The sequence below is a fragment of the Notothenia rossii genome (assembly GCF_949606895.1).
Source record: "Notothenia rossii genome assembly, chromosome: 6".
In the NCBI taxonomy this organism is placed as follows: domain Eukaryota; kingdom Metazoa; phylum Chordata; class Actinopteri; order Perciformes; family Nototheniidae; genus Notothenia; species Notothenia rossii.
The window spans coordinates 52,893,253-52,965,341 of NC_136909.1; the positions used below are offsets into that span (position 1 = coordinate 52,893,253).

Sequence of the window (72,089 nt, forward strand, 5' to 3'; positions counted from 1 at the left end):
CTTCCACTTTTATGTGTAATCAAAAGGGTGGTTTTTTGGCTATCTGTGGTTAGGCATAATACAAATGACCTTTGACATCTGCTTTGCAGTTCCCAGAATATCAGGAGAGTGTTAGGGTCTCTATGTTAATCATCCACGTTTTTTGCAATTAACAGGGGGATTCCCAGATACATTTTCAGATCTAAGGCAGTTAAAGTCTTGTAGTTAATGATGCACATCCTGCAGGCCTTGAGACTTGGGTCACCCAGCAGTAAACGAGATAAAGGTCCTTTTGAGCTTATCAATAAAATGTATTCATTCCTATTAAGTTGACTTCAACGTGAAAGGAAGTTCACAGAAGCTATTAAGCGACAAGAACAATTAACTTCTGTTAAAGATACATGATAGGATGTTTGTGTGTGTTGAAGATGTTTAGGGGGAATGAGTATGTGTCCTGTCAAAGAGTCCTCTGTCATGACTCCAAATCCTTGATTGGGGGATCTGCCTAAGGGCAGAGGGACAAACACACAGACACACGCGCACAGAAGCAACAGATGGAATCAACAACTGCCGACCCACTACCTGGGGTCCCGCCCAGAAGTGAAACCGACCAATGGAACACTGCCAATTCACTGGCTAGCTTACTCAGAAGTGAACTCGCCAATAACAAATAGCTAGGGCAAAGCAAGCGATAAAACTCCTCCCCACCTGTGTATAAATGTTGTGATCATTTTGAAGATCGGCGCTCTTGTTTTTGACTTGCCGTTCCTGAGACGCGTCTCACACGGTGGTAGAACCTGAGCCCGGAGTACTCTGCAGAATGCTTCGTGATTAGGTGATTAGGTGATTGGGTGATGTATTGTATGTTTTCCATTAAAGCAGATTATTGTTTAACCCTTATCCTGGTGCTTTGACTTTTCCTTCTTTTAAAACAAACTCATAGAGGATCGCGCGAAGCAGAGATTCTGCCTCAACCGAGTGCATCCCACCACACAGTTAATGCCTCATCTTTGATTGGGCTACTCTTGTGAACATGCTACGACCAGGTGCTGCTAAGACGTTTTTTTATTATGCGCATAAAGCGTTCTCACCATACATCCTGTCTCAGCTGGAGCATGTCAGCAGAATTGATGTCGTGTGGGATGAATATTTCCCCGAAAGTCTGAAGGCTGAAACACGCAGCAAGAGAGGGAAGGGAGTTCATAGACGCGTTGAGCCATCCAGTGTCATTCCTGGAAACTGGCCAGAGTTTCTGCGCATTGAAGACAAGAAGGCTGAACTGTTCTTCTTCCTGGCAACCAGTGTGAAAGCCCTCAACACTGGCAAACAAATAATCAGTACTTGCAACATGCACACATGAGGAGGCTGATACCCGCATCCTACTGCACCTAGGATATGCTGTGAAGGAAGGGTATAGCAAGGTGTCAATGCGCACAGTTGACGCTGATGTGGTAGTAGCCTACTGGCAATCACAGCAGCCCAATCGACCCAGGCCTGTCGTGAACTCCTCCTGAATGTGTCAAGGTAGCAATTCAGTACACTGCCCTTTGCCACTGTGGTGGACTTTGTTTTCAGAACTAAGTCTGCATTTAGTTGAAAACCTGTAATATTTCATATATATTATGTAACATGTATGACTTCACCATAATAAATATGTTAATGGTTTACTGTGTATTTTTTCCCCTGAATACCAGATACATATAGTTAGCTACATTCTAGCATGTTGTAAATAGTACCAATGCATTCCCCATCCTTGAAAATGTAGGGTTAGCCACCAGAATCAAGATCCTAGGTGGTCTAGATCCTGGCGCCATTGGACAAATTTGCGATGGCCCTATAGCCAAAAATCTTCCTTAGGGCATGCTCTAACAGTGTGCCAAATTTCATGCTTTTATCATCAAAAGCACAATTCTTTCACATATCTGCTGGACTATCTGTGCCACAGTGACTCCGGACAACACAGTTACTGTTAACGAACGCACCGTAGGTAATGTAGCTGCTGGAGTTAGACCCTCATCGCGGAGCAGCAGAGTTCAGCCGACAGGCAGGAAGATTCGAGCATACAGCTCACGCTTCATATATTAAAAAATAACACCATGCCCGTCATGATGAACAGCTCACGACCGCAGATTATTTCGGCGATTGGATTAAATGTAAATTATATTTCACACAACTTTAGTTACATTTCCATGACTTTTCCAAAACTTTGGGAAAAATATTGTTTTCCATAACTTTTCCAGGGCCTGGAATTTGCATTTTTAATTTCTATGACTTTTCCACGTTTTCAATGACCAAAATGTAATACCTTGGAAAATGCCGTTTAATACTTTTTAATACTTTTTAATAGCCTTCATTTTTGCTAAATTGATTTATCAACTTTCAATACTTTTTAAGACCCCGCCGACACCCTGTATAATCATTATTTCACAACTTTCATTCATCTGTCATTTATCACTACATTTTCAAGTTTGTTTAAACTTTCAGACAAAGGCTGTAATGAAATCTGCAGAGCTTACTTTGGCTAAACGACTATCCTCTTCTGTCTTTGTAGAAGCAGGACTACGCTGCAGTATGATGGTGTCATCAGAGTCCACATCGCTGTAGCTTGTAATGGAGGCGCTTGCAAGGGAGCTTAACAAATCTGGAAATCATGTTAACAGAAATCTGGTGTGTTTGACAATAACCACAACACAATTTAAGTGGAAATGTCTATTATTACTCAAAGAGTTGTTGTTAATTATACATGTAATGCAAAAATATTCACATAATTATCTTACGTGAATACCCCACTACTGATTTAAGTTAAGGAAAAAAAAATATGATTGTAATAATGAGAAACAACAAATCAGCATATACATTTGAGTGTTAGGGATAAATATGGGGCTCCAAGATGGAAAGAAACTCACCATTTGGATCTTGAGGCAAACAAATCTCCAGGGCCCAGGAGTTCAAAACTTTTAATCTCAATCAGATTCGATCAGATTTTGAAATCCCATTTTTTGTGATCCAGGATCAGACAAGTCGGACAGATTTTGTCCCTGTAGTTCAAAGCAATTCAGGATAGGATCACCCTGATCCAGATTACGACTTTTCAAGATTACTAGATCCTGAATATCAGTGCTTTAATCCTACCGATCTCCATCTAGTAGACATGAAAAAAGAATACAAGGAAGACAAGAGACCACGTTGCAGAAAAATCTATTGTCGCAAATACTTTTAAAAGGTGATGACAGATGATGGACTTTTTTTTTTTGAAGAGATTTTTTCTTTAAAGGGGACCTATCATGCAAAATGCACTTTTGTACGTCTTTTATACATGGATATGTGTCCCCGGTGTTCCAGGGAACTCACCAAGTGTCAGAAAACACAACCCCTCTCTATTTTCCTCCATACCCAAATCTCTAAAAAAGGGGCTGCAACGGATCTGATACAGACTGATCCAGATTTGAACACTTTTATGTCGTCACAGAAGTTGCGCTACGGCTATTGGGCCAACTCTCCACCTATCAGGGGAATGGGGGGTTGGGCCACGGCCACGGCCATTGCCTGACCTCTCATTCGCATATAGGCTGTCGGCAGCCTAAAGCTCTCCCAGTCACATCTATGTTTTTGCGTACTCTAACAACGATGTCGTCCAAGGTAGTTAGACGTTGTGCTGTTGTTGGCTGCAATAATCTGGACAAGGGCAAGGGACTGCATGCACTGCCATCTCTGGAAGAAGAAAGGAATCTGTGGCTAGAGTTTATTTTCCAGGGACATGTGCTAGAAGACTACAACAGATTTCTGCTTGTGTGTTCAGTACTTGAACTTCACTCAAGTCAAAGAAGGATTTGGCTCCAGACTAAGGCTAAAACCGGGATCAATACCCACCATCCGGGACCAGGCCAGTGAGGCCACATCCAATTTGGAAGCTGTACATTTTTATTTAGCGGTGTTTTTCCTGATAAAGCTATTTTAGCTTGTAGCATGTAGCATGTAGCTGCACCGTATCAATTTTGCCTCAAACCCAAACAGTAATCCGGTGTTTATATGTTTTTGTAACATTTTATTTTATTTTGTACGCTCCGCTGTCTTTGCTTTTATTTTAATTATCAGGCATTTGATAACATGCTCAGACATACTGCCGCGATGGCGATCTGTGTGAAGGCTGTAAAGCCACGCCATAGCAGATAACACAAGTATTTCTTCTCGTCTTTATTAGTATTTTGTATCCTATAAAATCATATAAAGTAAGTTATACTAACAAGCGTAATCTTCTGTAGTGTTAGAAATTAAAATCAATGTTTTGATGGCATAATTTAGTTAGAAAATACCGTCAGTTTAAATGCTATTTTATTCTGGAAAAAAACTGAAGTTCTCAATACCAAGCTTTTATTCTGAAAATCCTTCATGACGACATCCGGGATTACCGTCCATTAGTATCATTAAAGTGGCTATTGACGCCGTTAACATGTATTACATATAAAGTTATGAAAGTGATAAGGAGGAGAAAGGGCATGTGGAAGTAAGCAATGAATGTAAAATGTTGAAATCCTCCGTTTAACGCAATATCGGACACAGAAGAACGAGGGGGAAGTCTCCTACGTCACCACAGCCCCTAGAGAGCAAACAGCCAGCAAGCGGGAAGAACGAATGCTTGTGGGGTCTCTTCTGCATGGCCACCACTGCGAGAGGAAGCTGCAGCCTTTCTCTCCTCACCTGAACAATATTCTGCTTGTAACACTACCGCGCCTTTTTTTATTAAAGTACCCATTTGAACCTTCTCAGAGACTCAATTAGTCTCTTTTTTTAAAGCTTCTCTCCTGGACGCGAGAATAACGAACACAGTTAACAGCAGTTAAGTGCCGTTTTTTGCAGCGTTATACGTAAAAGCTTTTGTGATTGTAGTCTGTAAGAATGATCAGATATCATCGATCTGTAAGCTACGCTATGCTAATGAGACACGCTGTTTTTTGCAACGTTATATGTAAAAGCTTTTATGTGATTACTTGTTAGCGCACATTAATTTAAATGGGTGTGTGTGTACACGACTGTTAAGATCTACGGGGGAGGGGGGAGACACACCACGAGTAAAACCGAGCAAAAGCACCGTTGGTTTGTTGTTGTTGTTGTTGTTATTGACAGGGCCTTACCTCCAGCAACAGGCTAATTAGTGGCTAGCACTCATTACAGTCAGTCTACTGAGCTCAGCCCCTCTCCAAAACATCATCTTTATCCAGTCAGAAACACAGCTTGCATGTTACGGTTCCAAACTAGCTCTGATTGGAAAAGGCTAAGCAAAGAGCTTAGCTAAATACAATTTTAGCCCCAATCTTTTGGGATTTCAGACTATAATTATCCAAATAGTATTTTCTCATCCTGAACACTAAGTTGAGATGATTTTGTTCTAACTATGTTTTCTTCTTTATCAGCACCTCACATGCTATCAGCAGATTACCTCTGATGATAGATTCTGCAGAGTCTGCATACTGACAAACCAAAGCACCGTACTGTTCGTAAACAGCTATCCTCGAGGACTCTTCAAGGTTCACGTCGAAGTACAGGTTAGAAGCACGTTTTAAAATGTTCTTTGGATACATCTTGACATTCTGATGTTGTAGCCTTGAATTTTTGTGCTTCTAATTGTTGTAAAGTGTATTTGTTTTATCTTTTGTTTGTTTTTTAAAGTAAAATACAATTATGTTACAGCTGTCCGGGCTAAATTTCAATAATATTCACATTTTTTAAATGAAGTATATATTCCACAACAAATTATAAAATAAAAAAAAATAGAAACAACTTTCAGTGTTTTACATGCATATACAAATCTAAATCAAATATTTTTTTAGCTTTTTTTAACATTGCACTCTGCAGGGAGAACACATTTAGGCACACAGGCTCCAAACCAGGATGGTCCATCATACAAGGCACAGAGTGCTCAAGTTCCTGCATCCGTCTTGACACCTAGTGTGATAAACATATTGAATGACATGTGAAAAATGTATTCTCTAAACAAAGAACTTAGTGAAGCTATCAAAAATGTTACCTGTGTTATCTCCATGCAGCACACATTCTCTGGTTCAGACGGCATTGCAGCGCAATTTGCACATGTACACCTGTAGAAAGAAGTCAATAACTGAGCTTTTAAAAACACATATGAAAATACACACATTGCTGACAACTGAGGTGTTTAAGCATCTGGAGTTATACTTTTTATGACCCTAAGTTATTGTACTTTCCAACGGTAACAGTTGTTACACGATGTTGGAAGAAAAGGACTGTATATTATTAATAAACGCAATGAGGCCATTGTATACATATATGCTGAAAATATGAATGTCTCCCTATGCAAAAATATATATGTACCGCTGTTTTTGTGTTACAAACTCTATGTTACAAACTGTACACATTGCACTCTTGCTAATTAGCCAAAATATGAACGGAAACGGAATAAGTAGCAAGCATCGTAACAAACAGAGTTCACGTAAAATAAATAGGGACAACAGCTTGTCAACTAACCATTCAGAAACGTCCTGCTGCAACCGAGATGTTTGCACCTCCACCAAAACCTCCTTCAGGGTCAGATTCTGGATCAAATTCGTAATATGCTTGAACACATGCATTGCTCTGAGATAACATGTTTATTCTCCACTCGTAATCACAGCAAGCATGGTAGCATGACACTCGTGCCGGGGCCGTGTCACGCCCCTCTCTCCTGCAGGGGGGCGTGGTCAGCTGCAGCTCACAGAATCAGCCCGTAGACAGCAAACAGCACATAGAGCGAAATGAGGCATGGCTAAAATGCATGATCTGTTTGGTATTTTGAAAACAGAATCGTATAAATATACCTGATATAGGTATGGCCCTACAATATATCATTTAAATATAGCATGATAGGTCCACTTTAATCTAAATTACATTTGTGATTGAAAATCTTTGTCGTGATACTTTTATGAGCACAAACATTTATGTCATCAACATTTGGTTGAAAACAAATGGGCCACCACAAACGTGAGCAAAAATGGAAAAATAAAATGTATTTGCCATGAAGGCTAAAAATGGTGTATTATTTCAGTTAACAAACGTTGCCCTCTTATTTAAATTGAAACATATTTTTAAATAAATTGTACAGTACATTTTGCTCTGTTAATCCACTGGAAATCCACCCCTCTGGTGGGATCAGGATAATCCAGTTTTTTGGGATCAAATTGATCCCATTCCTGTGTTGTCGGTTTGAACTACCCATATTGAAGATTTGATCCAGATTAAAGCTTGGATTGGATTTCCTGATCTGATCGGATATCAAAGTGATCCTAATCCTGTTTTTTGGTTTTGAATTTCCCAAAATCCAAATCTGATCTGATCAGAAAGGGATTAAAATAGGATGCAAGCAATGCTAGTTTCTTAACCTGAATTTATAATTTAAACAGAACAGATCTTAATGTTTGCATTCTTATACCATTTTGTACAATAATTATAATGAATAAGTTCAAACAAACTAAAACTTACAGGTGATTAATAACGATATCTAACAGGAGGAAGATATGGATAGTGAAACGCATATGGAAAAAGCATTATTACATTAAAATGTATTTCGCTGACGCTTTTATCCAAAGCGACTTACAATAAGTGCGTTCGAACAACAAAGTACAAACTTGAAGAAAACAGAATCATATAAGTACATCAGGTTTCATAGAGCTAAAACATTTCAAGTGCTACTCAACTGGCTTTAGATAAGCCAGTCCTTTATTAGCATACAAGTGCTTTGTTAATAGTTCTATCGCTCGAAGTGGAGTCGAAAGAGATGAGTTTTAAGTCTGTGCCGGAAGATGTGTAAGCTTTCTGCTGTCCTGATGTCAATGGGGAGCTCATTCCACCATTTTGGAGCCAGGATAGCAAACCCACGTGTTTTTGCTGATGGGAACTTGGGTACCCCCTTGCAGTGTGGGTGCTGCGTCGCTTTCTGGGTCAGCTGGGGACGTATCCTCCTGATGTTGTAAAGCGTGTATCTGCAGCAGCGGGTTGTAGCAGCGATGTTTGCAGTGAAGGACAGTTTGTTATCTAGGGTCACACCCAGATTCCTTGCAGTCTGAGTCGGGGAAACAACAGAGGGGCCAATGTTGATTGTTAGGTCAAGAGTGGGACAATCTTTTCCCGGAAGGAAAAGCAGCTCAGTCTTGTCAAGGTTGAGCTTGAGGTGGTGAGCAGACATCCACTGAGAGATGTCAGCTAGACAAGCAGAGATGCGTGCGGCGACCTGGGTCTCTGAGCGGGGAAAGGACAGAATTAATTGGGTGTTGTCAGCGTAGCAGTGGCATGAAAAACCATGCGGGCTAATGACTGATCCGAGCGAGTTTGTGTACAAGGAGAAGAGGAGGGGACCAAGAACAGAGCCCTGAGGGACCCCTGTAGTTAATTGACAAGAGTCGGACTCGGACCCTCTCCAAGTTACCCTGTAGGTGCGGTCTTTGAGGTATGAGGTGAGGAGGGAAAGCTCAGAGCCTGAAACTCCAAGTTCTTGGAGAGTGCGAAGGAGGATCTGATGATTCACCGTATCGAATGCAGCAGACAGGTCCAAAAGGATGATGACAGAGGAGAGGGATGCTGCTTTAGCAGTGTGCAGTTCTTCAGTGACAGCAAGGAGGGCAGTTTCTGTTGAGTGACCTGCCTTGAAACCAGACTGGTGCGGATCCAGAAGGTTGTTCTGATGGAGATAACAGGAGTTGTTTAAAGACAGCGCATTCAAGTGTTTTAGACAGGAACGGGAGGAGAGAGACAGGCCTGTAGTTTATAACATCAGATGGGTTGAGAGTGGGTTTCTTTAGGAGAGGGTTTACTCTGGCCTCCTTGAGACTGTTTGGAAAGTGACCAGAAGTTAGAGAAGTGTTGATGAAATGGGTGAGAAACGGTAGAATATTAGGAGCGATAGTTTGAAGGAGGTTTGAAGGGATAGGGTCCAGAGGACAGGTGGTAGGACGGGCAGAGGTAATGAGGGTAAGAACCTCACTTGGAGAGAGAGGGGAGAAGGAGGTCAGTGTGTGGGTGAAAGGAGGGTCTGGTGACCAAGCGGTGAGTAAAGGTGAGTCAGAAAAAGAAGAGGGAATATCATCAACCTTTTTTTCAAAGTGGTTAACAAAGTCGCTTGACAGAAGAGAGGAGGGGGAAGGGGCTTTGGGGGGGTCCAAGAGGGTGGAGAAGATGGAAAATAGTTTTTTGGGATTGGAATAGGAAGATTGGATCTTATCTTTGAAGAAAGTGCTTTTTGCCTGAGAGATCGAAGCAGAGAAAGAGGAGAGGAGAGCCTGATAGGTTAGGAGGTCGCCATGGTGTTTGGATTTCCACCATTTCCGCTCTGCTGCCCGAAGGATGGTTCTTTTAGCACGCAGTTTAGCCAGGGAGCAGGAGGGAACTGACGAGCCTGCCGAGATGTGAGAGGACAGAGAGAGTCCAGAGAGGATGAGAGAGTAGAGAGGAGAGTTTCTGCAGCAGAGTTTGGAGGCAGGAGTTTGGAGGCAGGAGTTTGTACGAGTCAGAGGAAGGGAGGGCTGAGAGCACCGATGAGGCAAAGGTAGAGGGGGAGAGGGAACGGAGGTTGCGGCGGACAGGTGCAGAATTAGAAGAGATTAGTTTGTTATGTTTGGAAAGGGGAAGAGAGAATGAAATGTGATCGGATGTGTGAAGCGGGTTTACAGAGAGGTTAGAAGTAGTGCAGTTTCTTGAGAATATGAGATCAAAGACATTGCCAGCGTTATGAGTTGGTGGGGATGGAGACAGTGAGAAAGCAAAGGCGGTTAAAAGAGATGTTAGTTCAGCTACCTTCCCTGTCTGGAGGTTGAAGTCTCCGAGAAGTACAGCGGGAGGGCCAGTTTCAGGGATGTGTGAGAGGAGATTATCTAATTTCTCCAAGAAGTCCCCCAAGGCGCCTGGTGGAAAGTAGAGAACAACAATGATTAATTGTATAGGATGGGTTAGTGTGACGGCATGGAATTCAAAGGTGGAAGAAGTGAAGTTAGGTAGCTTGAAGAGGGAAAAGCTCCATTTGGGAGAGAGCAGGAGACCAGTGCCACCTCCTCTGCCAGAGGGTCTGGGTGTGTGGGAGAAGGAATATGCTGTGGAGAGAGCTGCTGGGGTGGATGTGTTGGATGGAGTAATCCAAGTCTCAGTGAGAGCAAGGAAATCCAGAGACTGCAGGGAAGCGTAGCCAGAGATGAAGTCAGCCTTAGGAACAGCTGACTGGCAGTTCCACAGGCCCCCTGAAACTAGATGTTGGATCTCAGTGGAGCATGTGGAATAAACGAGAGCAGGCCGGTTATATCGATTAGGAGATAAACGGGGCCAGTGATAATTGCGGGAAGACACATAAACAGGAATGGAGAAAATACACATGATTATGTCATGAGGGGCTAAAAAAACAAATAAAATACTAGAGATACTTATCTCAATCAAAGTATTTGCCTCCTCTTTGCCTCCCTCGTGACTCCAACAGAACTCTAATGTCTTTGTCAGTCCTACTCCCGCAGGACTCCAATGTCTTTGTCAGTCTTATTACTCCAACAGGACTCTAATGTCTTCGTCTGTCTGACGCTGAAGCTGACGCTCCAGGAAAGTGCTGCCTAAAATTGACACCTGATTGCTGAGTTCTCACAGCGGTGGGGCCACGCCCCTTTAATTAGTTAACTCTCTGCAGCTGGTGGCCCTCAAAAGGAAATCTAGACTGGCTCCCTCCTGAATTGTTATTGTATTTTCAGTGGCACAATGGTTTTCCAATTACATTAAACCCTAAGTTATAAAGTTATGAGTTTAACCCTTAATGCAGTTACACCTACTCAATAAAGCTCTTAGTATTCTACAAATGTTTAAATCAAAGTTTAACCCTAGCAGTCAGTTGGTTCAGTTTTAAGGTTTCAGCCAAATTACTTGTCCCAAGTTTCTGCCTGACAGATACTGTAGCGGTTTTGAGATTTAAAATCACAATTTCAGTCAGATCAACTACAGAGCATTTATACAGAGTACACACACTGAAACAGAGAAGTCTAAAAACAGAATGTTACTCACACAATTCTAGAAGTCACCAGTTGTTATTCTGTCAAAATCGAGTTGCAAACAGGAGAGGAGAAGGAGAGGAGAAGAGAACATGGGGTGAGCAGGTGGAGGTTGCTGAGATGGAGGAGGAGGAGGCGGCAACATAAATGTTAATTTAAAAAAAGACTGCTACTCAGCAGCGGAAATAAAAAAAAAACTATCAACCATTGCAAAAAACAGTAAAGTAGTTGTTACGGCCTAGAGATATTGGACCCCAAAGCAAAAGACTTAGAGAGAGATGGTCAACAACATTTTTTTTAATTTTAAGCAGAGGCACAGAAAAACGGCAGTGGAGGCAGGAAGCTGGCTGGCACGGAGACGTCAGGAACAGGAGGCAAAAATCCAGGCAAAGAGATCACAGGGACGAGGAGAGCAGCACTGGAGGGTCGAAAACAAAGGAATTATCTGGCAGGGAAGTGGCATGAGGACCGGACTTTTATATCAACAGGTTAAGAGGTGAGTGCAAGTGTGCCTCGTCTGCTACTGGGAGGATCCAGCCAACTCCCTGTCACACACCAACCCCGCAGAGGAAAACAGAGAAGGCAGGGGGGAGACAGGAAAAAACACAAAAAGAGCACACAACAAAACCAAAACTAAACAGAATCATAACAGTAGTGAGTGAGGGACAGGAAGGAAGAGAGCAAGGGCAGACGGATGAGAGTGGGGATGAGTGTGTGTCTGACAGCAGCGATGTGCCAGGTTTTAATTTAAGTAATAGTCAACAAGAAAAAGATGGAACAGCTGAAATTATTTAAAAAAAATCAGTTCAGGGTGTACTGGTCAGGTCCTGTATTTTCAACATAAATTAGATGGATGCTCCCTCTAGCTCAGAGGTTCCCAACCTTTTTTGAACCGAGAGCTACTTTTAAAGTTGCCAGTGTGCCGAGATCTACCAGTCCAAATAGAGAGGCGTAGCCATTACTGACAGCCTACTACCAGGTAAATACACACTTCTACTTGTATAAAACTGACCTTTGTACGATGAATACTTCATAAAATACTGCAGATCCTTTATCTTACCTCTTTCTAATCTACACACATACAAGTATTTAACTGAAGTTACACAACAGTGTTGTTGATAAAGAGTTGGAGTTTATTCATACGTCACATACAGTGGGTGATGTTTTCAAGAAACATTGAACAGTGCTGCCACATATGACATAGGGAAAAAAGAAAAGACTCTGAACCCTTTCTTTGCCATTATATAAAAATAGTGTTGCTACAAAAGTATAAATTAGGCTGACTAATAAGACAACTCAGATCTGAAGCTACACAGGAATCTGCTGCCAAAGTGCAATAAATAAGACAAAATTAATAGAATCAAACCCTTTTTTTGTTGCATTTTAGTAGAAAATAAATGCCTTTACAATAGGATGCAAGCAACACTAGTTTCTTAACCTGAATTGATAATAGACTATAATCAATTTAAGTTTGCATTCTTATACCATTTTGTACAATAATTATAATGAATAAGTTCAAACAAACTAAAACGTACAGCTGATTAATAACGGTATCTAACTTGAGTTTTTATTATATCAAAAACCTGTTGAAATGCTACTGTTATTTTTACCGTCCCCAAAAAGCGCGTCGGCAGCCTACAGGAATGCTTCTTTCACAACTTCGCCATCTTTGAAAGACTTGTGTTTCGCAGCGGAATATCAAAACAAGGCCCGGGGTGCAAAACGCATAAATGAAAGCGACCCTCTACCACACAAAACAACACCTGTAAATAACCCTATTTGTGTTCTTTGAAATTGAAAAGGATATTGCATTGTGTTTGTTACTTTCGTTGCAGTTTTATGTCTTAAGTGTAATTTGGCATGCTTTTATTTTGAAGGCGAGTTAACGCTGTCGACAGGAGGTTGTTGTTGCTATGGAAACAAGAAAAGTTGCACAGCGGGCGGAACTTGTCATACAGTCCGCGATAATAACACCTACCATGCGCCATATAGATAGAAGAGTTACGACAACGGAAGTCCAAAAACAGTTATCGTCACGTGGTTCATGTAGACGAGGATCGTTCCCCGGAAGTTCATGGCGGGCAATGTGAATGCATTGATAACAGGAGATAGAACTACGATTTTTGGTAATTATTAGTGAAAAAAGGTTTTGATTTGCAATATTTATATAATAAATCGATATGTGTATGTATTTACATCAATATGTTTTAAAAAATAAAATAGAATTTGCTAATATTAAGTGATAATATTAGGATTAGTGTGAACAACTAGTTTACATGTTAGGCTAACAGTGCCTTGGTTAAAGAGCCTGTTGCTGTTTATTTATAGCTTTGAATTCTTTAAAACCAATATTATCTTCTTAAACTTGTATGGTAGTCAGGAGCATCACTTTCTAATGTTTATTGATATATTTAGAGGGAGGGGATCTAAAGGAATGCTTCAAAATTCAGATTAGAATCATTTATACCATTTTCTTAAATTCATGGTAGTTTCAGTAATCCCATGGTAATTGAGGACACAAGTTATCTAAATGACTAATGTCATCAATATGGCTTTCAGAAAGGACAGGAGACCGACAGGTAACTATCAAAGGACTAGCAGCAGCAGCATGATGATGATGATGATGTTAAATGTGTTGTTTTAGGAACATCCATTGCAAATACATGGAATTCAATAAAAATTGAATAGCATATCATGCAGTTTGTCTGTGCCTTTTCCTCCGTGTTGTCCTGGTTTGCTGTGAGTACAAATGTACGGCTTCCCCACTGACACAGAGCGGAGGAAAAAATGGCTGGCTCAAGTCAGCAGGAGCAATTTCACGACCAACAGCAAAAAATATGTGGGGTAATTATATACAAACACTGCATTTGCACTTTTTCACAAAACGAAAACCACACCATTGGGAAAGCTTAATGTTTTGTTTAATACAAAAAAACAGGGAAAGGCTTGAAAAACACTGAGAGTTGAGACTCAGGGTGCAGGGTGAGGGGTGAGGGTCTCAGTGCAGGTATTCAGGCTCCATTGAATCCCCCTCTGGTTCTTGTGCTGAAAGAGGGAGTAACAGACAGGAGAAAGGGTTATGCACACCTATATAGCACACCTATTGGATGGGAAATTGCCTTGGGGAGATAAGGTGTGGTCTTTGTTCCCAACTGAAGTTATCGAACTTTATTATTTGTGAGTTTAACAAAGTATGACAAATGGCATCAGTAACAGATGTGATATGAATTTCTATAAAGTTCTCTCACATTCTTGGTCATATTTTATATACAGTATGTAATGAGTATAACATGTCCAGTAAGTATAAAGTGTTTCCTAATACTGTTTATTCAAGCACTATGGAATATGTATGTGGGCAGACAAAACTGAGTTGTTCCATGTGTGAAGTAACCTCAAGTCACTCTGCAGGCACATTTTGATGCAGACCAGTTTGTCAAGACAAAAAAGGGCAAGACTAGGCTGAGAGCATAGGCTATACCCACCATCTTCGTGCATCGTCCTGTGGTCAAAAAGAGAAGGGTCCCTGCACCACGATTCACCCCGGGACCTGTATCTAAGCCCATAGCTCACAGCTATAGTGTGAAAGGTGACACAGGTATAATAAGTATGAACTCTTAGTAACAAAAGTAATATTTCTTATTTTTAAGTGGTATATTTTTAATGTTCGAAAATGTACAGTGCCATGTCTTCTACTTACATTAGTCTCAAAGATTGAGGGAAGAAGGGATGAGGAGACTGAGAGAAAGGAAATTGAGGGTGAAGAAAGAGAGGACATGGCTAGTGAGGAGAGACAGGGAGGGCGGACACCACCCACTCAGCCAGCAGCCAGTCAGCATACGAGGGAACCAGCAGCCAGTCAGCATACGAGGGAACCAGCAGCCAGTCAGCATACAAGGGAACCAGCAGCCAGTCAGCATACGAGGAAACCAGCAGCCAGTCAGCATACGAGGGAACCAGCAGCCAGTCAAACAGATCTATTAAAACAATTAAAGAGAAAATTAAAGAGCCAAGAAGGAATCATCAAAAAAGCAAAGGCTGCACTAAGAAAAATCAGGAAGGAAAATGCAGCTCTCAAGAAAACAATGACAATTAGGGACAAGAAATATAAGAAAACATCAAAAGACCAACTTAAGGCATTAGGCAGACTCACCACAAAGGGGATGAAATGGAGCAATGAGACAATTAACAAGGCTTTAAAAATTTGCTTTGCGTGCTGACCAACGGGTTACAAAACTCTGCAGGAATTGCAGATTCCCCTTCCAGGAATAAGGACACTGCAAAGAAGGATGCAATGTGTTAAGTTTGAGCCTGGTGTGTTGACAGAGGTCTTTGATTTCCTAAAATTGAAGGCAGATAGATTGACAGACCTTGAAAGGGAGTGTGTGTTGACCTTGGATGAAATGGCAATCACACCAAGTGTGGAGTTAGACATGATTACAGGCAAACTGTAAGGTGATGTGACTTTACCAGGTCACACAGGGGTGGCAACACATGCTTGTGTGTTTATGTTGGCTGGAAACACAACGCGGTGGAAGCAAGTAGTGGCATATCATTACACTGGCAATTCTACCAATGGAGCAGAGTACAGGCCAATCATTATTGATATAATACAGAGGGCAGCATCCATAGGGCTACATGTGCTTGATGTCACCACCGACATGGGTAGCCCTAACCGAGCCATGTGGAAATCCTTTGGGGTGGACCAAAATAAAACATCGGTGCCACATCCAGCAAAACCAGACAGGCAGCTTTATTTCATGCCCGATGTCCCACATCTGGTAAAAAATTAAAAAAGTGCCCTTGTCCGTGGGCAGGTCTTCATAATTCCTGAGGATGTCGTTAACAGAGAGAACCTCCCCTCTAACGAGGTTGCTGTGGTCCCCATTAAGGACTTATTGACCTTTCAGGAAGGGATGGACTTAAAAATAGCTCCCCATCTTTCAGTTGCAGCCATCGAGCCAAGTCACTTTGATAAGATGAAGGTTGGTCTTGCTCTAAATGTGTTCAGTAAGGCTACAAGTGCTGGGCTGAAATACATGGTGCAGCAAGAAAACCGCCCTCTGTCCTACCTGACGACAGCGTGGTTCCTGGAGCAGGTTGATCGTTGGTTTTATCTGATGTCATCTCGCCATCCAATTACAGCCCTGAGCAGGCTCAAGATGGAGGAGTACCAAAACGCCATCACCGTCCTCCAGAAAATCGTCCATCTGTTTCGTGGGATAAAGATAGGTCAAAAGGGAGGTTGGAAGCCTGTTCAAATAGGGGTGATAATGGCAACAACATACATTTTGGCCATACAAGAGGAGATGCTTACACAAGGACACAGGTTTGTGTTAACGTCAAGGTTCACACAAGACTGCCTTGAAAATACATTCAGCTGTGCGAGGTCTAAAAATCCTGTCCCAACTCCAGTGGAATTCCATCATGCACTGATAATCATATCTGTGGGGCAGTTCCTCACCACCATCAGCTCTGGGAGCTACCAGGAAGACCACAGTAGCTTTTTGGCAGACTTCCTGGACACAGGGGAGCCAAAAATCACTCCATCAATCAGAGTGGAACAGCTGATGGTGGTGAACAGAGCAGGTGCACCTGACCTTACAAAAACTGAGAAATGTATTCTCTTCCATCTTGCAGGCTACCTCGTCCACAAAATCATCAAGTTTGCCAGCATCTGTGAAAAATGCAAAATTGCAACAGAGCACCATGATGAGAGTCTTTCTGGTGACAACAGCTTGTTAGTGGACTTGAAAGACTTCAAGGCAGGTGCTCTTTGTCGTCCCTCCCAAGAAGCCTTTGACTTCATTCACCAAATTGAGGAACTATTTTGGAACAAGACTGGTTCCTCCCTCATGCAGCTCCCCAATGCAGTGGGTGTGTTGGAGAAAGAAGCTCAGGCCCTCTTCAGCAGGCTTCCGTCATGCTGTGGAGTACAACAAAAACTCGTAAAAAGATTAATACGGCTGAGGCTGAGAATTGAGGCCAAACAAATCAGAAATGACAGAAAAAAAATAAAATTAAAAGATGGCCATTTTGGAAGCAAGAGCCAATCCAAAAAGGTGAAAAGGAACAACAGAAGCCAAGCTACCACATCCAGCAACCCCCAAACAGATCCACAGCTGCAATCATTTCCATTAGTCGTTGCAATGGACATTTTTGGACTAAACATTGCTCTTCCACCTGCCAGCACCCAGCTAACATCAATGCCCCTCCACCCGTAACATCACTGCCCCTCCACCTGCCAACATCACTGCCCTCCACCTGCCAGCACCCAGCCAGAGGAGCGCAAACAACAAAAACAAGCAAGGTGTCCCGTTATGTACCAGGAAGTTTGGGTTGGCAAAATGGAGTAAGAGAGGGACTTGAAAAACCTTGGTCGCTCTCTCCTCATGTTGTTACAGTTGTCTTGGTTACAGCTCTCAAGTTTTTTTTGTGCCATTTCCACATCTTTAGAAAATATGAAATAAATGAAGTGAAATCAACCTCTTCTCTGGAGAACAAACTTTGATTTCTCTGTCTTGTGAGTTTGCAGTCTTGCAGTTTTGCTCCTCCACCTGTAACATCACTGCCCCTCCACCTGCCATAAAGTAGGTTACTAACAAGATTACTTATATAATACAGTGATAGAATACATGTTTAGTATGCTTACTTATATAAAACAGTAGTATTAAACTTACCTTGTGTTTTCACTCTCACTTAAGTCCCTCTCCCTTTGCCATCAATCCAAAATCAGCTGAGCTGCAACATTATACAGACAGGTAATAATCAACATAATCACAAGGACACAATATGGCTCTGCTAAAAACACTCACTCTTACACGCACCAAAGTTATATTTATCTAATATTTAACTCCCTCCACCCCCGCATACGATCCCGTTTAGATGCCCCTCTTCTCTAATTCAACAACGTTGGACGAAGTGACACTAAGAGAACGGAATGTACAATTAAAAGGCTGTTCAACGTGTGTTGCGAACTTGATCCGGTATCCTAGCTTAATCTGTTATCTGTAAACGTTCCCTAAATCTACTAATTTAGGGATAATCCACTGACATCCTTTAATACACATGTTAATTTGAATCAGATGTACTGATAATATCCGCAATATAAATCTTTAAACTTCTTCTTACCTTTAAAAGTCCGTCACGAACGGTCTATTATGCTGCAACTCTACAGCTCTGCTAGCCTTGGCGCTAACTTCCGGGGAACGATTTAGAGGCTCCACGATCCGCCATTGCTGTAAAAAAGTGGTCCATTGGAGTGAACGGAGATGACGTAACTCAGTCTATATGGCGCTGCACCGACCCATTTAGAGGGAAGATATGATTGGTCAATTGTACTTTCATTTGACATTACTCTCTCATTTTAGTTACTATAGCGGGCCCTCTGTGAATTCATAGCTGGACGTCCAACAGCTCCTGTCTTCACAGACTCGCAGAGAGGGGCTTCTTTCATTTAACCCTTCACATTCCAACAGAAACTGAATAGGCAGATTTGAAGGATTTATTTCTTTGGAAATGTTATTTTAAATACAATTAAATCAAGTTATTTTGGTAAAACTAATGAAAAATATTACTAAAATGTTTTTAAATATTATTTTGGAGAATATCTTAGGCCCTCATAGAGTTTTTTTAAGTTTAATGTTTCACATTGCTTATGAAAAATATACTATCACTATACGATCACTGATATTTTGTTGTTGACTGGACAATTCTTTTTTTAAAAGAGATAGCATGTGAGGATCTCTTAAGCCAGGGATCGGCAACCCCTGGCACGCGTGCCAGCATTGGCATGCGGCACCGTAACCAGTGGCACACTATAGGAATAAGTGGAATAAGGGTGCAAAATATTTAAATTGTATTTTCGGATCCTGAACGAGACCGCCGCCAGAGCGCGTCTCCCCGTTACCTGCAGAAGGAAGCCATGCACGCAACGCAGCCCCACTCTCTTTATCTCCAGGTGACTTTCTGCCGCTTTCCTCCGTGGTGCAGTGCTGATCGTTTCACCACGGAGGAAAGCACTTCACTAATTGCAGTACCCATAAGGAGCTGTACAAATGCCGCAGTTTTTGCGTGGCTGTGTATTTAGTTGAAGGCCCAGTGGCGATCTGCTCATCTCTCATTGAAATAATATGCTACAAAGGGGCGGACTGGCCGTCTGTGTGTTGAACTTTCCTGCCGGCTCCCAGACCATAGTCGAGGAGGGCAGAAGCAACAAGCTTCAGGTTCAATAACCCACTTTAGCTTAAATGACTGGAGAGAGGCGAGCTCTTCTTGGGAGGCCGTTGCATTTATTTAGCTGTTCTTCTGTTTCACAAAATACATCACAGACCTCTGTTTTTCTGCTTCCTCGTTTCACTTCCAGAAACATACACACGTTCCCTCACTGTCGCTCTACCATCCATCCCTCTCTCTCTCTTAAAGGGACAGCGATCTCATCTCACTCTGCATGACCCTAATATCATAACATGTGTGCTCAGGAGAATCACAGAACGGACGATCGTCCTTATTATTATGCCGTTCAAACCAATTATTTAAATGTGTTTGTTAAATTCGGCTTCATGTAAGCTGCGCTGACAGGTCCACACACTGCTTCCCCGCAGCGAGGCTCCCCCGCCCTCCTGCTGATAGTTGACGAGCGTCAAGCTCCTCAACCGCCCCCCCCCCCCCCGTTGATAATTCTCGATCGTTGGCACGCTGATAACATTTTTTTTTTAAATGGCACTTCATATCAAAAAGGCGAAGACGACAGCCTCCGCGTGGCCTCCTCTGCAAGTAACAAGAAATGGTACAAGACCAACTTGTGAAACTAATGTTGCCAACCAAACGTCGAGCTGGCAGGCTTAGGACCGGCGGACGGGCAGTCATCCCGACCGTCGAAAACCGAGGCCTGTCAGTGCTTCAACTCAATGTCGAGGGCCTAACAACCGCCAAACTCAAAGTCCTGCGTCACCTGGCTGATTCCAACGGGGCAGCGGTTCTGCTCCTGCAGGAGAAACACTGCACATCAGACAACATCCTCAAGATCCCTGGGTTCCATCTCGCTGGGTCCATCTACAGCAAGCAACACGGTGTGGCAACGTTCGTCCGGACTGAAATAAGCTGGTCAGCCAGTAGCCGATCCCCACCAGGCTCTAACATCGAGTGGCTGGTTACAAAAATCCAGGAAACATCAGTCGTCAACGTATATAAGCCCCCACCATCAGAACTTTCCACGACGTCACTCCCATCAATAACTGCACCCGCCATCTATGCAGGTGACTTCAACTGTCAGCACACAGACTGGGGTTACAACTACACAACACCTAATGGAGTGGCGCTGAGTGAATGGGCCTCCAATACTGATGCGCTGCTGCTGTATGACCCCAAGGAGCCTCCAACCTTCTTCTCTGCACGCTGGAACACCTCCACCAACCCGGACCTGGCCTTCGCCATATGCCACAGTAACGACCCGAAACCGGAGAGACGCGTCCTGGACAGGTTTCCCCACTGACATCACCGACCATCCATCATTAAATTCCCATCACTGGTGGAACCGGTACCAGGGAAACCCGTCAAGCGATGGAACTTCCTAAAGGCCAACTGGGAGTCGTATGCTGAGGAGACTGAAAGAAGGTCAGCTGGCCTGCCAGACCCAGACACAGCCGACCTGGATGCGGCCTATGCAGCCTACTGCCAGGTCCTCCTGGGTGCAAAGAAGACCATCCCACGTGGCTATAACAGGAATTACATCCCAAGTTATGGCGAGGAATGCAGCCACCTTCTGTGTGACCACCAGAGGGCTAGCTCCAGAGAAGAGGTGGATGTGACTGTAGCAGCACTGCTCAAGAAGCTGGATATCACCCGCAGGGCCAGATGGACAGAGGTCGTTGAATCAATCGGCTTCACCCATTCTAGTCGCAAGGCGTGGCAGACCATCAACCAGCTCACAGACAGAAATACAACACCCCACAGCTGCCCTGTCACAGCAAACGCCATCGCATCCCAGCTCCTGAAGAACGGCCGCTTCCCGGATGCTGACAAAGCCTTTGCCCGACTGACATCGCGTGAGGTGTCTTGCATCTCGGGAGCGGGCCTAGTGTTGATTCCAACCTCTCGGGAGAATTCACAGCAGAGGAACTCAGTGAGGCCATGAGCAAGCTCAAGCCAGGCAAATCCCCTGGCCATGACAACATCCACCGGGAGTTCGTCATCCACCAGAGCACAACAACATCTGGCTGGCTCTGTGCTTTCGATACATCATGCTACCAGAGATTAAAGCTCCCAAAGACTTGGCGCTGTGCCTCTGTCATAGCTCTGCAGAAGACCCCAAGTCATACAGACCAATCTTGTTGCTCTGTGTCCCATTTAAGATCTTGGAGAGGATGATCCATAGCCGCATCGAGCCAGTGGTGGACTCACAGCTCCCACGGGAACAAGCTGGTTTCCGTCGTGGAAGATCAACAGCAGACCAGGTAACACTACTCTGTCAGGACATCGAGGACAGCTTCCAGGACATTGAGAAAGCTGGGGTAGTGTACCTGGATCTGACTGCTGCATATGACACCGTGTGGCACCGGGGACTCCACCTGAAGCTGCTGAGAACAATACCGGACTGCCACATGGTGAAGTTCATCATGGAGACACTTTCCAACCGTAGCTTCATCCTCCAGACCAGCAGTGGCCAGTGCAATAGGCTCAGAAGACTGAAGAACGGGGTGCCGCAGGGGTCTGTTCTCTCGCCGATGCTGTTCAATGTTTACATCCACGACCTACCTGATACAGCATCCAGAAAGTATGGCTACGCAGACGATCTTGCCATCATGCTGAGCCGACCAACGTGGAAGGCGATGGAAGAGGGTCTTAACGAAGACATGTTGCCGAGGGGACAATACACCAGAGTTACATAAGCAGAGGTAAAGTACTATTTGGGGGGGAACTCCCCCAGGAAGATTTTTTTTAAATATTGAAGTTAAAAGCATCAATCTGGTGCACTTCGAGAGCAACATTAAGAGATCTATGGATACATCTCTCAACACCCATATGTAAAAAAAAAATTAAAGAATCAGAATCAGAAACAGGTTTATTATTTAAAAACTCTTGATTTTCAAGTCAACTTATTAGAAGTTGTTACTAATTAGATTAAACAGAAAAAAGGGATGGAAGGAGGAAATAATAATCCCTCATCACTTGCTTCCTTCCTCACTTGCTGCTTCCGTCATCACTTGCTTCCTTCATCACTTTCTGCTTCCCAAATGACTAAGTCTCACCTGGCCCATTGTACTTCTCAGCCAAGTGTGTAGTCTTCGCAGGGCACTGAAGGACCTTTCACAACTGCAGCAGGTGACTGGGATTGTCAAAGCAGCTTGGAAGATGGCCTTAAGAGAGGGAAACATATCCTCATCCAAAAGGGAAAATACACTTTGGATACTTGGCATGTCTTTCTCTATCCTGGCAAGGTATTGTCTTGCAACAACAACCTCTTCAGTTTGTAAGTGGATGCTGTAATGTTGTGCAAGATTTTTGAGTGCCTCTTCATTCAGGAAATTCTCAGAAGCAGGGTGACATGCCTGTATGCCGATTAAAAAATGTTCCCCAACTCCAGAAAACCTGTTTTGAAGCTCCTCCAGCATTCTGTCGAGAACTGGAAAGAAGATTCTCCCTCTCATGTCATCTCCTGTAGTCAGGTCTGACCTTGCTCCACATGATGCCTCAACTACAAAGTCTTCCATGTTTCTACGCTTCTTCCTCTGTGTCACAGTTTCGGGAATATCAAGATCATTGCACAGGGCCTTGGTCTTGTCATAGACCTCATGTGCTTTCTCGTCACTTCGGTAACTTTTCAGTGTGTTCTCAACTGCTGTTTTGTAATTTACTGCCTGCACCAAGTCAATTGTTTCTTTCTGCAGGTATTTGTGCAGGCCCTGAGTGGTTGAGAGCAGTGTCTGGAACAGGACAAGCATGTAGATGGTACTGAACTTGCAAAGCTTGATTTCCCGTCCCTTTGCCAGAGGGGCTGAAAGGCTCCCTAAAGTCTGGATCAAAGCAGGGAGGTTTTTTAGGGTTGCATTCACAGATTCAATTTGACATGCCCAGCGAGTGTGTGACAGCTGAACAAGTTGTTTGTCCCCTACCTCTAGCTGTTTCTGAAATGTTTCCAATCTCTGATGGTGGACAAGAGATGTGGAGAAGAAAGAGTAGAGACACTCCAGGAGATCAAAGAAGTCACGTGCCTCTGGGATGGCTTTGCAAGTGGCGCAAAGGACAAGATTGAGTTCATGGGCATAGCAGTGAACATAAAGTGCTTCTGGATGCTTCTCTCTAAACCGAGCTTGTACAACTCTCACTTTTCCACTCAGCAGCACCATCATAACTCTGGGCAACACATTTAAGAAGTCCTATTCCATGTTTGTCAAGTAGCTGCTCTATTGTGTCAGTGATGGTTTTAGAATCAACAGCTGCAAAGTGAGAAAGTCCAAGGAACCTTTCTTTTTCACTGAGCCTTGTGGACTTACATATCGCACACACAATGCAAGCTGCTCTGTGTGATTATCCCTTGCTTCATCCACCATTACAGAGTACATTTTTGCCTCTTTGATCTCAGATATTATCATTGCCATTATAACGTTGGCGGTGCTTTCAATCATCTCATTCTGTGATGAGGGTGAGAGGTAGGTCTCACATGAAGGTGGCTTATATGTTTGCAGAAAAGGATCAAAGTTTTCAAGAAGCTTCATGCATTCCATAAAATTACCCTTGTTATCACTCTCTGCTGCTTCGTTGTGCCCTCTGAAAGCAATCCCTTGCCTCCCAAGAAAGGCTGTCACTGCTGCTATGCGTTTCAGATACTCCCTACGTTCCTGAATCTCACTGACATTTGCAGCATGTAGCTGCTGTGTGATGTCCCCGTGGACCTGGGTGGCTTTAAAGCTCTTCCAGAGAATAATTGAGGCCTTGTGTATGTTTGACTTTTCATGTTCTCGAAAAGAATCCAATGAACGCTTCCAGTTTGTGTATCCTGAGGTGGTGAGGGTGTCCCTTTGATCCCTTGATTGCTTTGGTTTGCCATATAATCTACAATTAAAGCAGAATGCTGCGTTGGCAGTTGTAGAATATTCGAGCCATTTAAAAGTATCAAACCAACTTGGTTGAAATGATCTCTTTTGCTGGCCAAACATGCCGGATGGAAAGCAGTGATGTCTCACCTGCCTTGGCCCTGTATCTGCAGTCCCTAAATCAGTTCCCCAGTTACCCATTGACTCTTGTCTGTTCTGATGTTCCTGTTCATTGTTGTTCTTATCTGTTGTATCTCCTTCTTGTGTGTCCCTTTCTCCTGTTCTCCTTTCTTCATCCTCTACTCTGTTTGGCTCATCTGTGATGACTGTGTAGGTAAAGACAAAAAAAGTATTTTAAGTCAATCAGTTTTCAGCTCTGTCAAATAAATGAATTTCAAGATACACAAATTTGTCTTCATTAAAATGAGTGTCACCACACTGTCACAAAATGTAATACTAACCAATTGAAATAGTTAAATTTACGTTGGAAACCTCTTGTAGATATCACTGTTAAGAGTAGTTATCTGCCAATAGGACATAATCATTCCTATACAAATGCAGTTTGAGTAATTCACTTAATATATTTACTTAAAACTTTAATATAGTCATTTTCACTTAATACTCTAATATAGTTATCTTTCTGCATTCAAAACTAAGGAAAGCTGTACAATTTGACATGATAATGAGGATAAAAGGCCTCCGACAATGCAGATAATTTTTTGATCATATCAGTTTTAAGATGGGGGTCAAGGCTTAATATGTGGGAGCATATGTCCCTTGCCCCCTTTCAGGAGCCCCACTGGATTAGCTTTGATCCGAGATATTTGTATAAAAAGCTTGTTAGCTGGCTGTCCATCTCATAATGTTCACATAGAAACTAGCTGTCAATAGGAAATATCAATCAGAAGAATTATATTTTCATGCATAATCTGTCACAAAAAGAGGTTGCACATTTAAATTCAGGTGTTGTTATGGCAACGTCAGTGGCCAAACAGCCACATTTACTGCTGCAAATACGTTCAAACATGCTGTCGACACATAAACCAGTGGCAACTATGCCACCATTTCAGCTGACTTTTCTCAGAAATACTGTCGCATAACATCCATATATTTCAGTGCGAGGTTGATGCTTAGCTAAGCTAACTATGAAACACTTTAACTGACAGGACTCAGGAATCAGGATCAACTGTGTACTACTGTAAGGTAGCTTCTAGCTTCATGTCGAACACTGACAGTAAGTCAACATTTCCCAGAGAGCTTTCTTTGAAATCACCAAGTAACGCTAAAAAACACAACATTTATATTGTATGACAAAGTGTTTATTCAATATATCTGGCTAGCTATAGCTGCTTGCTAACGGTTTAGCTTATCCGCGCGATTCAAAGTAACATCAACGTAGCTGTAATTTATGCTTTACTTACATGTTTGCATAACTTGTAAGTTTACTGACAGGTACATACCTTGTTCACCTGGCTCAGGTGGTGGCTCTGGGGTTGTTGTGTGAGCCACCACTTGAGAATTGCCATCTTTTTATTAAAAAAATAATGTCCATCTTCAGAATCTCCGTGTCCGGGGCTGACAGTTTAAAGTTCAAACATTGTCACAGAGGAGAGGTACGTACCTGTCAGCCAATAAAACACGTTTATTTCCATGCAACTCTCTGATTGGTCTGGTGGCGTCGTCGTCTTGCCTCTGTGTTGCATTCACTGAACATGTGAAATTAGAATTCTGCCCTCCGTCCTATAGGTAAGGTATGTAATATATCATTGAGGGAGAATTTGTAAAGAAAAAACGAAGAACCAAACCAAAATAAAATTATCTCACAGACAGTAGGTCCTGGCCAGTTCTGTCTCATTTATCACAATTTTTTTGACATAAAATCTTTATATCGTCCCAGTTTTGTATTGACCTAAAAACCTTTGAAATACATAACCACTTCACAGCACGGTGCGCTGAGTTCTTGGAGTCGAAAAAAGCCCAAGAAGAACAACTTGGTATGGTGTGGAGGGGATGTAGGAAGCAGGGGCAGGTGGGGAGAGATGGGGCTTCAAGTTTATTTTATTTTTGTTTTAAATGTGTCTTGAGACAAGGACCAGCTGCACACAATACAATACAGTACAACACAAAACCAAAACGACACACAGTGACACATGTACAACACCTCACATTCAACAAGCATCACCTAAAATGGCCAAATCCAATTAACCACTTAAACCCTCTGTTCTTAGAGAATCGGATTTGAGTTGCAACTGTACTTTGAAGAAAAAAAGAACATGTGCACACACAGTTGGAGGGAGCTAATGCCCTTTTGAAAAGGACTTTTTTGTGAGCTTCTGTCTCATGTTGCCACTCTGTAAGCTCAGAGTAGTTATTTTTGCAATGTGGTGCAGCCTTAGCTTGAAAAACAGGGACACAACTAATGTCAACATCGTATGGTGGTGACTGTCAATGCCATACTATGGAATCTGTAAGGTTTAGGATCCTTAAAATTACTTTTAGGACACTAAACCTGCTTGAATCAATTCACCACCGAACATGCAGACCATGCAATACATACCATTTTGACACCTGCATGGGAAAAAACTGAACACAAGAGAATTGGAACAGAGACAAATTCAGCTAGCTTAAAAGCTAGCCGAGTACAGTTAGCTCAACTTGCTTTTTCACTAAGCGGTCAAACTTAGGCTACGGTTACATAAATTAACTGACTAAATTGTTTGTATTACTTTATTTGTCTCTTGAGTTACCATGTCCATTGGGGGAGGTTACTTCCTGGTTCACCAAAGGGCGTGGCCGAGCGCTGAAGACTCATATATACTGCAAGGAGCCAATTGGGACAGATTAGGACAAACCACCTGCTTCCATGTTAAAGGGGAGATTTGGGTTTTGTTAGAAATTTAAAATCAATGTTTTGATGGTATAATGTAGTTTAAAGATACTGTCAAGTTAAATGCTCTTTTATACTGAAAAACCAGAAATTCTTGTGCACAAGCAGTTAAGCTTTTATTCTGAAAATCCTTCATCTACGGTTAGCATTTAGCATGTGGCTAATATTCGATTTCCTAAAGGGGTGAATTGAGTAGCGAAATGACGTGGTGTGGTGAAAACCTAAACCTACTGATTTAACACTACAACTATAGATGTCGAGATACTACCATGCTGAATATTAAATGAAAGTAAAGTTTATTTGAATACACTATTGTTTACAGACGAGAGTAGCATGTGACAACATCCGGAATGACCTGAAACCAAACCAGCCGTGAAGCATTTTCTGTATGTTTTAGAGTATTGATTACGGCGTTTAGAATGTGTTACATGAAAAGTGATGAAAGAGAATATGAGGAGAAAGGGCGTGTTGAAGGTGAAAAGTACCAATCCTCTGTTTAAATGCAACAACGGACATTAGAGGCGAGGCGAGCTGGCTGGCGGGGAGGAGCCAGCAGAGGATATATAACGGCACCGAACGGGGGATTCGCGCTTCTCTTCTTGCTCAGGAGAGCCAGATCACAGCTGTTTTTTGCCGGAACAATATTCTGTCTGTAACACTACCGCGCCTTTTTTAATAAAAGTATCCCATTTGAATCTTTTCAGAGACTCCATTTAGTCTCATTTTAAAGCTTCTCTCCTGGACGCGAGAATAAAGAACATATTTAACAATTGGGGACCCGGACGTGATCTCGTTTCACCGGGAGAGCAGTTGCAGTTTTCAAAGGAGCTTGAACAATGCTGGCAGCGGGCCCATACAGAAAGGTAAAGAAGTACCTGTTTATTCAAAATCTTCAATAGATTACATAGTGAACAATAGGAGTGTGTGTCTGTCTGGTAAGTTGGACTCCTGAGAAAGACTGCCTAAATTTAAGTTAAAACAAGCCTAAATTGATAAACATTGGTATCCTACCACACGTGGCGTTGCTTTGTCACAGGCAGGGTGAGTTCAATTTCTTTTGTTCTATTTAACCCTGCATGCTATTCGTTTGTCTGTTATTAGCCTACATGTCGACTAGAGGCCAATCACTTCTATAGGTGTCTTTTGTTGCGTTTTAAGTTAACGTGAATGGTTTTAGGCCATTAAGCAGTCGGGACTGCTTGAGGCAAAGACACAGCCAAAGTTTGAGACTAAGGTTATTAGAGTGAGTGTTTTGTGTTAACAACAGTGTGAGGCTGTTTTAAAAAAGTCATTTTTCAAGGAAAAGGCCTGAGGAGTTTGAAGCTTTCAGTGGTTACTTTATTTCTGTTTTCAAAAAGACATTGCGTTGTGGATTACGGCAGGAAGTGCGACATTCGTGCGTTAGATAGACGATATTCTTCTGATTGTGTTTGGATAGCGTCCCATTTTGTCCCATAAATAGCGTGTTTAAACAGAAGAGATGACCATACTGGCTCTTAAAGTCAAAACATTTACGTACATGGGTAGAGGGCTATGACGTAAGGGTATAAGGCCCATTTATCATTGTAAACTAAATACAAATGTTATTTTAAACTACAGTGTTGTGTGTTGAATTTACTAGACAAAATATCACCCCACCATTATTTCAACTCCAGGTGTTTTCTCAAATCCCTTTGTTCTTCAGGTCAAAGGTTGAAAAACCAGTTGCCATCTTGTCTTGACCTCATGTGCACAGTGAACCACACGGCAGTCGCCATTTCATGAAATGCTAATTGAAGTACTCTGTTTGCTTTAACACACTGAGGCTAGGCATTCCATCTTCTAAAGAACATCATACTTCTTGTTAGAGTTAGAACTATTGGAAGTACTTCTGCTGGTAAATGTGTATTGGCGGTTTTGTGAATATTCTTGTTTGCAAATGTGTTTTGGCGGTTATGTGCTGTGTTGTTTAACCATAGTGTAATGTTCTTCCTATTTTAAAGATATTTTTAAGGAAAATAAGTTTCTCCTTGTTAAAAACAAGTCAGTTTTGCAACAGCTATTCCCTAGTGGATTAAGCTGGAAATTAAAATAGCGCACTCTGGTGGTAGTACAGAATTATTACACAAATACAAGAAACACCATAACATTGTGAAGTATCATTTTAAGTGTTATAAATAAACACATGCTTGATCGCCAAGATAGAATTGCAAGTGGTTTCTAATTATAAGAGAAGAAACTTTACATAATACTTTTTCAAACACCAATTTATTGAAGCTAACACAAGGAGTGACATTAGCATAATTTCATACATTTCGGTATGCACTGTACACAGGAGATTTGGATTTGAACCATATTCATATTTCAAAGTCAAAACCATACACGGTACAACTTTATTTTAACATTTCATATTTTAAATTTGCATACTTTTTATTTAATAATTAACTTTATTAATATTTTAACTATAAACAAAATTTTTTTTTTTAATTCTATAACTTAAAAAACAATTTTTTTATAAAACCTTGAGCAACTTAAAAAAAAAAAAAAGATTTAAAGTTCGGACGAACAGCAACGAAGGTGCTAGTCAGAAGATTAGTGCTTCATCTTTGATAAGTTAATAAATAATTAGAGAACATGTCACCAAAACAAACTAAGTTGAGACTAGACGCAGGGCCAGGCTCAACAGCAGATATCAAGGAAAGGATAAAAATCAGATCAGATGCTATAACAGTTCCAAATCTTAGACAAAAGACATGGAACCACATGGAGAAACTGTTGGAACAATGGCAAACGAGAGGACTGTATCCAGCTGATGATCAACCAGCACCAACAAAAGCCCATAGAAAAGCAGTAATTGACCATGAAAATTGAGAATACCTGCGAGAACAACAAGCATGGATCAAAGCCGGACAAGCCCCTTGGTATGGACCTGCTAAAAGCGCTATAAACAGAGCTGAAAAAAGAAAATCTAGAGTCACAAGTCTGGTACTCCATTTAAAATGTGTCAGCCAAGAATCAACGAACATCATGTATGTGGCTCAAGGAGCAGAGCTCACAGCAAAGGAAGATAAGAAAGAAAAGACAGAAGAAGCTCCAGTAATCCAACCTTCAAAGCTCCTTCCAAGCCTGATAGATGCGCCTCCTCCCTACATGACAGAAGAATACAGTTTCTTTCAACCCCCAATACAAGCTCCAACTCTAGGTGTTTTAGGAGGAGTATTGGAGTTGGACGGTCTCCCCACAGCTACACGTGTCAAAGACTTGGAGTATGAGGTAAAACTCCAATCTGGTGAGCTCAACAGAAGATTGGAAGAAGTAGGCATAAGAATGGAAGAGGAGCTCAACAGAAAGATGGAAGACCTCAGCAAAAGTATGGAAGCACAACTCAAGAGAAGAGAAGGCGTAGGTTCTCCAGACACCACAACCGTAACTGAAGCTGGAAGACTCAAGAACTGCTCAACACTCATGCTACCGGTGATAACGGCTGGAGAAGGAGGATTGAAATACCAATCATGGACTCACAGAGACATGGAAGCATTAGCGGCAAAACTACCTCCACTTACACAAGGAGGTCAGAAGTGGGTGAATGATCTGGAGAAATACACAGTCCAAGACCACCTGTGCTTGGGAGACATGAGGGCACTGCTTGGACGGATAGAAGGAAGACTAGAGGCAAGAGCAGTGGATTCCAAGGCCAAATGCACCAACTCTCCAGATTACATTTTCTTCAACAAAGTCAGGTCGAGGTATTGGGCTGCCATTCGTCAAATCTACCCAACAACACGGAGTTTACATGCCCTCAACAGCCTGAGAAAAGAACCGGGGGAAGACATGTATGCCTTCCTGAAGAGATGTGAAGGAGTGTGGGAGGACTGCACAGGAGAACGACATGACGTTTCACCGTCTGTCGTAATGCTGTGGAAGAACGCGGTCATTAACGCCCTTCCCCAATCAGTGCAGGCCAGCCTGGGAGATGTGGTGGCATTAGACGCTATACCCATTGAAGAATGGAGACAACATCTCATTTACCACGATATGAAATACCAAGCAACCCAGAGGGAAAAAGACGAAGAAATTAAAACATTACAACTAAGACTCTTGAAGATACAAATGGCTGAGAAAGATACCGAAGCAAATAAAAACAAGAAAGCGGCAAGGCAAATGGCAGCTACATCAGAGAACGCAGGGCAGATTCCTCCAACAATTCAAGCTCAGGAAGAACCAGAGAATGCAGGGCAGACATCTCAAACAGTTGAATCTCAGATAGTGCCAGAGAATCAGATGGAGAACCAACAACCAGGAGGTTTCCGAGGAGGCAGAGGCAGAGGAAAAGTTCTCCGGTTCGAGGGATGCTATGCAATCAGCTGGGCCATTGGGCACAACAACAAATGAAATACCCACCACATGCACCAAACAACGGCCCACCATGCAGTTTCCATGATGACGACGGAGGCAGGGGGTCCCAGAGATGTCAAAGACGTACAGGATTTCCAAACATGAACCAAATGCCACAGACAGCCTGGTATCAACCACAACAATGAGGAAGCTTAGAGGACCACACCATCAGGTGATGCATCTTCAGCACTAGAGTATTTTGAAATCCAGCTACATAGAGCCACATATGTCACCACAGGAGGGAGGTTGAATGTTATTTAAAAGATAGTGAGTAGAATATTGCATTTACACATAGAGCATCCACAGATTAGAAGTAGCAGAGTAGAACATTTAGCAGACTATTTTTGTAATTATGAGAAGGAAAATACATTACGAGTGATGTTGTTCCCCCACACAGAAAACTATTGTGTCCACACAACTAGTGAGTTCAAGAAGACGGGCTTCCACCCAAAAATATGCAAGGGGCGATACACCTGACGTGAAGCTGTCCAGACCTGAAAACAGAAACTCGATTCTGCTGTGGTGAAGTCTGGCTACAAAGGGAGGTGTTCCAATAGGGTCGCTTGTCTCAAACCAGTGAAGAAGTCAACAAGAACCCAGCTGAACTAGAGAGTGACTGTTAGCGGGAGAACTGTGACGGAGCGACAGAGACTGGCCCAACATTTTCCAGCCAGTACATAGATAGACCCCGTCAGAAGACCGGGGCTGTGTTTAAAGGGGAACTTCATTTATTCTTAGCCAGAAGTGCAGTTTTTAATCAAACAATCATGTGATTTATGGAGTCAGATTACATTTTTCTCATAAACACAAGTTTATAATCGGTCTGAAGTATCTGTTTTAAGGCATGAGCCGCAGATTAAATAACATAACACTGATTGAGAGCTTGGATGAAGAAGTTGTAGGGTTTTTACAACAGTTTCAAGAATCAGTCTTTATTTATTTATTCTTGAGTAACTTTACTGATTTATAGTGTAGTGCCTAAGGCAATATCTCATTTGAGTGAGGGGCACCAGCCCTTCATGCAGGTCACTCTCTGTGAGAATAGTTCATATTTTCCCTCCAGTTTGGAGAAAGATTATTTTATCATATGTTAGTTCAACAGTGTCAACCAATCCTCTAATCCTAGAATTATTGAGACCCATTAGCGACACCAGGGGTATTGTTTTTCGCAGCAACGAAGATGCATAATACCATGACAAAAGCCATTATTGAAACAAGTAAACTATTAGAAGTGCTAATGGAAAATCTTTTGTGAATATGCATTTATGCCATCAGAAAGTCATACATCATATGACATTTTTGTACGCCTTGTGGGTACACGGAGAATTGATATTTATTTAATGCAACGTTATGGGTTTTACATGTCCTGTTCATAATACGGTAATCATTGCAATATGAATTGAGCATTTTATGCTCAAAGGAGGGAGTGTCATGATTATACAGATATGTTGATTTCAGTGACGTTGTAGTTAATAAATAATAAAATGTAGTCAACAATAGGTCTCATAACAACAAGAGGTATGCCGAAGCTTGGGCCTTCTCCAAGGAGGGAGTGGTCCAGTTTTAGATATTAGACGAATAGAAGTGGATGAATATGTCAGAACTCTGAGTAATATTATGCAAGTTTTGTCTACACAGCAGGCTAGGAAAACTACAGAGATACCAGACGAGACACCAGAAGAGACTCCTGTTCGGCCAGGTGATTGGTTGAGGGTGAAAGTTCACAAAAGACAGTGGGCTCATCCCCGGTGGACGGAAGCGTGAAAAGTTGTAACAAACTTCACACGCGCTCCGGTTTAAAGGTAAAGAAAAAGGAGCAAATTGACACCACCTCACACATTGTCACCCTTCACTGGCAACTTCCAGAACATTATTGGGAGTTAGGACTGATTTGGCAGAGCTGGAACAAAACAATAAATAGAAATAAGATAAAGATAGAAACAGCTCAAAAGACAAATTGTCTATAGATTTTTATAGATTGTACATTAATGTGAAAACCTATTTTTTGTTTTACATCTGAAAAAGAGTCAAATTTTTTGTATGTTATTTTTGTACTCATTATTTAAATTCTGTAACGGACACAACCATGGATAAAATAGAGATGATGACAAGAACAAAGCCAAACCAATTGTGGGGTCCCCTAGGGATAAGAGGCAGAATAGCATTGTTGATTGTGCTCATTACACTTGGCACCTTGTTGGTTGGATGGGGAGTACAATAACAAGTAAAACATGGAACCATTAGTTCACTCATAGAGAATGCCCACATCACTAAAAAGACTCCAGCTGTGTTTCAGAGACTTTCACTTATCCCCAGAGCCAAAAGATCAGCTGAGCAACAAGAGGAGGAGTTAGAAATACTCGGTCCCAAACAAGAGGCGGTTATAATCAAGATGATTCACCCCCCCTATATGCAGTTCTTGTATCAAATGATGAGACGGGTTTAAGTGATCGGGATATGTAAGTGATGGGGATTTACAGATTAGGGGAATCTCCAAATATACTGGATCCATGTTTTAGTCTGTACCAGAAACACCCCCTGTTAAGCTATGAACAACCGACCGGTGACCTGAGCACAATTATTGAAAATGATTGTTAGACACAGGCTACTAACCCACAAGTACAGCTTTGTATGTTCAAACTCTATGAACAAGATTCCCCAGCAGATAGTGGCGACATTGCAGATATGTCCAGTCACAAAAGTTACTACGGTTCTAAATAACAGTGGGATTAAAGTGATGGAGAAAATATGGAGACGTTCTTTTATAGTGTGTGAAATATGTGCTGCTTGAAACATGTAGGTATTTAAATTTATAGAAGAAAATGGTTTCCTGAAAGAGTTAATTGGAGTAAACATGTTACAGTGGGTGAAAGCAATGTTTATGGATATGGTAAAATTATTAGTAGACATGAATTGTGTTTAGAAGACATTTAACAAATAAGATGGATAGTAAGATTAGGAAAATAGAGTGGAAAAGGTTGGATTTATTTTACCTCAGTGTGTTAGAATTAACTATTGATAATGCATCCCGAGATCTCTCTCTCTCTATCTCTCCGCCTGTCAGAACGTTACGCCCCAACTCCCAAGCAGACAAAAGACCTCACCACGGAAGACTCCTCCTCCATCGAACAGACAGAGAAGCAGAGCTGAACCATCTCCACCTGAGCAATCCAGAACTACAGGTGACATAAAAAGGCACACTCTCATCGGTCCCCCACAGGACATGAAGTTCCAAGCTGAGCCACAAGATTTGGGCACAAGAGCAGAGTGTGGGACATGAGAGCGGAATACGCCCTCCATGCAACCAGTAGAGACTGTAAAGGAGGAGATGAAAAGCAAAGCAGATGGGACACTGAAAAGAGTTACAGCGGAAGGATCCAAGAGCAGATGGACTGAGGAGAAGGTGGACTGAGGAGAAGAAAGGACGGAGGAGTTGGCATGGTACGGCAGAACGTGAGGGGGTCGTGGCTTGACAACCATAGGGGGAGAGAAGGAAAACGGGAGTGAGTGAGTTTACACATAAACACACTTATTCACCAACGAGAAATACGTAAAGAAAAATATTTATTAGCCATGAATTAATCAATTGGTGAATTTATAAAGAGGAAACTATTAAATAACCCTAAAAACACACTGAGGGTAGAACATATTATTCAATCTTTTCATCATATGAATAAATTATTCTTTAAGAGATTTTTATTCATGTGTGAATTCGGGGAAGATTTCATTTGTTACAGTATAGACCTACAGTTTAAAGGGATGGTTTTAGTAACCACTCTATAAAAGCAGACAAATCTTTATTTGTATGGAAAATGTTAAAGGTAGAGCTAGTACCAAGCCAAAGATAGTATTCAAATCTAAAGTATTGATTTCTCCATTGTAGCATGGTTATTACCTCAGGATAACTGTTAAGGAGGAAATAACATTTGTTTGTCTTCCAAGATGTAGAGTTTTAAAAAGACACTGGGCAAAGAGCGATAGCAAAGTTGATTTTTTTTTAAACTAATGTAGTTGGGAGCAATACATGCAGGGCCTTGGATCACTCATTGTGATGGTGCATATTTGTTACAACAAATATCGTTCAGGGAGAAGGGGTCGCTCAACCCACCCTGCAGATGTTTTAAATCTTACTTGCAGCTTCACAGGGAGCGCACGGCACCAGAGTATGAGTTTTAAAAGACACCATTTAATCAGGGATGACCTGACATTTAGAGATGTTATTTAAAGGAGAAACATATCTGCCATAAGTGTAAATTCCTGAATTAAACTACAAACCATTCATGAAATGACTTCTGTTTTTAAAATCCTTGTTAAGGAAGGAAGTAATTATCACATGCTCGGGCACCCAAGGTTCCACACACTGTTAAAGGGGTTAGCATAGTTATTTAAGTAGACCAGAATTGAAAATAAATTAGTATAATGAGTTATTGATATTCCACGAGTTTTCACACCATTTCAGGGACTTTATCACTGCATTAGAACAGACCACCCAAAGTTACTGAGTAGGAACTTTTAAGTGATGAAATTCTACAACTGTTGTAACTGACCAAAATCTTCTCCCAGAAATGACTGTCTAGAATGCCGTACCCCAGAGTAGAACGTACAACGGCCCCTTCTAGAGAACATATTACTTTCATACCTTAAATGGTATGAAAGGAGGGAGGGTACATTTCTCATGAGGAAACAGTTACAAATGCTAGCAGAACAAGACGACCAACCCCCGTATACAGATGTTCATGACAATGATGAGTTAGTTTAAATGATATGGATGTTCGGAGATGAGATTGATCAATGAATGTCCAGCCGATGTGATTCTTTAAATGATGAAATCATGTGAAGAAGTGAGCAAATTTAAAATGCTAAAATGGAGTGAATCCATTTCAATTGACTTCATACTATTCCAAGATAGTATATTTGTATTATTCCAATTAATTTTACACTATTCTAAGATAGTCCATTTTATTTGATTTAATTATGTTATACTATTCTAATATGGTATATTTCATGTTGTATAAATCATTGCTATTCTAAAATGGTTTGTTTCTTTTCACTTTGTAAAAACAAGTGCCTTAACACTGAGCGTGGTATGAGAACGGTTTCTGTGAAAGGAGGGAGGAAGAAATGTTCTGATACCAAGCCATCAGTGGCGGCTGGTGGAAAATATTTTTGGTGGGGCTACGGCAATGGTGACAAAACCATACTAGGGCATTTAAAATCAGGAGGCTAAATACAAACATTGTGTGTGTGTGTGTGTGTGTGTGTGTGTGTGTGTGTGTGTGTGTGTGTGTGTGTGTGTGTGTGTGTGTGTGTGTGTCATACTTGCCAACCCTCCAGATCTCCCGATTTCTGACAAAATCAGATTTACTCACGTCTGTTTCCACTCGGACTTTAATACAGCTACACCATTGTTTGGTTTCCATTGTAGCGCGTCTCTTTAGCAGCGCGCGCAACTCAAAATCTGAGAGGGTGAGGAAGATGAAAACTGAACAAGAATCGACAACTCAACCCTCTGATCACTCCTTTCCTGTAAAATACAGGTCCAGCCCACACATATGCTCCATGGTGCCACAGGCATTGCCCTTACAACTACAATAAGCATGTAAATGTTAATCTACAGCTCCGGCGATCCACTAGCGATCCACTAGCGATCCACTAGCACCGGAGCCATCCTCGACAACTACTGTAGCGTCACCTTGGATACGAGTCCAAACAACTCACAGACACACAGGCCAGGGCGCTGAAAGGGCGCCCTTTGAGCATCAGATCTGACGACGCTGATTGGCTGAAATTATGTTTCGGCGGCATAGTATACAGAGAGCAACAGTCGGCTTGTTGGCTGCTGCTGCTCTGGCTGAGGGCTCCTTTCTACCGCCCGGACGAGAGAGGGTAATGATACACACTGCGGCCAGGCAGGAAACATGTGACTTATCAGTAACTTTAGACATCGTAAAACAATTTTAAACAAGATTTTATTGTAGATTATACATTTTACTGATACCAACTATATAATATTTACCTTGTTCTTTAAAAATAAAAATAAATAATAAAAAATATATATGTTTGGAAATATATTTTTTAATTTATTTTTTATTTTGAATGACAATCAAACATGTGGGAAGAGGGGGGGGGGGGGGGGCGCCCCTAGCGCCCCTATGGGCCGGCCGCCACTGCAAGCCATTGCTGCTATTTTGAAGAATGATATTGAATGCAAACACTAGAAGTTATACACAAGGGAAAACTTTTAGGTTTGAGCACAGGCAAATAATTTATTTTGTATTTCTGTAAAGGTAAGCCTGTTGAACCATTCCATTTAGATTGCATGATTGTAATATGAGATATGTACTATGCGAAGTTCAGATGAAGAACTCATTGATTTCAGTATTATACACACTTTTTAGGTGTGTAAGGAGGGACTGTTAGAAATTTAAAATCAATGTTTTGATGGTATAATGTGGTTTAAAGATACTGTCAAGTTAAATGCTCTTTTATACTGAAAAACCAGAAATTCTTGTGCACAAGCAGTTCAGCTTTTATTCTGAAAATCCTTCATCTACGGTTAGCATTTAGCATGTGGCTAATATACGATTTCCTAAAGAGGTGAATTGAGTAGCGAAATGACGTGGTGTGGTGAAAACCGAAACCTACTGATTTAACACTACAACTATAGATGTCGAGATACTACCATGCTGAATATTAAATGAAAGTACAGTTTATTTGAATACACTATTGTTTACAGACGAGAGTAGCATGTGACAACATCCGGAATGTCCGGAAACCAAACCAGCCGTGAAGCATTTTCTGTATGTTTTAGAGTATTGATTACAGCGTTTAGAATGTGTTACATGAAAAGTGATGAAAGATAATATGAGGAGAAAAGGCGTGTTAAGCATATGTTGAAGGTGAAAAGTACCAATCCTCTGTTTAAATGCAACAACGGACATTAGAGGCGAGGCGAGCCGGCTGGCGGGGAGGAGCCAGCAGAGGATATATAACGGCACCGAACGGGGGATTCGTGCTTCTCTTCTTGCTCAGGAGAGCCAGATCACAGCTGTTTTCTGCCGGAACAATATTCTGTCTGTAACACTACCGCGCCTTTTTTAATTAAAGTATCCCATTTGAATCTTTTCAGAGACTCCATTTAGTCTCATTTTAAAGCTTCTCTCCTGGACGCGAGAATAAAGAACATATTTAACAGTTTTATCAGTGTCCTTTGTGTATTCTGTTACTATTAATTATCCCTTGGTTTTAACTTGGTTTGGCCAAGCCACTATATAGGTTCTTTGGTTTTTCATTGTAGCAGGTCGCTCTGGACGAAGACGGAGGTTGGAGTAAACGTTGACGTGAGTGCGAGTGCGAGTGCTAGTGCGAGATTGAGAGCAGCTGGTGGAATGGCGTCTTTGAGTCCTGGAGAGGAGGATATGGAAAGTGCATCTGAAGGAGAAGGAGGGTGGAATGAAGTAAGGAAAAAGTCTTCAAGAAAGAAGATAGACATGTCAAGTGACAGTCTTAGTGAATCTGATTCGCAGAATGAATTGAAGAAAGTAAAGAAAAGGATTGAGAATGAAGAGTGGAAAGTGATCGTGGAGTTTGGTGAGCAATCTGCAGCTAAGCTACATCCAGTGGCCTTGACTAAAGCGATTCACAAAGAAATTGGATCGATAAAGAAAGCAAGATTTCTGACTAAAGGACGGATGTTGGTTGAATTGATGAATGCAAGACAACAGGAAAAGTTACTGAAAATGAAGACCCTGAATGAAGTTCGAATTAAATGCCATGTTCCTGGAGCAAATCGGAAAATACTTGGAGTTATCAGTGGAGTTCCCATAGAAATCGGCATAGAAGAACTCAAGAAATAAATTAAAGGGGGAAAAGTGTCTGTAGTTAAGCGTCTTCCTACTAGGTATCAGGGTAAGATAGTGGATAGTTTGTCTGTTCTTCTTCAGTTTGAAGAAACAATACAACAGAAGATAATGATCGGTTGCATGAGCTTTCCAGTTAGAGAATTCATCCCTAAACCTCTGCGGTGCTTTAAGTGCCAAAGGTTTGGGCATGTGGCAGACAAGTGCAAAGCAACTAAGCCCAGGTGTCCAACATTTGCGGGGGAACATGAATATGGTAGTTGTACTGCAGGTGCTAAGGTGAAATGTTGTAACTGTGGTGGGGAACATAGTGCTGCATATCAGGGCTGCGAAGTGCAGAAAAAGGCCAAGGACGTGCAGAGATACAAAGTACAAAATAAAGTCTCATATGCTGAAGCAACAGAAAAGGTTTCACTAAACATAGCTAGGAAATCCCAAGTAGCAGCAAGTATGTTCTCTTCAAAAGATTTTCCCAAACTCCCACAGGCAAAGGAAAGCTCCACAAAGTGTTCACATAAGTGTGTGATAGGAGAGGATACATTGATTGTTAATAAGTACAAATGTGTGGCCTTTATTGGAAAATTGGTGAATGTTGCGTTACAACAGACAAAAAAGAGGTCAAGACTGAAAACAATAGTAGCAGGTGAATTTTTGGGGATAAAGGATATAACCGTTGAAATGATACATGAAATGCTAGCCACCAATAATGATGATTCACAGATTAATGAATAGATTAATGGTTTTTCTCATTCTGCAATGGAATGCTAGAAGCCTTATTGCAAATGGACAATAATTCAAAACCTATATATATCAGTTAAAAGAAAAACCAGACGTTATTTGTATTCAAGAAACATGGCTGAAGACTCATTTGGACTTCATAATTGGGGGATATACTGCTATAAAACAAGATAGAAATGATGGCCAGGGAGGGGGAGGTGCAATCTTTATCAGAGAAGTCATGTCTTAGAGTAGGCTAACATTTAAGAACAGTCATGATTTAGAAATAGTGGGTGTCGAAGTTTGGATTAATAAAAAGAAAATGAGTGTCCTGAATTTTTATAATCCATGTAATAAACTCAAAATAGAGGAATTAGACAGTCTTTGTCAAGGAAATGATATAATATGGTGTGGTGATTTTAATGCAATACAATGTGGGGAGGGAGATCAACAGATTACAATGGACAGGTGGTGGAGGATTTAATGGAGGCAAAGGAATTAGTTTGTTTAAATAATGGGCAAGGTACAAGACTCAATTTTAGAGATTGAACAGAGTCTGCGATCGACCTAACTCTTGTAACAAGTGAATTAGCTTCTGGTAGCAGTTGGGAAGTATTGGCAAATAACAGTATTGGGAGTGATCATCTTCCGATTATAATCAAGTTTGATATAAATCATGTGGTTGAGCTAGACGGTATCATGAGATGGACTTTTTCTAGAGCAAATTGGGAGATGTTTGCTAAATTGTGCGATAATTATTTTGATCAGATTGATATGGCAGGAAGTATTGATGAAATAAATGAGCAATTTACTTCAAATATAATTAAAAGCGCTAATCAAACTATTGGGAATAAAACTGGTAAACTTAGTAAATGTGTTAAGATGGTACCGTGGTGGAACAAAGACTGTAATGATGCAATCCGAAACAAAATCAGGCTGTTTGGAAAGCTAAGAAAGACACATTCATTACATAATTTGTTAGAATATAAAAAGGCACAGGCTCAGGTGAGGAACATTGTTAAAAGAGCAAAAAGAGAGTGTTGGAGAGAATTCTATTCAAGTATTGGGAGAACCACGCCATTAGATACAGTATGTTGAATGATTAAGAAGATGAGGGGAATAAGACAGCAGAGTAACCTGCCAGTGTTAGAGAATGGAGAGGAAGTTGCCACTGGTACTTTGGAGAAGGCAGACATTTCTTTTTTTTTGTCAAAGTTCATTCTTCAGAAAATTTGACAGAAGAAGGTAAGATCAGGAGGCAGGAAGTGTTAGATGAACATCCTAATATATATGAAGAAAGACATTTGTCGCAGAGTGTTGAACATATACCTTTTTCTATTCAAGAGTTGAGAAGAGCATTAAGTAAGTGTACAATGACTGCTCCAGGGAAAGATAATGTATGTTATATAATGTTGACCAAATTAAGTGATTTTGCATTAGGAAAGCTGCTGGAGATGTACAATAAGATCTGGGAGAAAGGGAAGCTGCCAATAATATGGAAAGAGTCAGTCATTATTCCTATTAGGAAACCTGGGAAAGATCCAACCAGTCCAGGCAGTTATAGACCTATAGCTCTGACATCGCACTTGTGTAAAGTTATGGAAAGAATGATAACAGAAAGGCTGACATACTACATTGAGAAAAAGGAACTAATGACCAGGGTCGGATTTTCACGACGGCCATGGCCGTTATGCCCCAAAAATAATTGTACGTCCTACGTCCACCATGGCCTGTGTGCCCTTCACACTGTTAAAATCTCGAAGTTGCTTTAAAAGCGTCACAACATTGTTTTCTGAACTGCATTATGCTGCGTTCACAACGGACGCGATGCGAATATTCTCATCGTTCTAACCGCTGGAGTTTCACCGCGGCTGTCAGTTGTGTTTACTCCTGTCATTCAAACAGGACGCGCTGGAGAGGGGGCGGGGCTTATTTCAATGTAAATACTGTTGTGGAAACCAACTACACAAAATTAACCTATTTTACAGTGATTTAATTGTAATACACGTTTCAAAATAATGCTGATGTAACTACATACTGATACCGGTTAGTAAAAAACATGAATTAATGCTTTGCCGAGTCTGCAGACAAGACGGCAAGCGAAAAACCTTTTAAAATGCGTGTTTTCTGAATGGATCAATCAGGCTGAACTAACCTGTAGCTGCTCCGTCCACACTCACAACAACGTCCTAAAGACATAATTAAAGCAGCGATTGTATTCGCCATGACAGTTTTGAACTTTTGTCCAGTTTCTGACCAGAGCTGTGAGGAGTTGATTAAAGACACACACACACACACACACACACACACACACACACACACACACACACACACACACACACACACACACACACACACACACACACACACACACACACACACACACACACACACACACACACACACACACACACACACACACACACACACACACACACACACACACACACACACACACACACGAATGATGTATGTGCAGAGTTTGACCCTTTCTTCTGCTCTGAAATTGAATATATTTGTTAGGCTACATATTCATATAATTTTAGATTTTTTGATTTGATTTTGGATTTGTGAATGGGAGAAGTAGTAGATGGAAAACATACCAAACACAAATTATTCAAAGTAAAGTATTTTATATACGGTAATACTAAGGAGGCATAGGCCTATATGATGATTAAAACAGTGATTTGTTTCCCATGTCATTTGCGTGTTTTTCTTATCAGAAAGTGAAGTTATTTATTTATAAGCTCCAAATCAAATGTTTCCCTCAATGGCCTTTGTGCCAAACGTGTGACACCAAAGGGCAAATGGCCTTGCCCCTAAAATGACGAAATTCCAAGCCTGCTAATGACTCCTTATCAGAGTAGGTTTAGAAGAGGGTGGAGTACTTTAGATCCACTGCTGTGCCTGGAGTCTGAAGTCAGGAAAGCCCAAGCGAATAAGGAGTGTGTTGTAGCTGTATTCTTTGATGTGGAAAAAGCATACGATATGATGTGGAAGGAAGGATTATTAATAAAACTGGACATTATGGGTCTGGGAGATAATGTATATAATTGGATTATGGATTTTTTGTTTGGCCGTGCCATCAGAGTCCGAGTTGGCAAGTCATATTCTCGAGGGCATGAAGTTGAAAATGGAACCCCGCAGGGGAGTGTCATCAGTCCTCTTTTATTTTCTATTTGGAAAAGGGGCAGAAATGTAAAATATATTGTAGCTAAGATTCAGGAAGCCATTACGGAAATTGAAAGCTGGTCTCTGACATGGGGGTTTAGATTGTCGGTGGAAAAAACTGAAACTTTATTTTTTAAGAGGAAAAGGATAGGTGAGGAGGTTAGGTTAAAACTTTATGGACAAGATCTAAAGAAAGTGAAGACATTTACATTTCTGGGAATATGGTTGGACGAGAGAGTCACATGGAATACTCACATTGATAAAGTAGTAGATAAATGTAAAAGGGTTTTAAATGTTATGAGGTGCTTGGCAGGCACTAAGTGGGGGGCTGATAAAGCTGCTTTGAGGAACGTATACACAGCCTTAATTAGATCAGCCATAGAATATGGACTAATAGTGTATGGTTCAGCTGCATATTCTTCTCTTCAAAAATTAGATAGAGTCCAGGCACAAGCACTAAGGATATGCTGTGGGACCACACACTACACTACAGGTCGGAGAAGCTCTCTTTGAGGAGAAAGCAGTTAATTGTTAATTACTGGGCAAATCTACAGGGCCATAAAATAATTAATAATTAAAATAATCATAATTATAATGTAAATGTTTACATTACACTTCTTTATTTGTTATGCTCATACTTTTACCTTTACAATCGTTTGCTTTAATATGCAGTATATTTTTTGTATATTTTTGTGTTTGCTTCCTCCTGCTCCCTTTCGGACACATACTGTATGATTTATTATTATTATTAATATGAAGATATTATTAAGATAAGATAAGATGTTACTTTATTGATTGAACATTTTAGTTTAGAATGTGCTGTCCCACGGTAATTCAGAAGGCTCACAGGTCACATTCCGACCATTACTTAAAACAATAGGTGCTTTCACACCGTCTACAGTTTGATTTGTATAGAGGGAGCTCTGTCAGTTTTCGAATTACCCATTTGCTTTCGGGGAGCCCTATTTTTCAGAGCACATCCTGCTACTAAATATGTCACACGCACACTCTGTTGACTGGCGCAGCAGCGCGGATGCGATCAATTGCTATAAAAACACTCTTCTACTAATACAGACGGTGTCACTATGCCGGCGGATGTGGCCGTTGTTGAAGCCTCTTCAGGCTCCGCATCGGCAGGCCTCTCCCTCGGTGTGGAACTGTCAAGCTCGAACCTAACGCCGCTTACAGCCGGCCAACTAAAAGTTGTTTTCCGTTCACGTTGTCATTTTTAGACTCCTTCGCTTCTTTGCTTGTGAATCCAAAAGCTGTGACGCTTGGCTGTTTTCGTTTTGCCATATTTTTTATTACAAAGCCAGAGTTAAAAAAATATCAATATGAACATTTCAAATACCGCGCCGGCATCACCGCCATAACCATAGCAACGTAAGTAAGAATGCAGCGCCGCCACGTACAGATGGCAACACCCAGACATATTCACAAATATAAAACAAATATTCAGAAACTGTAATGAACAATAACTATTATTTATTTCAAGAACTGTTATTTACAGAAACTCAACATTTCTAATCTGTGTGACACAAATATGCACGATTGTTTTGGGCTCCCCCTATTTATCTCAAAGTCAGCCTTCAGGGGAGCTCCCTCCCTCTTCGGGGGAGCCAAGCTCCCCTAGCTCCCCCCCATTTCGAACAGTGTCTGAATGGCCAGCGATTAGGTGCGGCTCATTTATCATAGTTGATCAGAGCTAACTGCCTGCCGTCAGATTTCATTTAAAAAACAGATCTGATTTTAAGACTATTTCTGCTCTCATAAAGAATGATAAGAATAAGAATAATGCGTATTGAACTGGTTTCATTAATTAGTGAGTTTATTTAACACTAGAACCGCCAATCGGGTCAATTTGTGTGATGTGTGTTGTGTGTGTGCAATGTAACTTTTTTTCAATAAAATATTAAAGTCTCCCAGTCCGTGACTTTTCCTGAAAGTGTGTTATGTAGCACCCTATGTTGTTAAAAATTGCATTCTAATAGCGGGATTTGACGGGTTTAGGTAGGCCTATACAAAAACCTCTGGCGGTTCTAGTGTTAAGGTAATTAGGTACAGTAGAAGCCCTTTTTTATCAGTAACGAATTTAGCAGTTGAACATAAAAGTCAACTAACTGCGGGTCACTTGCAATGACAGTGTTGTGTCTAATTGTAAGCTTGTCACTCAGAGTAACCTACCGTTAATTTAGCTGCTGGAGAAGAAAGATCAAGGGGGGAGGGGGGGAGAGAGCTGTGGTTGATGGGCCATTAGTTGTGTAAATACACAGTTGAGAGCTGCCGTTTCATTCAGACTGTTTAAAAAACGGTAACAACGGACTATTTTTCTTAGCGGATGCATGTCAATTTAAATCAATACATACAACTATTTTTTAGATCAATACATACAACTATTTTTTAAATCAATAAAAACATTTTCTAAATCCATAAAAGCATTTAAATTAATATTGGGAGTCATGTCGTTACTTTGTTGAGAATGTGGCCATGTAATAAGCGGGACAATTTGCAGCGACTTGTTCCTCATGGGGAAAATAACACCCGTCATGTGTGTGTAGAGGTGTGTGTGGTTAAAACACTTTCATGAAGTGAAGGAATTTCCTTCTATAAAACAGCTGTGGGCAGCAGTGAGTGTCACGGACATGAATTCCTAGATCAAGGCAGACTGGTGCACACACTCTCCTGTCCTGCCAGGCGACACGCCCGTTCTAAGCCGTATCCCTCACTCCTCACATCCCAAGCATCCCCAAAAAGTGTATTATGTTGTTACATCTCAGATGTTATGTTTCAGTTGTGCTCTGTCTATGTTCAGTGATGCAAACTTGTCACCTTTCGGCGAAATTCGCCGTTTTGAATCCAAAATAAGTCGTTTGTGTGATTCATGTAGATCTGCAATAAAAATATTTTTGGTGTATGGGGGAGTCTGGGACCCGGAGTAATCTGCGGCCGTGAGCTGTTATGTGCCATCATGACACGCATGGTGTTCTTTTTTTATATATTATAATGAAGTACGAGCTGTGTGCTCGAGTCTTCCTGCCTGTCGGCTCTGCTCATGGATGTATAATAAGGCTCTGCTGCTCCGAGATGATGGTCTAGCTACATTACCTACGGGTGCGTTCGTTAATATTAACTGTGCGTCCGGAGCCACTGTGGCACAGACTGGACCGCTGGTGAACAGCTGTTAGAACGGGCCGTTCAGGTGTTCAGGTGTTCCCTGTCGGAGTGGCAGAGCGTGATTTGAACTGAAAAGTTTTTCTGTGGCAATATTATTTAAGGAATCGTTGAGCTAGCTGCTGTATTGTCATGCAATATACATGTTGACACGATTGAGAAAACAATGTCAAGTTTTTCAAGAGTTTTCATGTCACATTTACATTGTCACTATCTGCTAACGTTAGCTTTAGCCTTCTATTTCTAATAGTTTTTTTCATAGGCTATAAACAGAGGTGGTATAAGTATATATATATTGTACTTGAGTAAAAGTAGAAGTACTCAGATCTTGTACTTAAGTAAAAGTAGAAGTACTCAGGTCTTGTACTTGAGTAAAAGTAGAAGTACTCAGATCTTGTACTTGAGTAAAAGTAATAGTCCCAGAGTGTAGGAATACTCTGTTACAGTAAAAGTCCTGCATTCAAAATGTTCCTCAAGTAAAAGTAGAAAAGTATTATCATCAAAATATAGTGAAAGTAGCGACAGTAAAAGTAGTCATTGTGCAGATTGGTCCTTTTCAGAATAATAGATATGATATGTTTTATAATGATTGATCATGAAAGTGTTCTCAAAGCTGGTAAAGGTGCATCTAGTTTGAATGACTTTGTATACTGCAGGGTAGCTTGTGGATTTACTCCAGGTGGAACTAAAGTCGGAATTAACACTTGATTACATTTCACATCATTCATCCACATCTGTAAAGTAACTAAAGGTATTAGATACATGGAGTGGAGGAAAAGTACAGCATGTACCTCTGAACTGTAGTGGGGTAGAAGCACAAAGTAGAAAAACATTGAAATACTTAAATAAAGTACAAGTATCTCAAAATTGTACCCAAGTATAGTACTGTTGAGTTTATGAACTTAGTTACTTTACACCATGTGGCTATAAAGATAAAAAGACTTAAGCCTTGCACAGAGGCATTCAAATACATTTTCAAAATGCTCAATAGTGCTGCCAAAATTATAAACTGACTGCTACACAATTTAAAATAAATGCTTTTATATATTTCTATTAGATGTGACTCTTTGGCGTTTCTGTTATTATTAACACTACTGCTTTAGTTGTTCTGACTGCTAAAATCCTCTGTTATTCCGTGGGGTGGGGGAGCCGGGGGCTCCGATCCTTGTCACCTTTTTCATACCTGATGAGTTTGCATCCCTGTATGTTAAAAAGCCTCAGTCACCTTAATTCATGTAATAAAAACATCTCAGGTCAGTAACACTCAAAGCTAAATGTGCAATACCATGTTCAGCTATGTTACTATTTATAATGTTATTGTTGTTACATCAGAAGATGTACATATTGGAATGATTTCTTAATTTACAGTAGGCTATTTTTTACAATGTGTTTTGGAAGGATTTATTAAATTACAATGAATATTGTCATTATTGAAGGCTTTTAGAGAAGGGTGAATTACATAACATTTTATGAAGCCTGAATTACATAACATTTTATACCTAAAAACATAAAAGCCACAATAAATAAATCACAATTATTCTAGTTATTTGTACCCCCCGTATTGCTTTCAACCCACCAGCTTTTATGGTGTTGTTATGTCACTAACTGTAAACTTGTCACATACAGTCTATGGTCACTCACAGTAACCTACTGTTAATTTAGCTGCTGGAGAAGAAAGATCAGGGGGGGAGGGGGGGAGAGAGCTGTGGTTGATGGGCCATTAGTTGTGTAAATACACAGCTGAGAGCTGCCGTTTCTTTCAGACTGTTTAAAAAACGGTAACAACGGACTATTTTTCTTAGCGGATGCATGTCAATTTAAATCAATACATACAACTATTTTTTAAATCAATAAAAACATTTTCTAAATCCATAAAAGCATTTCAATTAATATTGGGAGTCATGTTGTCACTTTGTTGAGAATGTGGCGATGTAATAAGTGGGATAATTTGCAACGACTTGTTCCTTATGGGGAAAATAACACCCTTCATCCAGATGAGGATCCCTCCGCTATGCTTTGGGATCCTGATCGACCGACGAAGCTCCATTAAAATATAAATAATTTTTGGTGAATTACTGAGTTTAGCCACGTTAATAACGTTTTAATGAAGTTGAATACAGTATATTCATATGTGTCAGTGATTTCATGTCAATTCGGCGAACATAAACATAAATGATCGTGGTGAAGATGATGATTAAATTAGGATTAAAAATTGAGAGCCGGGCTGCATTTCCTCCCGTTCGTTTTTTTCGAATAACAAAATTATTTTGTTAAATAACAACATGGTGATGTTTTGTAAATGATTACTGAAGAGTTTATCGCCGGCCACTAGAGGGCAGTGTCACTACTGTCGCTGCCCGGTTATGCCGTGCTCTGACCCGGTAGGGCCGAGCGGCCATTTTAGTTCAAACATTGTTCATTCACTCCGCCTCGAGTTGAGACGTTCGTCCACTCATTCATGTAAGACTGTTTCCACTATTATATTATACTATATATTATACTATATATATATTATAATATTATACTACTATACTCTGTTTCGTGGTATATATTTGTGTTGATTAAATTGCATGGATGTAATACTTTGTCAGCTTATCTTGCTGCATTACTCTTTTTCAGGGTGTCGTCATCCTTGTCAATAAATTACCGAAACTGGCATTGAGGAGTGTGTTTCTTCATGACGACACCATGGTCGTTGTTGGATGCCCTGTTCCCGGCTGCGAGTTCAAATCCGATGACTTGTCTGAAGCACTCGTCATTGCTATATTGACGATTCATGGATATAGCCACCAGCACGCAGCGCCTGTCATGGCCGCGCCAGCCCAGGCCCCAGCCCCTCACGGCCTGAGACTCGATCGGCCCAAAGTTGATGTGGAAGTGTCAATAGAGGAATGGAACGTGTTCATCCGCCGTTGGAACGTATTCCGCGCCGGCTCAGGCATAGGGGACGCACAGGCCCCCTTCCAGCTGTTTCAGTGCGCTGGGCCTGTACTTGGAGACAGCCTGTTGAAAGCCGTCCCCGACGCCGCTTCCGGACCCTTGCCAGACCTGATCACCGTCATGCGTTCCCTAGCTGTCATCCCAGTTGCTACATGCGTCCTGCGCACCGAACTACTTCAGTTAGGCCAGGAACGCGACGAGACATTCCGTGCATTCGCTGCCAGAGTGCGGGGTAAAGCAGAGACATGCGCATATAATGCGGTATGCGAGTGTGGTAAGGACGTGGACTATACCGACCACATTATCCGCGATGTGCTGCTCAATGGCATCTATGACTCGGACATACGCCGCGAGACGCTTAGGACAACTGACGTCCTGGTCAAGCCAGTTAACTACGTGATTGCACTCGTCGAGAACAAAGAGATGGCCCGTAACGCTCTCCCGTCGTCCTCCCTATCAGCCATGTCGTCATTCCGGCGCCTGAAGACGACTCCACAGGCGAGCCCTGCCCCGAGCCCTGCGGACGGGGCTAAACGTGTTACGCCCCCGGGACGCCCAGTGCTCATGTCCTCAGCGCACGGTCCCCCCGGCGCACCCCGCAGCACTGCCGTTCCCTTGTACGCCAGAGAACAATAACCGGATGAAAGGTTGGCTACTCGGGAGATATGCCTCGTCGACATTCAATACTTGCCCCCATCGGGCATTACCATGCATGGAGGGGCCACCTATCGAGATGCACGTGGACCCTGCAGCTACGCCTAAGGCATGCCACACCGCGGCTACGGTGCCTCTAAACTGGCAGCGGAGGGTTCACGATGACCTCCTGCGGGACGAAGCCCTTGGGGTCATTGAACGCATGCCATACGGCGAGCCGGTGGCGTGGTGCCATCGTATGGTAGTCACTCGGAAGCACGACGGTTCCCCCCGCAGGACCGTGGACCTCTCCCCCCTCAACAAGTTCTGCCAACGTGAGACCTTCGCCACTGAGTCCTCGTTCCACCTTGCACGCCGCGTCCCGAAGGGCACCTGGAAGACCGTCACGGACGTCTGGAACGGCTACCACAGTGTTCCCCTGCGTGAGTCGGATCGCCACCTCACTACCTTCATCACGCCCTTCGGCCGTTGGCGCTACACCAGGGCACCACAGGGTTTCCTGTCGTCAGGGGATGGCTACAACCGTCGGTTTGACGCCGTCCTCTCGGAATATGAACGCAAGGAACGTTGTGTGGATGACACCATCCACTATGACACCGACCTGGAGCAGCACTGGTGGAGGACCATTGACTTCCTGACGCGTGTCGGCCGGTCGGGCATCGTGTTGAATCCGGACAAGCTTCAGTTCGCGGAGAGGTGCGTCGACTTCGCTGGCTTCAGGGTGTCGGAATCTACCATCGAACCGCTCCCAAAATACTTGGACGCCATCCGGGGCTTCCCCACCCCAGGCTCCACGACGGACATCAGGAGTTGGTTCGGCCTTGTCAATCAGGTGGCTTACTACGCCCAGTTGCGTGACACGATGGCTCCATTTAAGCCGTTCCTCAGCCCACGCTGTGTGTTCCTATGGTCCCCCGTTCTGGAGGAGGCCTTCCAGACGTCCAAGCAAGCCATAATGGAGGCCATCCGCGAGGGCGTGGAGATCTACGACATGCAGAAGCGTACCTGCCTCCGCCCTGACTGGTTCATGCGTGGCATTGGCTACTTCCTGCTCAAGCAACATTGTCACTGTGCCTCGGGCATACCGGACTGCTGTCCAGGAGGGTGGAGGATCACCCTCGCGGGCTCGCGTTTCCTGTCCCCTGCGGAGCAGCGCTATGCGGCCGTCGAGGGCTAGGGAATGCTCCGGTTTGTGGACAAAATTAACATGGGATCACTCCGGTCAATGTACGTACTTCGTCTCACTGGAATATTAATGGCCAGATTGAATACAACATCGACCCAATTTCTCCGGTCAATGACAGGAGAGTTTTGAAAGTGACAAAACACTGTTCCACACATTTAAAAACACTTAATCAATGTTTACCCAGGATCCATGCACCTTCCCTGGCTTGTAAAATGTAATGATGCGCCCTGGAGGTATCCTACTATTTAAAACATGTATACACTCATGTACACTCTTCATAGGGTTCCATAACACAATGCACACAGCCTGGAGCAGCGACTCGGCCGTTTTCCCCCGTTTGTCCATTTGCCTATCAGTTTGTTAACGAAATGGACAGAGGCTGCGTTTTCCCCCTAAAAGTGACTTTTAATGGTGGTGTTTGCGTTTAAATGATGGGTGTTATCATTCACAGGGTCCCTTAACACAATGCACACACAGCCTGGAGCAGTGGAGCAGCGGCTCTGCCGTTTTCCCCCGTTTGTCCATTTGCCTATCAGTTTGTTAACGAAATGGACAGAGGCTGCGTTTTCCCCCTAAAAGAGACTTTTAATGGTGGTTTTTGCGTTTAAATGATGGGTGTTATCATTCACAGGGTCCCTTAACACAATGCACACACAGCCTGGAGCAGTGGAGCAGCGGCTCGGCCGTTTTCACACTTTTGTCCATTTGCCTATCAGTTTGTTAACGAAATGGACAGAGGCTGCGTTTTCCCCCTAAAAGTGACTTTTAATGGTGGTGTTTGCGTTTAAATGATGGGTGTTATCATTCACAGGGTCCCTTAACACAATGCACACACAGCCTGGAGCAGTGGAGCAGCGGCTCGGCCGTTTTCCCACTTTTGTCCATTTGCCTATCAGTTTGTTAACGAAATGGACAGAGGCTGCGTTTTCCCCCTAAAAGAGACTTTTAATGGTGGTTTTTGCATTTAAATGATGGGTGTTATCATTCACAGGGTCCCTTAACACAATGCACATACAGCCTGGAGCAGTGGAGCAGTGGCTCGGCCGTTTTCACACTTTTGTCCATTTGCCTATCAGTTTGTTAACGAAATGGACAGAGGCTGCGTTTTCCCCCTAAAAGTGTCTTTTAATGGTGGTTTTTGCATTTAAATGATGGGTGTTATCATTCACAGGGTCCCTTAACACAATGCACACACAGCCTGGAGCAGTGGAGCAGCGGCTCGGCCGTTTTCCCACTTTTGTCCATTTGCCTATCAGTTTGTTAACGAAATGGACAGAGGCTGCGTTTTCCCCCTAAAAGTGACTTTTAATGGTGGTTTTTGCGTTTAAATGATGGGTGTTATCATTCACAGGGTCCCTTAACACAATGCACACACAGCCTGGAGCAGTGGAGCAGCGGCTCGGCCGTTTTCCCACTTTTGTCCATTTGCCTATCAGTTTGTTAACGAAATGGACAGAGCCTGCGTTTTCCCCCTAAAAGTGACTTTTAATGGTGGTTTTTGCGTTTAAATGATGGGTGTTATCATTCACAGGGTCCCTGACACAATGCACATAGTCTTGAGCTCACTGGGGTCCTGCATATGCTTTAATCAGGCGTTTTAACACTTTTCCCCACGAAAATGATTTTTAATCATTTTTTCGGGGCTATATAAATCAAATTCCGGGTAATGCGGAGCACAAATGTACCTTTTACTATTTTAATGGATTTGCATTATATATCTTTGGGCTATAAGCGACATATTTGGATGACTTTGTCAGTTTATGGAGCTTATCCCACAAATCCCGGAGGATCCGGGCCGAATTTGGGAGCTCATAGGCGGCCTGCCATAGGCCCCCACCCGTGGAAAGAAAAACAAATGAATGAAAACGGTCAATTATATGTTAAAATAATAAAAAAATGAAGTTTTGAAATTACATGGGAGAAGGGGCTCAGAAGAAGGGGCTCCGATGCTCAAGTGTTCGGCGCTTCGGGACGAAGCCCCGAACACTTCCCCCCCCCCCCCCCCCCCCCCCCCGTTGCAATGTACAACGGAGAGGGGAATCCAGACTTCCCCTTCTCCGTCCTAAAAAACCGTTCATGTTTTCCAAGCTACTGTCTGCACGAAATCAGAAACCCGGTTTTTGAGAGGACTCAGAAAAAAAACGGCTGTGTAACTTCATGGAGGAATTCATCCGCTGTATGTGCACTCTGGCTCGGATACATTTTGTTGCCCGGAGACCCCCCAGCATGGTTCTTACCAAACTTTAAGTTTTTGAACTGGGCTCCGGAGGAAGGCAAGGGGAGTTGACAGGGGACTCAATCCGCCTCATGAGGCACTATTCTCGGATACATTTCGACACTTTTAGCCATTTTTGATGGTTCTCCAAAAAATAACTCTGACTTTTTCAGAGTGTGGAGGAATGCAAGGGGAGTTGACAGGGGACTCTACCCGCCTTATGGGGCACTATTCTCGGATACATTTCAACACTTTTAGCCATTTTTGATGGTTCTCCAAAAAATAACTGACTTTTTCGGAGTGTGGAGGAATGCAAGGGGAGTTGACAGGGGACTCAATCCGCCTCGTGAGGCACTATTCTCGGATACATTTCAACACTTTTAGCCATTTTTGATGGTTCTCCAAAAAATAACTGACTTTTTCAGAGTGTGGAGGAATGCAAGGGGAGTTGACAGGGGACTCTACCCGCCTTATGGGGCACTATTCTCGGATACATTTCAACACTTTTAGCCATTTTTGATGGTTCTCCAAAAAGTAAAGTGTTACTTTGTGAGTGTGGAGGAATGCGAGGGGAGTTGATAGGGGACTCTACCCGCCTTATGGGGCACTATTCTCGGATACATTTCAACACTTTTAGCCGTTTTGTACGGTTCTCCAAAAAGTAAAGTGTTACTTTGTGAGTGTGGAGGAATGCGAGGGGAGTTGACAGGGGACTCTACCCGCCTTATGGGGCACTATTCTCGGATACATTTCAACACTTTTAGCCGTTTTGTACGGTTCTCCAAAAAGTAAAGTGTTACTTTGTGAGTGTGGAGGAATGCGAGGGGAGTTGACAGGGGACTCTACCCGCCTTATGGGGCACTATTCTCGGATACATTTCAACACTTTTAGCCGTTTTGTACGGTTCTCCAAAAAGTAAAGTGTTACTTTGTGAGTGTGGAGGAATGCGAGGGGAGTTGACAGGGGACTCTACCCGCCTTATGGGGCACTATTCTCGGATACATTTCAACACTTTTAGCCGTTTTGTACGGTTCTCCAAAAAGTAAAGTGTTACTTTGTGAGTGTGGAGGAATGCGAGGGGAGTTGACAGGGGACTCTACCCGCCTTATGGGGCACTATTCTCGGATACATTTCAACACTTTTAGCCGTTTTGTACGGTTCTCCAAAAAGTAAAGTGTTACTTTGTGAGTGTGGAGGAATGCGAGGGGAGTTGACAGGGGACTCTACCCGCCTTATGGGGCACTATTCTCGGATACATTTCAACACTTTTAGCCGTTTTGTACAGTTCTCCAAAAAGTAAAGTGTTACTTTGTGAGTGTGGAGGAATGCGAGGGGAGTTGACAGGGGACTCTACCCGCCTTATGGGGCACTATTCTCGGATACATTTCAACACTTTTACCCATTTTTTATGGAACTCCAAAAAGACAAGTTAGTCTTTTTTTTCCCTTCCTCTTCTGATTTCTCACTGATTGAATGGCGAACGCGACCCGCCATCGGAGGGCCTCCACCGGCCCGGCCTCGTGCCGGTGCTCTGGCGGTCGGTTCCTCCGAACTGCGGGTTCGACTCTGATGGCCGGGAGGGACGAGGGAAACGTCGGGGGGGTCTGCTGGAGGTTTGACTCTGCGGGTTTGACTCTGCTCCTGGGGCGGATAAATATATGCGGCGAATGCCGGAGCGCATATATGCTTGTCTGCAAAGAGGGACATGCCTGGTCCCGCCCGGGTGTTCTTCTACGGCTAGTGTCCAGCCAGCTGCGGTATCAGCAAATTTGACCCGCCATCGGAGGGCCTCCTCCCCGGGTCCAGCTTCCGGTGCTTGGCGGTCGGTTCATCCAAACTGCGGGTGCTCCTGGAGCGGACAAAGATATGTGTATTTGCCTGAAGGATGGAAATAAACAAAGAATGATATTTTACAGGATATGTGTTTTTTCCAGGCTTTTTGGAAATAAACCAAATGTGATATTGCAGGGCATTACGTAGCTCATTTTACCCATGTGATGTTGTGCAGTACATTACTGAGCTCATTTAACGATATGGTGTACCAGGCAAAGTGGGATGCTGCCATGTCACAACTGGTCTCCGGAGGAATATAAGGAGAGTTGACAGGGGACTCTGCCCAGTGCTCATGAACCAAATGAGGGGTGTGTTAGAGGGGAAGGCTCTGGCTGTTTCTGCAGCCTCTGCTTCTACCTTCTCTCCCCACCCCGATACCAGCGCGTGCCTGCTGTAAAAGGCAGGTGCACGGGCTCTCACTGCCACTAACTCTGAGCCTGGCTCCCGAGCAGCACGTTCTCCCCGGCAGTCCGCCAGCAGATGAAAAACACCCACCTCTCCGCCTCTTCCGAGGGACGAGGGAACCGCGCGGGGGGGTCTGCTGGAGGTTCCTGCCGGGTGCTCCGTACTGCGTTTCACCGGGACCTGGCTCGAAAAACTCGGAACTCTGACTCCAGTGCGGTTTGGCAGTCTCGCCCTGGCCGTCCACCGTGCGCCTCCGGGTACCTGACTCCCCTGCCTCCTCCGGGGGCAGGTGCGAAGGGTTTAATGCCTCCTCCCCCCGCTGCGGCGAAAGCCGGAGCGGGACGGAGCGCCCGGAGGTACTGTTATCCCCACGTTTTTGTACCCAAAACTGTCTTGTGAGCTCGTGGCAGAACCATGAAACAAAAAACAATCAATGTATCGGACCCATCACCAGCCCCGCGTTGGTGCGGAGGTGGGACCATTTTAACCAGGTGGTAACCCAAGTCCTCCCCTTGGTCCGTGTTCCCTGCATTGAAGCATCGGACCCATGGTTGCAATCACCAGTTGGCTAACGCATATAAACGGAGAAACAGAAAACCATTTAAATAGAATTCATTGTGTGTGTTTTGGGAAGGATGTTGACCGAATGCCCGGTGTGCAGTCTCCGCTATCTGGCTTTGAATAAGCACCTTAAGCACAAACATGCAGTGCGGAACCTGGAGGAAAGAGGCATCATTCTTAAAATGGCCAGTGGTAGAATAAATGTTCGGACCAAACCCTGTCCCATCACAGGGTGTTCGTATGCTGGGAAGAAACTACACCGTCATGTAACTCGTGACCACCCTGAGTTCTCCCGAGATGAGGCACATCAGGTCATGGCAAGGCTGAAGCATAGTGTGGCCATGCAGTTGCTCCATGACCTCTGAGAGACTAATCCCATCATTGGAATGGCTACATTATTGGATATAGACAATGAGGAGGAATACCCGGTGCACCCTCCACCCTTCTCCCCACATACCGAGTGTGACGAAGAGGACTGCATGCAGGTGAGGCTGGACAATGTGGCATTGAGGGCTCAGAAGGATGCCCTCATTGATGAGGTGAAGACCCTGCGCTCCAGGCTAAAACAGGGTCTAAAACCCAGGAAGCAGAATGCCACTGCTGCTCTGCTTGAGGAAGACGAAGAATGTATATGATTTAAGGGCGTAGCAATCCCAAGTACCCCCGACATGAACTCAGTAGCCTCCGGCAGCAATACCCCTCTCAAGACCCCGGTGAAGACTGTCATGCGGTCCATAGAAGCCTCTGCGAGTGAGACCCCCCTCAAGTCTGTGATGCGGTCCCCAGAAGCCTCCGGAAGCAAGACCCCGGTGAAGACTGTCATGCGGTCCGACAAAGCCTCCGGTAGTGAGACCCCTGTATGCCAGAAGACCCGTGCGTCTGTCTCCAATAAGCTGAAAGCTAATCTGGCTAAGGACTGGCCCTCTCCCCAAAATCACTGGTCCACTGAGAAGGGACGGGGGAATACCATGCGTGAAATCACGTTGCCTAAAAGCATGGAGACGTATATTCAGACATACAGAGGTCATTGTGAGGGTCTCGCACCGACAGTAAAACGGAAAGAGAATTGTATGTCCAATGTCAGCCGGATAAAGAACTTCCTAGTATTCATGGCCCATGGTGTTGACCGGCTGTCAGACTGGCTATTTCTAAAAGACACAAAGAGGGTCCGTGGCTGGAGCGAGTATATTTCAGAGTCGGGCCGGACAGTCACAACATCGCTGTTGTTCCTGAAGACTGTGAACCATTTGCTGAGGTAGTTGTCTGCGTCAAAGCTCCGGGGGTGCAGGCTCACCCAGTCTGATATGACCCACATCATCAGAGAGGTGAAAGCCAACATTAACGATTTGAAAAAGTCTGTCACTGTCCACCGGTTTAAGGTGAAGAGGGACAAGCTGGATCGTCTGCCGAGCCAGGCGGAGCTTCTCGCCGCCATGGCGGCCGCTGAGAAGCGCATCGGAGCGCATCGGAGCGGAGGTCTTTGAGGCGGACAGAAGGGGCACTGCTGAGGGCTACATCATCCACGTGCAGGATCACAAGACTGCCAAGACATTTGGTGAAGCACAGCTGGTGCTTACAATAAAGGAGTTTAGCTGGGTCATGCGGTGGATGGGGATAAAAGAGGGCTTGTCGGGTCCTCAGAGTGAATTCTTCCTTTTCACAACGGGGAAGCACGCTTCCAAGAACCTGAACGCTCACTTGAAGAGGGCTTGGGCTGATGCTGGGCTAGAAACAGCCGTCGCCTTCACCATCTTGCTTACTGCCCTGGCTGACAATATCAAGCATCACCAAGATCCAGAAAGCAGGTCGATTCTCGCTAGGTTTATGTGTCACGACGTAAGCACTGCAGACCGGTTCTACGCGAATACGCCTGGAATAAAGGAGGCATTGAAGATCCGCTCCATGTTCAGGGCGGCAGCAGCTGCAGCAGCATCATCATCAGAAGGAGGTCTACCACCGTCAGCTACCTCCGAAGAGGACTCAGGGGCGGAGAGCAGCGATACCTCTTCTTCAGGACCGATTGATACTCCTGATGAGGGGAAAGGGGCCGTGGACTCAACCTTTTTCCCCCGGTGCACCGTACAAGTTAGACGGCTAATATGGCCCCCAGGCCCCATGTTAATCATGTTGTAATCATGTTGTTATTATGTTTATTTTGTATACTGTTTTTGTAAAAATGGTGTGATAATTAAATAAATTAAAAAACATTAGTATAACCTTGAAGGTTCCCAGGGGCAAATACAGTGCCAGGTATCAGACTATTTAAACAATGTGTACCAATGATTAAGACACCTTCCCTGGCTTGTAAAATGCGGTGATGCGCCCTGGACGTATCAGACTATTTTAAACAACTTTTCCCTGCCTTTCAAACACGTATCCCTGGGTGTTTTAGCCTGTCATTTTGCAGGATATCATTTAACATTGACCCTCTCCTGAAAATGGAAATATTCTCTGCATTTCCGGGAGAGGTTACATGTTAAATTATATCCTGCAAAATGACAGGCTAAAACGCTCTTCCATACGTTTAAAAACACTTTTCCGACTATTTTAAACAACTTTTCCCCGCCTTTCAAACACTTGTTCCTGGGTTATAGCCTGTCATTTTGCAGGATATCATTTAACATGGAATCTCTCCTGGAAATGGACATATTCTGTGCATTTCCAGGAGATGTTCAATGTTAAATGATATCCTGCAAAATGACAGGCTACAACTCTCTTCCAGACGTTTAAAAATACTTTCCCCGACCATTTAAACATTATTCTTGGCTTGTAAAGTGCGGTGATGAGCCCTGGTAGTATCAGAATATTTAAAGGGTTACCAGGAGCATGAGAATATCCTCCAAAGAAGGGGTGGTGGTGTCATGAATAAGGCCGAATATGGATGCCGATGTGTGGACAGTAAAGCACCGCAAAATCCACCCCCTTTAGGGTAACCAGGGGCATGAAGTTCTGTAGGGTGTGAACATCTGGGTTTAGTCCGTGGGGGAGTGCTTAAGTCCGGGGGCCCGGGGTCTCATGGTGCACGAGGTTATGGAAGTACCACTGTTGCCGGAGGTCCTCAGTCCGTCCTTTGGGGCTCTGTCAGGGGCTACAGAGAGGTGGTTTTCCCGGTCCCTCTCCTGGAGGTATGAAATAACCTGAGCTCCATGTGAGGGAGAGAGGCTGGAGGTCATTAGGCCGTCCTTTGGGGCTCTGTGAGGTGCCCAAGAGAGGTGCTTTTCCCGGTCTATTTTAATGGAAGTCTGACATGAGCAGAGTGTGCATGTGAGGGAGCCGTGCTGGAGCTGCTTAGTCCGTCCTTTGGGGCTCTGTGAGGTGCTTTTTCCGGTCTATTTTAATGGAAGTCTGACATGAGCAGAGTGTGCATGTGAGGGAGCCGTGCTGGAGCTGCTTAGTCCGTCCTTTGGGGCTCTGTGAGGTGCTTTTCCCGGTCTATTTTAATGTAAGTCTGACATGAGCAGAGTGTGCATGTGAGGGAGCCGTGCTGGAGCTGCTTAGTCCGTCCTTTGGGGCTCTGTGAGGGGCTAAATAGAGGTGTTTTTCCCGGTCTATTTTAATGTAAGTCTGACATGAGCAGAGTGTGCATGTGAGGGAGCCGTGCTGGAGCTGCTTAGTCCGTCCTTTGGGGCTCTGTGAGGGGCTAAAGAGAGGTGTTTTTCCCGGTCTATTTTAATGTAAGTCTGACATGAGCAGAGTGTGCATGCTTTGAAACTAATCCACCCACGCTTAGCATGCTATTTTAGGGTATAAATCGTACCTTGTCACCATGCATGTAGCTGCATTTAAAAAAAGCTTACAGCACCGGGTATTCCCAGGCGGTCTCCCATCCTAACACTGACACGGCCCGACCCTGCATTACTATGGGTCTCTGAAACAATCTGACTTTTACCACACTGTGAGCAGGGTTTAATCCGATTTTCAGCACTCTTTCCCCCGCAGAAACTAGTTTAAATCACCGTGGTCACCATGGTGGGGATTTAGGAATGTACCTGTGTGTGGTGCGGAGCTTCCCTGCACTTTAAATCCATTGATTTGCCCTGTTTTTGTTGTATTTTTTTACTATTAATGCACTGTGCTCCCTGGGACGACGCGTCCTCCTGTGGGGACACATGAGAACTGCACTCAAATCACTTTGTGCTTTTTAAACAGTTTAACATATTTTTTTCCACATTTAAAAACCACTTTCTGCCCTGGAAATAATTTCTAATCATTATTACCGTTATCGAGGGGCTGCAGGAACACTTTCCCCGCCTTGCAAACATTTATTCCTGGTTAAAATAATCAATTTGTTCCGCCTGCTTTCCGTCAGCACCTCTGCGGCTATCGGATTAACACAGATGAATGCACTTTTAACACTCACGCAGCCAGAATTCCTGCTCTTTTCCTGGGTTACAAAGTGAGGTGACGCAGCCTGTCCTCTGAGTCTCCCCGCCTCTCAGAGACTTATTTCTGGGTAAAAAAAGCCATGTGCTCCGCCCCCTGGATCTCTGCATGTGTGTGTGCCTGTGAGTCTCTGGCTACTGTCCATATGCCCGCATTATGAGGCACTATTTTCGGATACATTTTCTCATTTTCACCACTTTTCATGTTTTTATTATGTATATTGTTATATTATTATTATTGTATATATGTATACTGTGTATATTGTTTTTGTAAAAATCATGTGATTATTAAATAAATAATAAAACATGAATATAACCTTGAAGGTTCCCAGGGGCAAATACAGTGCCAGGTGTCAGACTATTTAAACAATGTTTACCCAGGATTCAGACACCTTCCCTGGCTTGTAAAATGCGGTGATGCGCCCTGGAGGTATCATACTATTTTAAACAACTTTTCCCCGCCTTTCAAACACTTGTTCCTGGGTTATAGCCTGTCATTTTGCACGATATCATTTAACATTGACCCTCTCCTGAAAATGGACATATTCTGTGCATTTCCAGGAGAGGTTACATGTTAAATTATATCCTGCAAAATGACAGGCTACAACTCTCTTCCATACGTTTAAAAACACTTTTCCGACTATTTTAAACAACTTTTCCCCGCCTTTCAAACACTTGTTCCTGGGTTATAGCCTGTCATTTTGCAGGATATCCTTTAACATGGAATCTCTCCTGGAAATGGACATATTCTGTGCATTTCCAGGAAATGTTCAATGTTAAATTATATCCTGCAAAATGACAGGCTACAACTCTCTTCCAGACGTTTAAAAACACTTTTCCCGACCATTTAAACATTATTTCTGGCTTGTAAAGTGCGGTGATGAGCCCTGATAGTATCAGACTATTTAAAGGGTTACCAGGAGCATGAGAATATCCTCCACAGTAGGGGTGGTGGTGCCGTGAATAAGGCCGAATATGGATGCCGATGTGCGGACGGTAAAGCACCGCAAAATCCACCCCCCTTTTAGGGTTACCAGGGGCATGAGGTTCTGTAGGGTGTGATCATCTGGGTTTAGTCCGTGGGGGAGTGCTTAAGTCCGGGAGTCCGGGGACTCACGGTGTGAAAGGTTATGGAGGTGCCCATGTCAGGGACACATGCTGGAGGTCTGTGGTCCGTCCTTTGGGGGTCTTGGAGGGGCCACAGAGAGGAGATTTCCCCGGTCTCTGTCCTGGATGAGTGAAATAAACAGAGTCTCCATTTCAGGGACACATGCTGGAGGTCTCTCTCCCGAGAGTGGACGTCCATTGCCTGTAAATAGGGCTAACATTAGGTCTGTCACTTTGGCTAACCGCACCACTGTCGGTCGTCTCCCGAGAGTGGACGTCCATTGCCTGTAAATAGGGCTAACATTAGGTCTGTCACTTTGGCTAACCGCACCACTGTCGGTCGTCTCCCGAGAGTGGACATCCATTGCCCCTAAATAGGGTCAGGGATCGTGGTGGAGTCGCCGGGCCACGACCAGTATCGGGTCAGGGTTGACGGTTCGGGACGTCTGACACTGCGCAACCGGCGGTTCCTCCGTGCCTACACGCCGGCCACACCCTGCGCCCGTAAGCAGTCGGCAGCGCCGTCGCCGCCGCCCGCTGTCCTGGGTCATCAGCCCCCACCTATCCACCCGGGCTGGGCGACGCCCCAGGGGATTGCTCAGCGGCCGGCTGTCGGGCCCCGCCACTCGGCTATTGGCGCTTCACCACCGACGCCTGCTGATGAGGCGTCCTCTGACCTCACTGTTCCTACGGGTGCCTTCCTGGGTGCACCGCTCCCGGTGCCGCAGTCGCCGCCGACGCTGCCGATGCTGCCCCAGCCGACTCGGCCGGGCCGCGTGAGGAGGCCGCCTGCACGTTACGAGCCCGAGTCTGGCAGCTGGATACGGAATTTAGAACGTTAACCTATTCCGGCCCATAGCTTTCCGGTCTGGGGGGGATGAAGAGTTTATCGCCGGCCATTAGAGGGCAGTGTCACTGCTGTCGCTGCCCGGTTATGCCGTGCTCTGACCCGGTAGTGCTGAGCGGCCATTTTAGTTCAAACATTGTTCATTCACTCCGCCTCGAGTTGAGACGTTCGTCCACTCATTCATGTAAGACTGTTTCCACTATTATATTATACTATATATATATATTATACTATTATACTACTATACTCTGTTTCGTGGTATATATTTGTGTTGATTAAATTGCATGGATGTAATACTTTGTCAGCTGCATTACTCTGTTTCAGGGTGTCGTCATCCTTGTCAATAAATTACCGAAACTGACATTGAGGAGTGTGTTTCTTCAATTACATGTCTCTTATTTAGCACAGTAGTATGATATCCGTGACATATGGATCTTAACAAAGTTCCGCTGTACATCCAGCGTACTGTATCTGACTTTATTTCACATGAGCTCCAGTGTGGAACCCCACTGTACCCCCTGGTGGATCAATGATCCATTGCAGCTGGCTTCATTATAATTACATTTATCTATCACGGGGGCGGTCTCAAGTCAAGCTGGAGGTTTTCTCTTGAGCGAGGGCAGATCACGTACCAATCACGGCCCTCGCGTTTCAAACTGTCTGAAATGAATCGCTACATCTGTACTCACCCTACTAAACAAACTGTACAAACAAGTTGGGAAAGTAACAACATAAAAAAAGAAAGTTTTTGTGTTTGTGTTTCGGAAATATGTAAGGAATTCAAAGTTAAAGAATGGAATATTAGTCCGACGGTGTTGTTATCAGCTGTTCCACCATGGTTGCTACCTCAACCTATAGTAGATTTATCACTATTGAAACGGTTACATTCAATGAAAAACAAAATCAATTTACAGGCTTATGTGAACACTGTTCTACATGAACAATATGGGCACTTTATAAAAATATTTACTGATGGATCCAAAAATCCAGAAAATGGTCTAACTAGTTGTGCATTTTATGTTCCTGAGTTAAAAGTCAAAGTGGGAAAGCGTACAAGTGATCATATTGCAGTATATACAGTAGAGATGATGGCTATCTCTCTAGCACTTCAGTGGGTAGAGGAAATACAGCCAATGCGAGTGGTCATTTGCTCTGACTCCAGTGCAGCTCTGGAGAGTATAAACAACTTCTCTTCAGAATGTCGTCAGGATATTTTACATGAAATTTTAAAAATCATGTTTAGGTTAATTCATCTGGGAATTGTTGTTCAGTTTGTGTGGGTTCCAGGGCATGTGGGTATTAGAGGGAATGAAGTGGTGGATCAACTGGCAAAATGTGGTTTGAAAGCAAATCAGATTGATATTATGGTACCCATCAGTAGAGCAGAAGTCAAATCTTTTACAAAAGTGCTTATCAAGCAACAATGGCAAAGACTATGGGACAGTAACACCAAAGGAAGACATTTATATCAGATACAAAGGGAAGTAGGAACAGGAAGCACTTGGGGGAGTAGTAGAAGAGAACAGAGCATTAACAGCAGGATACAATTGGGACACTCTGGACTAAACTCATCACTGCATCTGATTGGAAAACATCCAAATGGCAATTGTGATGGTTGCCAACAACCAGAGACAATACATCATGTATTTTTTAGCTGCCCGGATTATAACAGACAAAGATTCATTCTGAAAACTGCACTGGAACAACTCAACATCAAGGACATGGATTTCAAGGCAATATACGAAAGTAAATCAAGAAATTAAGCGATTCACCATTAAAGAGAAGAAGAAGAAGAAGAAGAAGATTTTTGATTTTTAAAACAAATTTTATTTCCATTTGTTTTAACTATACACCGAAACAAAAAAACAAAAAACATTACACAAATCAAAATAAATAAACAGGTTTTCACGTCTACCAAATAAACGTCATTTGAAAACGTTTTACCCATTTCAAAACATCATCTTTTACACACTTTAAAAACAAAAAAATTCACCTACCCTTTAAAACTTCAATATTAGAGAGTCATTTTCCCCCAGTGAGCACAGAACCTGCCCAACAGCCCACACATCCAGAAACCCCTGTAGATGATTGATCAGCGTATAGTATGCATGCTCCACCCTCAGACGCGCTGCCACCAGCCCCCTCAGACAGAGCACTGCATCCGTCCACCCTACTCCAGCAAGTTTGTTCTTCCTACTTTTCCAGATTGCTAATTTTGCATTAGCAAACAAGAAATTGATCAATATTAGGATTTCCTTCTTTTTCAGGAGGTATTTGGGGCCATGGACAAAAAGTGGTATGGAGAAAACCTCCCCGAACCCCTCCACCCACTCCTGTAACATTTTTTTAAGACCAGCCAACCGGGGACAGGACACCACTAAATGCTCCAATGTTTCTGCCATAAAACAGAACGGACAGCCCCCCCTTGTGCCTGGGTCAAAATGAGCCCTGTATTTGTTAGTGGCTATTGCACCGTGTATAATTCTCCATTGGATGTCAGCCATCCGTTTTTCAACGGGAGACTTATACAGGATCCGCCAGCTGCCCTGAGGGGAAGAGCCCAAACCAAACACATCTGTCCACCTCGACTCTCTGACGCCTGCGAGCGAGCTGAGGTTTAGCACCTTTACGCAGCTAAGATATAGCTTCTTCCCATTGCAGGAGCTGAACATTCCAGGTGTTAGAGTCCCCAGTGATAGCAGGAGACCATCCTCCTCTCTCCATTCCCCCACCGCAGGACCCACCCTCAAGGCAGGAAAAACATAATCATGTCCCTTTCTCCACTGGTCGGCCAGATCTGCATCCAGAGCAAAAGTCCGGTGGGATGGCGACAGCGACTGCCACACCTCTTCTACCAGGTTATCCAGAACTCGAGTTGATCGAATGCCCGTCACCTCAGCCAGTTTTTCTGTGGAGATCCCTGTCAAATGGTCAAGTTTTACCACTCCCGCTTCAATGAACGCATTTTTTAGGGCGGCTGAAGAGAAAATGGTTCCGGAAAGACAACCAGTGTCAAACAGGGGCTCCTCAAACAGCCACATCCCAGGCAGGGGGTCGGGTGGTCTGGTAAAACTCAGAATCTTCCAGGCATTGATGACTGAGCAGTAAAAAGGTGCAAGTCCAGTTATCTTGTACGCAGGGGCCTTCAGCAGAAACAGGTGTTTATCAAAACCAAAGCCCCCTGCCCTCCAGAGCAACAGCCGGGCCATAGCCAGCCAGCAGGGAGAGGCACCATACAGCAGCCGCTGAGCTGCCTGCAGTCTAAAAGCAGCAGTCCTCGCAGTAATGTTCACAAGGCCCTGCCCCCCCTCCGCCACAGGGAGGTACAGGACCGATGCTGGCACCCAGTGATGACCCGACCAGAAGAAATCCACGAGGAGCCGCTGCAGTTGTTTCATGAGGCCCGGCGGTGGGGTTAACACCTGGAGTCTGTGCCACAAAGATGAGGCAACCAGATTGTTGGCTACAAGAACTCTTCCCCTGTAGGACAGCTGGGGTAGCAGCCATTTCTATTTAGCTAATTTTGCTCGCACCTTTCCCAGCAATCCCTCCCAGTTCTGTGCCACCATGTCCTCAGACCCCAACCAAACTCCCAGGACCTTTAAACCCTCGTTTCCCCAGCTGAGGTTACCAGGAAGACTGGGCCTATTTTCTAAACTCCACTGACCTACCAAAACTGCCTCACTCTTCTCCCAGTTAACTTTGGCTGAGGCAGCCTTCCTATACAAAACTAAACTGTCCTGTAGCTCCTGGATATCTCGCTGACCCTGGATAAAAACACTGAGATCATCAGCATAAGCTGATACAACCACCGGGGGGGCCTGAGCTGACACTGGCAGAATCAGGCCCCTCAGCCGGTTTCTAAGCCTGCACAAAAGCGGCTCGATGGCAATACTATATAATAGGCCTGAGATAGGGCAGCCCTGCCTGATCCCCCTTTTAACTGGTACAGATCTGCTCAGCCCTCCCCCCACTTTCACAACACAACATGCATCACTGTACAAACACTTCACCCAGGACAAAAAATGCTCCCCAACACCAAAAGCCTGCAACGTGGCAGCCAGAAAAGTGTGATCCACACGATCAAAGGCCTTCTCTTGGTCAATAGAAATAATACCAACATTTATATTGTACAGTTTGCAAACATCAAAAGTGTCTCTCATCAAAAACAAATTGTCCACAATTGATCTGCCAGGGATGCAATATGTTTGATCAGTACCAACAAGAAGTTCGATAAAACACTTCAGTCTGTTAGCTAAAACCTTTGACAGTATCTTATAGTCCGTACATAAGAGAGCGACAGGTCTCCAATTCTTCAGCAGGGTTAGATCTCCTGTCTTAGGCAACAGTGAAATCACTGCACGCCTACAGGAAGCTGGAAGAGTCCCTTTCCCAAAGGACTCCATCAATACATCCAACAAATCATGTCCTAAAATGCTCCAAAAATGTTTTAAAAAGTCTGCAGGTAAACCGTCTATGCCCGGAGCCTTGCCGGAGGCCATCTGTGTCACCGCAGAGGTCAGTTCCTCCAGCGTAATGTCAGAGCCCAAGGTGTCACTTTCGGCTGGACTCAGCTGTGGAAGACCCTGAAAAAGTTCATCAGCGGCTTCCACGTCACAACCTTCGGCTTTGAACAGGTCCGTGTAGAAGGACACTGCATGTCTCCTCATCTCAGCAGGTTCAGAGGTTACCTGTCCATCGGGAAGACGCAGACATACCATCTGCTTCCTTTGGCCCACAGACCTCTCCAGGTTGAAGAAAAAGGTGGTTGGTGCATCAATGTCTCTCATGGAAGTAAAACGGGCTCTGATCAGAGCTCCCTTGGCTTTCTCCTGAAGAAAACAGTTAAGCTGTTGTTGTTTTAGGAGGGACTGTTCTATATTTCGAGCAGACACACTCTCTAACTCTCTGATCTCTCTCTCTAACTGCTCTATAGCTCTCCTAGTGTTTGCAGTGGAGTAGGCTGTATACTGTTGACAGAACACTCTAATCTGAGCCTTTCCTACCTCCCACCACTGACTCAGGGAGGGAAAAGACTCTTTCTTTGATTTCCAGTTGATCCAAAACAATTTAAAATTCTCACAGAAAATCTAATCTTGTACAATTTTAACATTAAACTGCCAGAACGATCTAGGTTTCTCTGTGTTGGATAAAACCAAATCCAAAGAAACTAGCTGATGATCTGTAAAACCAACAGGTTGGATGTGACAGTTCACTGCACGAGTAATAAAAGAAGAAGACATGTAAAATCTGTCTAGCCTGGCTGCACTGAAGCCCCCATCTAGCATTCTCATCCAGGTGTATTGTTTAACGGAGGGATGCTTCATCCTCCACACATCCACTAAGTCAGCCTCTCTTATCACCTGTGACAGTAAAAGGGACGACTGAGGATGAGGCTCCCGTCCTATTCTGTCTAAAGTGACATTAGTGCAAACGTTCCAGTCCCCCCCCAGTATAACACACTCCCCCTGTACACTAGTGTCTAGCTTGTCTTTTAATAACTGAAACACAGATACACGTGCAGGGCCCTGATTGGGTGCATACACATTAATAAAGGTGAAACTGAACTCTAACAGTTCCACTTTCACCATCAAGGCTCTACCTGCCACTATCTCAGTGCTGGATAAAATCTTTACATTTAGAGAGGGGGAGAATAAAACAGCTACTCCAGCACTAAGGTTTGAGCCATGACTGAGTACATACTGACCCCCCCACCACATCCCCCAGTCCGTCTCATTCAGGCTATCACTGTGCGTTTCCTGCAGAAATATCAAATCTAATTTTTTCTGATTAAAGACTTCTAACATTAAAGCTCTTTTCTGTGCACTTCTACCCCCGTTCATGTTCAAGGAAGCAACCCTTAAAGCCTGCATTAGAGGAAGGAGACAGAGAGAAAGAACAGACAGGTACACACAGCAGAGAGGAGACACCCACACCCATGATCATGTTGAAATTATTTAGACCTTTTCAGTTTCTTCCCTCTTTTGCTTCCTGGCGTATCTTTTTTCATAGCAGTTACATGCCTCCTGAGACGATGACGTTTCTTTTCATCCAGCAGGTCTAACCCTACAACTTTCTGAAGAGTTCTCACTGTCTGAAGAAACTTGTCAATGTCAGGGAAAAAATCTCTCACTTCCACTGACTTGCCAAAAGACTCGTCTAAAAAGACATTAATCTCTTCCAAAGAATATATCTCTGCGTTCTGAGAGAGACTATCTGCAACTGAACCACAGTCAGAATCCCCCTCACCGTCTGTGTCCATCTCTGTCACCTCATTATTGTCTGCAGCCTGTTGAAGCTCTTTTTTCCGCCCAGAGCCAGACGGCAGCTCCTTCTGTGTGCCAACAGCCTCTACCTGTCCCACAGCACCAGTCCTCACCTGTCCTGCTACATCATCTCTCACCCGTTTACCTGTTTCCACATTTTTTCCTCTCACACTCACCACACTCTCTACAGTCCCTGTTTCATCTCTCACGATATTCATCTCTACTTCCTCCGCAGCCACCGGGGCCCCGGCGGGTGCAGCAGCAGCCCCCGCGACACCGGGTCCCGCTGCCGCGGACCAGGCCGCCCCGGGCTCGGCCGCCCCAGTGGCCCCGGCCGCCCAAGGCTCGGCTGCCCCGGCCGCCCCCGCCTCGGCTGCCCCGGCCGCCCCCGCCTCGGCTGCCCCGGCCGCCCCCGGCTCGGCGGCCCCGGGCCCAGCCGCACCCGGCGGAGCGGCGTGCCGTCTCTGTGGACATGCAACACGTTTGTGACCCGACTCCCCGCACTCAAAACACTTTACGCTCCCTGAGCTCGCATAAACCATATAAAAACCCTCTTCGTGCCTCACCCGGAAGGACACATCTAGTGTCTGAGTGGGACAATTCAGAAACATGAAAACCTGTCTCCGCAGAGAATGGACATGTTTTAACTTTTCATCCTTACACCCCAGAGCAACAGTGCGGAGACTACTGGCAAACTTACCAAAACGCTTCAGCTTCCGTTCCAGCGCCTCATTCGGGATGAACGGAGGAACGCCAGACACAGTGATCCGCGTGGACGGTGTCGCCAGCGGTGAAACTTGAATGTATTCCTCGTTTAGCATTAATCCGCTCTCGATAACTTCCGTCACATATTTCTGGTCTTTCAAAAAGACCACGACCGCTTTGTTCATGCGGGAAGCATAGGAGATATTTACATGACCGACCTGATCCCCCACAGCCAGCAGCACCTGCTCCACTGTGCTTGCGGCCTGAGCCACCAGCCGCACTCCGTGTCTCAGAGACACCGGCGGCGCCCCGGAGGACGCCATCCCCGCCACGAGGCACGGAAAAACACTAAATTAACAAATTAACCGTACTTGCAAAGGGTACAAAAATCCCAACGAAAGATCATACAGTTAAAGAACCGATTGAAACAGAAACAAAAGAGTTAAAGTTGAAATTCCCTCTTCCCTCTTCAAACACACATCCACAACCGAAGAAGAAGAAGAAGAAGAAGAAGAAGAAGAAGATTGTAGCAGGTCAGTTTGTTGAGTTAACACCTGTTAAATTGATGCCATGTTTCTTTGAGGTATTTTCTATTGACCTCTTTTATAGGCCTAGATATTAGAAATGATTGATTTATGTTGTTTTCTGTGGACTTTTGGATAAATAAAAAACCCTTACTGTTTATTCATCATTCAATTAATTCTATATTTTATTCTGTAAACTGTGAACTAGTGATGGCAAAATAAAGCTTTGAATGAAGCATCGAACCACTTGGACAATTGTGTCGGAAATAGGTTCATTTCTCGAAGCTTCAGTTACAGCGACCTCTCCTGGCGAAGTGCAAGGCTGCAGTGGGTTTAATGTATCTTTGCCTTGAAAAATATTCGATGCACACACACACTAAGACTGAATATCATGTTCTATTTGCAATTCAATATTGATAATTGTGTGTATTGGGTTATTGAGAAGAGACTAGAGAGTGCTGGAAAATTTGTTGGGCGAAGAGGGCCTTTTATCAGTTATTAAAGTATTAAAGGTGAAAAGCAATGATTAAAAGTTCATCCAATCCAGGCTTTGAACCAGCTGCGCGGAGGACATCGCCACATTGGAGCCGCCAGCTCTATCCACTGGGCTATCTATTCTTTAAACTATTGAACTGTTTTTATATTACTCATTGTCTTTTTGTTCACAACTTTTCGAAGTGTTCCTCGAGCCAGAACGACCTATCTTTCTTCCTGGCTTGCTCTATAATGATCCAATTTAAATGCAATACCAACAACAACTCAACAGCAACAACGCAAACTACGACAACAACCCACACATTGCGCATTCTTTAGAGCGGTTATAAAGTGTTGAAGCGCTCAAATTCGAAACTGTTTCAACCTGTCAGAATCGAGACGAGGCAGTGCATTGAATCCCGTGATTGGACCGCGAACCAGTCAAGTGATTCATTCAGGAAATGAAGCAGTTGCTGGTTCAGACGTCACATGTCACGTGATTTGAAGCACGTGACATGTACCTGGTGAAATGCCTGGCAATGCTTTGTCAAATGTAAAGTGGGAAATACCAGAGAATATGACCATATTGCAACAGTCTGATCCCTTGTTAAAGTCTGTGCTAACCAAGGTGTTAAACTCAGCCAATCAAACCGCTCAAGTAGGTGGTGTCGCATACTTTCTCCACAATGACCTCCTTTATGAGGGGGAAGAGCAAGACGGCAGGAGATTAGTTGTGCCAGGTAGCTGCAGATCCCTGGTACTACACCTTGCACACACACTTCCATGGGCTGGACATCTAGGTCACTAGACGTATCTCAGACTTGCCTCTAGGTTCTTTTGGACTTCAATGTACACTGGTGTGTAGAAATATTGTAAAACATGCCTAGAGTGTCAGAAAACTAGTCCTCTCTGCAAATCAAACCGAACACCCCTCCAAACCATGCCGGTAGGCAGTGCTTGAATTGGAATAAAAAAGGTGCCAGTACTCTAAATCAGCAACAAGTATTTGGCACAAAGTCATAGTATATCCTATAATGCTGGTGGGTTTGTCTCTTTACTGTATATTTTAGAAAGGCTCACTGTACTTAAACAAAATGACTCAGGGTGCATCTGAGATTAGAGGGGGTGCAGTGGTAAAGTGCTATTTTTATAAGTGGGGAGTGGACCTGACACCCTCTAGTCTAGGGGGGTCCGGGGGCATGCTCCCCCGTGAACATTTTTTTTTAAATATTGAAGTTAGATGCATCAATCTGGTGCACTTTGAGAGCAAAATGAAGAGATATATGGATACCTCTCAACATCCATAATGAAACAACTGTAAACAGATTTACTTTTTTTTTATGGATATAATAGAAAGTAAAGCTTGATTCCTACTGGCTGGTTAAATGACTCCTCGTCCCTGAGGCCACTACCAGTTTTTTGTGCCATTTTGCTGGATTTATTTGTCAATAGCGTTGATGCACAAAGTGATAGCCCTCTAGTTTAAATCTACTACCCAAAAAGAAACATATGGAGATGGGTTACTATTTAAAAAAAATTGCAAATCTATTTGGGAACAGTGGGGCAGGGCCTCAAATCCTATAGGGGGGCATGCTCCCCCGGTAAGATTTTTTTTTAAATGTTGGACTTAAATGCATCAATCTGGTGCATTTTGAGGGGGAAATAAAGAGACTACACCCATATGAAACAAAAATGTATACATTTAAATAATCATAAAATCATAAGTACATGGCCATAACCAATAACATACAATATCCAATATGAAAAAACATTGAAACTT

The 72,089-nt window shown here is 43.5% G+C and overlaps 1 long non-coding RNA gene across 2 annotated transcripts; it reads left to right on the plus strand.

Annotated features, from left to right (window-relative positions):
• Nucleotides 1-4,318: 4,318 nt before the first annotated feature.
• On the plus strand, nucleotides 4,319-33,052 carry LOC307043294. Of its 2 annotated transcripts, XR_013809321.1 has the most exons (4): nucleotides 4,319-4,815; nucleotides 5,391-5,522; nucleotides 11,309-11,496; nucleotides 32,931-33,052. It is a non-coding gene; the product is annotated as an uncharacterized lncRNA (long non-coding RNA). The 2 variants fall into 2 exon arrangements; XR_013809320.1 differs by having other exon boundaries at nucleotides 4,319-5,522.
• Nucleotides 33,053-72,089: the final 39,037 nt, after the last annotated feature.